This window comes from Hyalella azteca, unplaced genomic scaffold (genome assembly GCF_000764305.2).
Source record: "Hyalella azteca isolate HAZT.00-mixed unplaced genomic scaffold, Hazt_2.0.2 contig13204, whole genome shotgun sequence".
In the NCBI taxonomy this organism is placed as follows: domain Eukaryota; kingdom Metazoa; phylum Arthropoda; class Malacostraca; order Amphipoda; family Hyalellidae; genus Hyalella; species Hyalella azteca.
The window spans coordinates 1-72,089 of record NW_025943133.1 but is presented as its reverse complement, the minus strand read 5'-3'; the positions used below and the strand labels follow the sequence as shown (position 1 = coordinate 72,089).

General features: G+C 39.2%; 1 protein-coding gene and 1 long non-coding RNA gene across 2 annotated transcripts; both read left to right on the top strand.

The window, feature by feature from the left end:
* Positions 1 to 43,035: 43,035 nt before the first annotated feature.
* Positions 43,036 to 56,734, top strand: LOC108664881. The gene is made up of 2 exons (XR_001930403.2): positions 43,036 to 43,379; positions 56,112 to 56,734. It is a non-coding gene; the product is annotated as an uncharacterized LOC108664881 (long non-coding RNA).
* A 6,590-nt stretch (positions 56,735 to 63,324) lies between these two features.
* LOC108664880 lies at positions 63,325 to 70,707 on the top strand. Its single transcript, XM_018151573.2, has 8 exons — positions 63,325 to 63,526; positions 64,367 to 64,469; positions 65,622 to 65,810; positions 66,423 to 66,565; positions 67,037 to 67,151; positions 67,521 to 67,747; positions 69,035 to 69,155; positions 69,607 to 70,707. Exons 1-8 carry the CDS (start codon positions 63,411 to 63,413, stop codon positions 70,291 to 70,293), a joined length of 1,701 nt encoding a protein of 566 aa, XP_018007062.2. The 5' UTR covers positions 63,325 to 63,410; the 3' UTR covers positions 70,294 to 70,707.
* Positions 70,708 to 72,089: the final 1,382 nt, after the last annotated feature.

Genomic DNA, 72,089 nt, shown 5'->3' with positions numbered 1-72,089 from the left:
CTTGAGCACCTGGAATGTTACCGAAAGAATTGATATCATTTATCCATTTCTACATAAATTATTTACATGTTTTCATCTGAAATTCACTTGAAAACTTAACATTTCGATTGTTTTAACGCGATCACGAGATATTACTCATAGTCCGAAAGTAAGTCCATCTGCATGTGCAGTCTCTATAATCTCCAAGAAGTGAATGGAAGTGGTAATCTTCCCAATTAAAATACAATGATCAACATAATAACTACGCAGTACCTATTCATGGGATTTAATTAACCTTATGATGTTAGGAACATTGCGATTTACAAATCTACCCAGCGACCATCCTAGTGTGACCGCTTACAGGAGAGCGATCAAAGTGTACACATAATGTAAATCTCAATATTATTTTGTTCGTCGATGGTAATGGAAGAGCAATGCCATTTCCTGCATTCCACTACTGGTAATGAAATACAGTGCAGCATGACTGGTGAAATTGTGTTTTGTGTACCCATTGTATGCAAATTGTAGGATGTTTTCTTCAGTGATTATTTTTGCTTTCTCTCTTTTTCTAAGTCAGTATTAAACGTAGTTAATGTCGATCTTCTGTACTTTAATTAATGGTCTGTTCATCTCGCCTTTCACTTGCACCTTGTTTTGTTTGGCTGCCTTGGTCAAGTAGGAGAGTTGTTTGGTATCGTTTATATAGTCAAGTTTAGAATAACAAACATGGTTCTTTGTTACTTCAATGTATTTTTTGTACGAGGCAATGATTCAAAGGATGGATTGATGAATAAATTGGATGTGGGTAATAGGACAATGCATGGAAAATGAATGATGTATAGATTGAAATAGGGGCTAATTTATAATTGACGAGGTAATGATTGGAACTGGAATTTGGCGAGTTGGTAAAATTAATGAAAGGTCAGTATAATAGGCAGGTTAATTGAGTTGGCAAGGTTAATAGTGAGTCAGGTGTAGAATATGCTTGGTTCAAAATTCGTCAATACGACTCGGCCACTCACATGGGTAAGTTAGTCGTGTCGAAGACTCAATAATGAAAGTCGGCTTATTGAATTCTGGTCACTATTGATTGTGTGTGCTAGGGCAACGTGAATAATAAAATTCGAATATTAGAAATGCATTGGCAATTGCAATGCTTAAGAAGTACAGCACGCTTCTGCTGCCTGACATACGTGTTCGTTTTGTAAGTTTAAGATGAAATTTGCATTGATGTTATTATATCTATAGCCATGATTATATTCGATCGAAATTCACAGATGAAGTTCATTCTTGTCAGTAATTTATTTCGAATAAATAGCAATTGAATTTTACGTGGATTAGGAAATATCTATTCATATTTATTTTATTATTTTCGCTGATAAAATTTATGTCTACAGTAAATAAAGATAATAATTCAATTCTAGCCCATGATAATGCTCATTCTTCATCTTAAATCATCACTAGTGAATTGATGTTTGATATTGCTAATTATTTATCTATGCCAAATTTCATTTATATTTACCATTCTCAGTTAGATTTTATACTGGGTGGGGGATTTGGCAAATAAATTCAACATGGTTTCATTTAGAGGGTTGAATTTGGTGCAGATGGAGCTAGCAGCTTGGTTGGAAAGAACAATTCAGTATTTTCCAGAATTTTTCGGGCTAATCTAAACAGTATTCATGTTAAATGCATCTGCCACTCTCTAGCATTGGCAGTAAAACATGCATGGGAGAAACTTATGGCTGATGCAGGCTTTTTGTGATAGAGATCCTGGCTTGGTTTTCAAAAAGCACAAAAATCATCAAATACAAGATGGCTCACCAGAGGTGTAGTGATGAGGAGAATTATGGATAATTGGCCTGAGCTGTAAAACTACTTTTCCTTAGTTGAATCCTTAGGATCTTTTGCGACGAGGAGCAGAGGCAGAATTATTTTAGGAATGCTGAAAAATCTGTATAATTTTCTTTTCTTCGGGTTTGCTACTCCTTTGATTTGAGAGGTCGAGAAAAGAAGTAAAATGTTCCAGGTAGAGAAAGTGGGTGCGGAAAAACAGAGCAGAGCAAAGAACGTAGGGCTTTTCCCCAACACACTACAGGACAGATTGTTTGGCCGCAAGGGCCTTAAGTAACGTGGATTTTGTGCATGACTTTGAAATTGAACTACATAAGTTTTTGAATAACAGTTCCAAATGATACATTGGCACCTTTGATATGGTGCCAATGCTTCAATAGGGCACGCCTCAGGTCGTTGGTTGATGTTTGTGTTTTATATTTTGTTTTAACACGTTGACTCCGAAGTGGTACATATGCGTACCACGAAATGTGTTTATCCAGGACGTAGTGATACATAATTCAGGTTGCCTAAAATCGGCCATATCCGAGAACAAAAAAGGCCAAAAAAGGCCAATAACTCAATATATACTTGTTTATTTGTAGGTTCCGCTTAAAAAATTCCATTTATTTTCTTTTTGCAGTATTTGAAATTTAATTAGGAAGTACCCCTATCATAAATTTTAGCAGGCAAACGCAATTGAGAAAAACTAAATCATGAGGGCTAATAGACGGAACACGTCCAACGTTACATCCGACGACGACTCGGAGACGGAGGACGACGAAGGCGGCGCATCAGCGTGACCGTGGACTGCGACGTCCTAAACTCATCATAAGGTCATAAGGTCATAAGGTCGCCTTGTGAAGGTTAGCTGGTTCCTGAAATTTGTAAATTTGCCTTTAATAGAGAAATGTTTATATAAACTTTGATAACAATAAGCACCCATGCTCAAGTTTTTATCATTCTAGACCGGCATGTAAAATTAAGTTACTTTTGTTTAACTTCCTTATTGAATATAAAAGCAAGATCCATGGCCGACAAAACTGTAGAATTTCATTACATGAGTCTAATTATTAAATGAGGTTCATAGGATTATCATAAACGTTAAATCTGAAGGCGATTTGTTCGGTTGGAGATAAGAAATTTAATTTCGTGTAATGATATTCGTGAGCCGAAAGTAAACTAATTCAATTTATGGATGAGAACCAGAGCTGACCACATCGGCGATTGTCAGCTTCGGATTTATGAAACAATGTCATTCCTTTATTCACAGTTTTCCCTAAAAGTACACAAAACTGCTGGCGAAGATTGTAAAATTTAGACTATAATAAAAGAAAAAATATTGCAGGAAAATTTATATTACGAAAGCAGTTATCACTAAACATTAAGACTTTTATTTACATGGTCTTCCATTTAATTTAAATAAGCACTGCTCCCTGATCTGCTGTGTCTATCATCTGCTGGATATTTCTCGTGAACTCTGGACAATAAAGATTAACGGATATGTATTTATGACACAATATTTCGTAAAATAACCAGATTATATAAGAGCAGATCTTATTTCTGAACACCGTGCAAGACCGCGTGTTACCCTGTATGGGATCACTCTGCCAAGGAAAATGTTGTGCCAATATTTAACTGGAGCGAGCCTGAAGGCAAAATAGAAATTTCTTTGCATGTTATCACGTTAAGTGCAGCACGACCCACCGATGGCTTGAAGGTTATTTTTTACTAGCAAATTCTGCCATTTATTTTTTTCAATTGCTTTGGAGGACAAAAATTTATGATATCGATGCTTCCTTATCAAATTATAAAAAGTACGGATGGGAGGAAAATTAAATTTCTGCACTGGAACTTACAAATTTACTAGTATATATGTATATTAAATTATAGGAATTTTGTCAGAGGGCTTGACTTTTTTAGGCCATCTGGCAGTCCTGTTGGGTCGTACAGCACTCAACGTGTTAAAGTATTCAGAAACGCTAGTGTTACTTCAAAAACTTTTCCGTCATGGCTGCACTCACACAGAAACAAACCAATTTAATCTACGCCTAAATTACTAGCATCGAATTGAACTTTGTGAAGGCTAAGTCAATACACACTAAATTAATTGAAAAGAAGTTACATTTCATTTAGCGTGTTTACCTGTTATATTTAACGTATAAATGTTTGCCGTGAAGCCCAAATACTAGACATATTTAAATATATAAAAACTATTAATCTTCCTTTTTTCATTGGGGCAAAAATTATTCATTTTTAATTTATGATTGCATAAATACGAATATATTAAATTGGGTCCATCATTTAGAATAACCATGTATATTATTTCAACTTTTATTTATTCGTTCAAAACATACGCGTGTCCCATGGAGATGAAATGTTGAGAGGCCGGTGAGCAGATGGGTGAAATTGTTGTGAACTGCCAGAGCGTTGAAATTGTTAATGCATTCTCAATGTTTAGGCTCTGTTATTCACGTTGCCCTGGCACTCACAATCAATAGTGACCAGAATACGATATGCCAACCTTCATTATCGAGTCTGCGGCATGACGAACTTACTCATGTGACTGGCTGAGTCGTGGTGACGAACCAAACACACTCCATTCCTGACCCATTATCATCTTTGCTAACTTTATCAATTCCATTATTACCTCGTCAAATTGAAATTATCCCAACTTATTCAATTTATCCATCATTCACAAGACTCTGCCCCATTATCCCTATCCAATATATTCATCATCAACCCATCTCAGCTTATTAACTTACCGCCATGCCGTGATGGGCATCCGTCTTGTTAATCGTTGGCTTAGTTAAAAAAAACACGAATTTGCAAATAGATAAAATTAGATGATTTTGAAATGTACAATATAATTGCCCAATAAATCAAAACATCAAGGTTCAAATGAAAGATGAAATTAACGAGAATAGAATTAAATAAAATGCAGATGATCGAAACCAACCACATTTAGTTATGACTTAAATAAATAGAGATAAAAACATATCTTGCGAATAAAGAGTACCGACAACTCCAATAAAGAGTATCGACAACTCCAATAAAGAGTACCGACAACTCCAATAAAGAGTACCGACAACTCCAATAAAGAGTACCGACAACTCCATTTATTTCATCAGTCAGCCCTGACCTTCATTATTAGTATTGTAATGCAGGAAACTGCATAAATATCCCATTGCTGTTGATAGACGAAGATAAACATAATAATAGAGTGAGATTCCTAATAAATTAATAATAAAATATTATTATAAATAATAAAATAAAATGTGAGATTTTTATCATACATATACATCGATCGCTCCCTTGTACGCGGTCACACTGGGGCGGTCGCTATGGAGGCTTGGACATCGTCATGTCCCCACATTGTTCATTAATTAATTCTATACAGTCTCATGAATAGGTAGTGCAGTTAGTATCTTGATGCATTATACTGCCTTCAGAAAGGTTACCGCCTTTCCATTCAAATTCATGGATTTTCTTGAAACCGCAAATGTGAAGCGACTTACTTTCAGATTTCTCTTCCGGAAATATCACTAACACGTGAAAACAATTTAAATTCTATAATTTTCAGACTATTTCGACTTTAATTTTTAACACGTAATGAATTTTTTAGACATGGAAAAGTGACATCAATTATTGTATATTATTATTGTATTTTATTAGTATATTGTAATAGTGTATTTTATCAGTGTATTTTATTGGCGTATTTTATTAATATATTTTATTATTGTATTATATTAGTATATTTTATTAGTGCACTTTATTAATGTAGGTTTCATTGAAGACCAGAGAATTTGTTTTATTCGCAATTTTCTTATTAGTTTTTTCAATATATCGAACAATATTTTTAGTTTGAACTGGCAAATCGAAAATCAGGTTACCGATGGACATTTTTATTTCGTTGACGACGTTTCGAATGTTTCTATCATTCATTATCAAGTTAAAAGGCGCATTGAGTGATGAAATTAGCGTCGAAATAAGTACAAAATCAAGTAAATAGGATACTACTCAAAAATCAAAATTGTTAGGAATAATTACAAAATCACAAAATAATCTAGAATCAAAGCACCGAAAATTACTCCGAAAACAGTCTCAAGGTTCTGACAAATCCAGTAGTTTGAAGGTTGATGGCTGGGGTCCTATCCTTAATGATGAGGGCCTCAGCTATCATGAGTCGGTTGGCGTCGGGGCATCTCATGACGACGCTGGTGCATTCTTCCAGCACCGTACGAGTGATGGTCTCGTTGTGGGCTTCCATCAGGTGTTGCAAATCCATTATTGACTAAGGTTCTTTTGCAATTTTGCAGCTCCTTATTCAAATCATTTTGAATACGGAGCAGGTTTCATTGAAGGTTTCATTCAAGCAGGTTTCATTGAATACAGTCTTCAATGAAACCTGCTTGAAAGAAGAAATTCTGCCAACCTATACTAATTTATTAATGTACTGTACTAATGCATTTTATTAGTGTATTTTATTACTGTAAGTCAATCACTCGCATGACGTACAACACTTCAGGTGCCACTTTTTAACACGTTTTTCTTTACTCAGCTTCGCGTTTGTTTGTTTGTTTGTTGTTAACGTTGACAACGAAAATTAGCCCACTTCTGATTGCTCTAGAGATCTGAAATTCGGCATGCAGGCTATTTTTTCGCTTTAATCATAAATCTGCCCGACACACGTTTTTTTGGGGCGAGCCATAATTTATTTTCTACTTTTTAGTCCACAAGAAAAACGTGTTTTTTTTAAGTTTTTTTTAAGTATTTTTTATGCTTAACTGCTCTAAATTTCACGAACGCTAAAATTTCTTGTGACTGATTTGCATCGAAGGAGGGAAATCGGAGAAATCCGTCATTTCATTGCACTCGATTAGAATTTAATCATGTTAAATTAACAATAATAATACCTACACTCGTTCCACCGTTTGAACGGCGTCCGTTTTTCGTCTCGGTAGAAGGACAACTTAATCGACCAGCGTATTTCTTATGATGAAATGGTAAAGAACTTGCGAATGGGTCATTCAAATAGTGCAGATAATAAATTGGTAGTAGTATTGTAGCAGTAAAGCTAAGCGTAGAATAGGTTCCAACAAGCATTGAGTCTTGAAAATAAATGATTTTTTGTTGTCTAATGGTCATTCAAAAATGACACATTCAATTCAACAGCTACCGATTTTAGACTTTAAAATCATCAAAAGCAAATATTGATGATTCACCAAACTCTGACGTCTCTTCTCCTCGTATGCATAATTTTTGCGTAGGTGACAATTAAGTTACTAGGACCAGCAACCTGCTTAATATCGAGACAGTCGATATCGAGAAAGTTCGTTGTTCTTGCAGCAGAACGACACTAAACCGAAGTAAAAAACGGCAGATAATGTTTCGTTAAGTCGGGTAACGGATTGTGATAGACGGATAACGAATAATTTCCTAAACGAATAATCTTTTCTTCAAATTTTTTAGAATTTCAAACCTTTTGCAAATCATCCGAACTGCTCCTAAATTGGTCTTTTCTTTTTTCGTTAGTTCAGTTAACTGCAACATCACTTCAGCCTTGCCCACCTCTGTTTTGGGTAAAACACTAAGTAGTTACTAAATTATTCCTCTAATTTGTACGATTTCTTGCATATTGAACTCAATACCAAAATGATCTTAATTTGAATTTTGCAATAGCATTTTAATATTTCAAAAAATTTTCAGGTGCAATTTCCGTACAGAGTTGTACGAAAGACAGGACCCGTTAGAAACATGCCAAGTTTCTTCATTTTGGCTTGAAAAATGTGTGAACGCCTTGCTTCAATCTGTCAGTTTTACTCGATTGTATCTACCGAATTTTCGCTCAATTTACTTTAATCGAAATCTGAGAAGCAAAGCACACAGCACGAAATCGTGGTTTCGAATGACCCGCAGCCCAATAACACCTTTCTACATTGTAGAAATAACAGTGGCAAATTCGTTCGTGTACTGTTCAGTTTGTGCAAACGGTTATCTGTGGCTCACAAGAGCTTCGACGGCGCCTGCAATGCGCCATCGACGATTCATATCATATAAATCGTCGATGATTCGTCGATGACTGCCACCTATACCCACCACCCTCTCGATTTATTGGTGCTGGATTCTCAATTTTGCACTGTACTCTCGCCACTCGTCGTTACGTCACCTATAATCTATCATCGCCACTTATAATCATCGCTGCGCCACCATTCCTTTTTATTTTGTTATCTGTTAATCCTCGTTTAAATCATCCTCGCGTTTGACTTAGCTCATAGTGATGCACAACAAGCCCCTGCTATTTGTACATACACCTTATTTTAAGCATGTAATTTGTGAATCAATTCAAAGTCATTCTCTTCGGGGGACTTGCATACATTCGCCTTAACCCTTTAGAGACTGGCGGGGCTTCTCGATCGGTCCCAAGCCACTATATAGGTACAAACAGCTTTGGCCACGGTAAATGAGATTCTAGACGAAAGAATTAAACGAAATTAACGAACCCTAAATATGAGTTGGTGGGAACGGTGCTTGTTTGCCATTCACGTTATCCTGTGAAAAAATCTAAGATTTATATTAAATTCATTTGATTGTTCGAAGAGCTGATTACTTTTTTTAGGCTGTACAATGCGACGCCTAGTTGAGAAATACACGGACTAAAACGGGTTAAAAGTTTTCGACGTCCATGCATATCGATCGTTCTTGAGACTCCGGTAATAATAAAAGGCATTCATTGGGTCTTATAGCATTAGAAATTGAAAAGCGAATAAAACACCACAAACATTTAGCATATCTCTATTGAAAACGTTTCGGAGACCAGCTCCATCGTCAGTTCGATAAATCTAGAACACAGATAAAGTTAGAAAATCAGTTTTGAGTTAATAAAAAAACACAGAAGTTGAAAACCTAAATTTACAGACAAAGGGCAGAATAATAAAGTAAGTACCTACTATTCTACCTATCATGAGTAATATGCTAAAAACAAATGTAAATCGATATTTAAGTTCCTACGTAACTAAATTTGTAAAGAAAAACTATAAAAATTCTTTAAAATATTTTTTTCAACAAGCGTGACGGCCAGTAGGAAAACTGGATCAGTCGGCAAAATTTCCCTCGTTGCAAGTACTTAAGATTCAATCTATGTTGAAACAGCGTAGCGTTCCAAAGTTATAAGTCTGATATTGCCGTATTGTAATAACTGTGATAGGATATTGAACGAATTATCATGATGCGATAGTTAACGTAATAACGTGAGTAGATAGTGAACGTCATAAGGTGAGTCGATAGTGAACGTAATAACGTGTGTCAAAATAGTGGACAAACTTTTACGTAGGGCGACATTGCTCCGGTCCGGTGGTGTCCGGTCCAAATAGGTTCTCAAGCGCCTCCAATCAAGTCAAGTGGACCGGATGGCTCCTACCCCAGATTACTAAAAGAGTTAGCAACTGGGAGGGCCTAGCCGGCCCTCTAACGTCATTTTTTCGAAAACACTTGGAACGAAGGGATCTTACCGGCTGACTGGAAAGAAGCTCAAGTGACAGCATTGTTCAAAAAAGGTGAAAAAAGCTGCCCGGGCAACTATCGCCCTGTCAGTTTGACAAGTGTCGTTTGCAAGGTAATGGAATCTATTGTGAGGGATCGATTGATAGATCATTTGACTGCTAATAATCTCCTATCAGACTGTCAACATGGCTTTATTGCCGGGAGATCCTGCACCACTAACCTCTTGTCTACTCTGAACGAATGGACCCGTCTGCTGGACGAAAGGGAGCCAGTAGATGCAGCGTACCTTGATTTTGCCAAGGCATTTGACAGTGTCCCACATGAGCGGCTGTTGTCCTCTACTGCATTGCTCTTCATTTAAGTTATGAAAACAATCAAAACCTGGCAACTGAAATTCAACAGGTACAATTTTCCCCCCGTGATTTTTAGGGAGTGTTTCTGTAATACAAATAATGTCTATGCACTCGTTTTCGATCACAGTTAACCGCTAAGTTTTTTTGTTCAAAACAGAATCCGAATTTGTGTAAAAACATTTTAAATCTTTTTGTGCACGTTCACTTTGATGCATGAGTTTACTTCTTACATCATTTACAGGCCTGGTTCTATGGTCATGACTTCTTACTTGTCTACCAGCTCCGCTGACTGACCGTGTGCGGCCGGTGTTATCTTGACATCGTGAGTGGTTGACCTGAGTCACCGTGTTTTTCCGCCTGAGTCTCTCCTGCCATTTCTTGCGAAAATTTGCTCTCTCTAAAGGGGTAGCACCCTTCTTAACAAAGACTGAATTAAACTCTGGGAATTCACTTAGTTTTCTCGCAGCCTTATATAAGCACATGTCCGACCTGGGCTGTTTCCTGCACAGTTACCAGCAGCGGTCTACAGGCGGTAGCGTCTTTTGATCGCAGCCTCTTGCATGCCGTTATATTCACAACGACGTTAAGTGCCTTGGCACAGCAATCAGTAATAAACTCAGTATCTAGAGCATTGCTTTCGGGAACGTTAAACCAAACAAGATTAAGTCTTCTTCTCTCTCTATCCAGCAGTTCACGAATGCTCTCGTTGGCGAGATCAGAGATGACATCTTTGCGGCCTTTACCTTCTGTGTTATTGCTATTTTCTGTTTTGTGCAGATGATCTTTTATTTCCAACAGCTCGTTTCGTAACGAGTGTAATTCGCTACGCAACAAGCTCAATTCTTTCTTGTGATTCTCTTCCATTTCGGCTCTCTTTCTCAACTCCTGTTTGATGGTTTCCTCCATTTCGGCCTTAAAGACATAAAACATAGAAAAGCACTTCTCTTCCACCATTTTTTCGCTTTTTACAGCGCAAGTGCAGGTTGTTGGCAGTCCTGGCAATACCAGTGTACAGTCTTGTTTCTGCGAATAACCGAGCAGTCTGTCTTGCTCAACTTTGCACAATTGCTGCAGACGATATCCCCGCAACGATCACAGGCCACTGTAACGTCATTTACGTTAATCGAAACCAGCTTGCAAAATTTACAAATTTTCTCTCGCTCATTTTGTGATTTGATCTTCGCATTCGGTTTAACAGGACTGGAGGCCTTCTCAATTAATCTTTTTCCTCGCTGACCAGCCATCTTGAAATGCAAGAGCTAGATAAACACAAGTTAAAAACCGAAATCAAGTTGAGTAAAAATTGTACAAATCGTTTGTTTGTTACAGATTTGAGGCCAAGCGGCTTTCAGAGAGCGGCGATCTCAGCGGCTTAGGTGCTCATGGGAAGAGCTAGGCTAGGAAGAGGTAGGCACGAAAACAATGGCTGTATTGTCCCGCTTGGGCGATGAGTTACGCGTTACCCTCGCAGCAATCCTCACAGACTCTATAAGTCCGCGTTATTTAAAATGAAAACATTTTCACTATAGGCTTGTTCATTCTATTCGCACTCTTTTTTACTGACTTCACTGAAATTCGGTTATTCTCTGACACGGATCATAAAAAAAATGCGAAAAGAGTTCCGAAAACGGCACAGTAAAAAGTTAAAAATTTAGAAAAATGCGACCACGAGCGTCCTCTCTCTACCACGGCTGAATAGATGAATGCGGAATGGCGTCAGTTAGCCGCTGGTCGATAAACCATGCGATAGATAAGGCAGAACATTTGAGAAGCTTTATAAAGCGACGCCATCGCTGTCGCCCGGCGTCGAAGAATTCAAAACTAGCCGAGACGGCTTTTACAACAATACCCCGAGCAGGCGGGGGACGACTGAAATAGCCCAGCATTGCCCAATACCAGCATAATTTTCATACTTCACCCCGTGCGCAAGCATGCTGCAGAGCAAATTAGCCAACATGATTACTTGCTGAAAGCCTCAGGGACCAAACCCCTTCATGGATGTAAATCAGCGAGCCAATGAGCAGCAAGCCGCCAAAACAATGGTCGTAACCCACACGTTAAACCATAAAATATTTCTATTCCATGCAGCCTAGCCCCTTCCCCACTTTCGATAAAGAACGCCCTGCGCCGCAGAGCTATCAGTACAATGCTACCTTTCCAGCCTGTCCGTTCTTCTAAAGGCTATTCCCCTGCCTGTCCATTCTTCTGGAGGCTAAACCTCCACGCTTACCCCCTGCTCCCCCTCCTTTCGGTACCAGCTTGCGGAAGAATTCTAACCTAACCTAACCAAACCTAACCCTTTCGCGGAAAGGTAGAGAAGGGGGAAAGTGTGGAGGAAGAAGATGCTAGTGAGCGTCAGGGCTGGGCTTACGCCTGCGAAGTGGGTAAGGTGATGCGACAGTCCGGTGCGGAACTAAAGCTGTCAGATTGAAGGTAATTCCTGACCCTTAAGGCCTTGCCTAAGGGTCAAAATATAACATTGAAAAACGCACCCTAGTATGATTCGAAAGGGAAAATTCTGGATTTTTTCGTGATAATAAAAAGTTTTCCCTAGCTCATACAGGGAGTCTGGGAATCGAAAACAAAGTTGAAAACCCTCCAAATTCATGCCTTAGTGGGAAAAAATATGCACTTTCGTGCATCCAGCAGCCATTTTTATTGCAATTGAGCTCTAAAAATTATGGCATGCCTCATTTGACGAGGCGCAACTTTCTGTAATGGATGATTCTCAATGTCTTTCGATGCTCTGTGATGCTTTGGAACTCAAGTGTGGTGCCTTGATTTTCCTTTGCAGATCAGACTGTGATTCACGAGACAGACGGGAGTGGTGGCGATACGGCGGAAGAAGCGCCACGTCGATCGCACCGAGAGAGGGTGGCGAGAGCTTCGAATATTGCTGACTCTCAGGAAGAGCACTCGCCCTCGCCCTTTGATGTGTCCTCAGGCGACGATTCTAACGTAAATCGTCCCTATAAGCCCCCAGATGCCCTATCATAATCGACAGACGATGATAGTGATGAGCCTTCTACAAGGGCTAATGACGATGACATCCCCCTCAATGAGAGGGCGGAAAAAAGTCGCTTGTAAAGGAGAAAGAAGGCGGCAGCCGAAGGGCGGCGGCTGCGACGGCCTAAGGGCACTTTGTCCAAATTTGCTGTACCCATGTTTAGCTCACGCGGTACGCAATTCAGCTTGAATCCGGAGGCAATAAAAAGCCGCCGTAGGCGAACTGCCCTCCGCGCCCTCAGGGCTGCTGAATCTTCAGATTCAACGCAGACCGAATCAAGTGGAAGGATGAGACGATACAAGACTGGCCAACTGCGTCCCCCTTCTACCAACATCGACGGTATTGAGATATTCCTCAATGTTGCTGCCAGGGATCAGCGGATGGGGAAGTTGACTCCACCTTGCAAAGCCGAGCCAGTGCTTGGAAGGAGCACTGACTCCGACCTGGAACAGGTTTTGGCGGATGGCAGTACGATGCTATATCGTATCGAGCATTATCTGTTACAACAACAAGCACGAACTACAATCATGGAGGCCTTCAGAATGGCAAGGTTAGTGAGACATGTCTCACAGGGAATCATCTTTTGAATGTTCAATTGTTGTTGACTGATAACCTGTTAAACAATGCAATGATTCTTGACTGATAACCCCATAACACGTTCTCGTTTTTTCTCTTTTCAGGGAGAATGAAGAGATGAATGCTGGTCAGGGAGACGGTGTCAGTGAGGACGGTACGCCCGGTGAGAAGCCTGTTAGGCCGATCTTCAAACGTACCCCCAAAATGAATGCCGGAGGGAACCAGATTTAGTGTCTAATACCGTCTTGCGACGGTATTTGATCCAACATTTGAGAAGACACTATGAACTGGCACATTTCTTCCCTGCGGAACAAGCAAAAACGATGCAGACTTTGCATCGTTCGTTTGTGGAACTCCAGAAACGAAGGGCTGAACACCCTACCATGTCTACTGGAGAACTGGCAGACCGAGGCAATTATGTTGTGAAAAACGTAATGCCAAAATGTGACTTACCAGCTGGTACGTCAGCACTCAGCAATGCCTTGCTGCCATTGTCAATGTTGAATGTAATTGTGGACGGCGTTGGTCGTGGAAATGTCCTGAGAAACCAAAATGCAAGAATTCTGTCTCATTTCGAAAGAAGTGAGACAGACGACGCATTGGCGTCAACGGCTTCAACCAGCACAGCTGGTTCCAGTGTTGAGCTGGAAGTGTCAACAAGGTTGTGATCCTCCTGTTGATAGTGGCCAACAGGTGGGAGAACCTCAGAAGACTGAGGGGAACACTCGGAACAGGCGCAAAGACGAGGTAGGTTTACTCCGCTATGTCTCGCTGTGTCCCCGCTGCAATGTGCCATACGCAACTACAAAGCTGAAAGCCCATCTCAGGGGCAAGCATTGGATGAACGATGCTGCTGCATCGGGGGCTCATGAAATTGCCAAAGTTCACGAAGAGCTCGTGGAATTGACCGGCAAGCCAAGGTCTGGCCGAGGCATTTATTTAGATGCGCCTGAAAGCAAAAAGAAGGAACTGCTGGCTAAAGTGACGAGAGGGCATATTGCCCTTCTCGAAATAACAATGATTCCGAGGAGAATCGTTATGCTCTCGCCTAGGCCAGGGCGAGAGCTCCTTGAAAAACGAGAGGGTGAGGCACTAGTCACACAAGCAGTGAAGCAGTACCAGGACGCGCGGTTCCAGGCCGTGTATCCAAAACTGCATGAAATACTAAATGCTTTCCATCAAAGCATGCTGAATATGGACTCAAACTCCAAGGGGCTCATTTCTGCTTCCAAGAATTTTAAAGATTTCTTGATTGTGGTTTTTTGCTACCTTGCCACCTTACGGGCGGAGGAGCGGTCTGATATGGAAGCAATGGATCTGCTTCGAAATTGCAACAGATTGTTACAAGCTTATCGAAATGTCGTTGGCGGGAGTCTTCGCCAGAGCACCATGATTCGCCAGCTGTGGTCGGTGACTACATTTGCCATCTATATAAATACTTTGTGGCATGACAAAGACAAATTTGGCAATTTCTCTGTGGGCAACGTGCGAGAGCTCGTCCACATGCATAATATGGTGATAACGCGCGACTATGAAAGTCAAAAGCACTTCGAGCCTGTTGACGAGCGCAACCTCAGGACGATGGTTACCGTCGAAGCCGTCAACAGGCTCCTGGACTGTGACAGGATTAAAGAATTCTGTACGCTGACAATGAGATATGCTGAACTAAAGTCCAAAAATTAGGAAATTCCAACTGAGGAATTTTTACGCGTGATTCCATCACGCACGACAGCATTGTTCTTGCGAGACATCCTAGTCACTGTGATCGGTATCCACAGTGCGCGAAGGTCGCTCGAGATGACTACCTTCGCTCTTGGTTTCTTCAGAAGCCCAGTCATTGTTAAGGAAGGAGCCTATTGCATCTACAAGGTGCGTCGCCACAAAACCGGCAAGTCAATTCTTTGCTACCTGTCTGTACTGGGCATTTATGCCCCTCTGCTCACCACTTACGTGATTCTGTATAGAAGCAAGCTCACTAATGATATCTCTCCCTTGGCGCCAGTGTTCTGCACGGCAACTTCCACCGTCGTTGAGGCTCGTCCTCTGTTGGTAAGTACGGTGGGGCTAATTACCAACAAAGTGATGGTGGAGGTGGCGAAAGTGACCGATCAGCCTCGGTTCACATTAAGGAAGAATCGAAAATTGGTTGTGAGTGTTGATCGGGACTTAACCGGAGAGAAGACAGGCATTCAAGGCGAGATGGCTCTAGTGATGGGCCACTCGTACGATACCTGTAATAAGTTCTACACTGTCGGCTCCGTTGACGGGCGAATTGCCAGGGTAACTAGCCATATATGGCTATGGCACAACCCGTACGGCAGGAAGGATTCATACAAAGCACATTTCGATCGAGAACAGATCTATGGAGCCGCTAATGTGCCTGGAGCCAACGCTCTTGCACACGATGCGTAGGACGAAATCATCATAAAAGACATTCAGGCCACTAAAGCGGCTAAGTTGGCGAAGCTAGCTGAAGCCCGCAAAAGACGGCTTCGACCAGTTGCAGAGACGTCCGCAGACGAGTCTGAGGACGATGATTTGGACGTGAGCATGGCGGCACGTGCCGAACAGTACAGTCCAATTGCCTTGGAACAAGACGAAGACGATCCAGAAGAAGAGGTACTGGACGGTGAAGGGGATGGTCATATGCCAGCGCCTTCAGTGGCGACTCTTCGCAGAGGCAAAACTGGTGGAAAACATCAGCCAAAGAAATCCATGCAGAGGAAGAAGAGTTATGTGGCAAACTCTCCTCGCCTGTCAATTGACCCTCCCAGTTCATCTGAACAGGGTTCTCCTCTTGTAAGCATTGCTCCTGCCACGCCTTCCGACCGTGGGTGCACGGGATCGTTCGCCGCCATGAGCATCGACCCTGCAACTCCATCGGAGTGTGGTATGGTATCCCTTGAGCCTGCAACTCCATCGGAGTGTGGTATGGTATCCCTGGACCCCGCAACTCCATCGGAGTTTGGTGCTTCGATGGTAGTCTCAGTTGACGCAGAGGCAACAGATGACACCATCGGCGCCATCTGTCTGCCTGTCTGCTCCTTCATCAGAGGAGAATGGATCTGAACAAGTGTTGGAGGATCAGCAGCCCACCTCTCAAGACACTGAAGAAACGAGGGAAGAGCCTGAGAAAGCTCCAGCCCCTAAAGTGGTCACAAAAAGTAACCTTCATGTTGCCAAGAAATTTCTGAACAAGCACGTGTTGGACTTAAATAAATCTCTGAAAGCGCATGTGTCTCTCCTAAGAGCGCAGGGATTCAATGCTAATACTGTTAAAGTCATGTTTCCATTCTTCCTAACAGCGTTTGATAATGATGAAGCTGCAAAGGAGTGAAGTTACTGCGACTGATTATACTTATATAATATAAAAATATGAACAGATATAAATAACCAAATATAAACGGATGAGAGGATAAATGCAGCATTGAAAATTTTCAAGATGTTCTTCCCTTTCAAAACAACATGTATCAAGAAATTTCGTATCAAGATTGTTGGATACAGTAAATTTGCTACAGATAAACTTCACGATAATCATTTATAAAATAGATGTATTTTAACAAATTTTTGCTTTGACTGATTCGAAAAACTAAGGTTATTTGAAGCTATGTATGTGCTGGCAGAGGAGAATGCTAGTTTAGCTGAATAGGCCGTTTCAGAAGCCAATGCGGAACGGCTTTAGTTAGCCGCTGGTCGATAAACCTTGCAATAGATAAGGCAGAACATCAGAGAAGCTTTATAAAGCGACGCAATCGCTGTCGCCCGGCGTCGAAGAGATCAAAACTAGCCGAGACGGCGGCAAAGGATGAAGCTGCATAGGAATGAACTGAAGCTGCAAAGGAGTGACTTTTCTGCGACTGAATATACTTGAAAATTTTTTGTATTCCAAGGATGAATGAAATATAAACGGATGAGAGGATAACTGCAGCATTGAAAATTTTAAAGATTTTCCCCTTCAAAAGACGATACCGATTAGGCGGATACCGCGATACAGCAGTTGAAGTATCTGTGTATTCCCGCGTGAAGAAGACTTTATCTTGTTCGGTTTACCGTTCCCGAACGAGCATTGTTCTTTCCAAATGATTGTAAGAAATTACCACTTTCGGATGCGTTGTTGTCATCACTTGCTGCCAGTTGACGAGGTAGCGCACCTCCTATTTAGCTGAATTAGCTCAGATTTGTACCGGCAGCCGACCTAGCAACATCTCTAACCTTACCTGCGACCTGTAGTTTGGACTACACATCTTCAGCGACCACAGGCTCCTAATCCTTGCTGAGACTATTATTCAACTGTCTGGTAATTTTGTGTGAATGTGGACTTGGGAAATGTCAGTGTTTGACCATAGCAATGCATATGGTGTCCTGGAGGCGCGCTCTTCCTCTTGAAAAATGCGTGTTGCAGCTAGTCATGGACCTCTATAATTATCGACAGGACTCGCTGTCACAGAAACGACTGCCAATTGATGGTGTCTGCTGTTAAAACCATTTGATGTTACTTTTCTGTCAGCTCCTTGACGGAGAATTATTGTTTATTTGCACAGGGAATGAATTTGAAGATTGAGGCAGTACGTTCCAGAATCTCATCAGCAGCTTCAGGGTGACCGAGCGGTTGTCCGAAGGACTTTATCTTTTTCCTCAAAATTGCTCGTCTAAAATGCGTGCGTGGCATGACTGATCAAGATACACGGCATACAAGCTGTGCGCTATCCATTTATTCTTGCGGTCGCGGTATTATCTTGAGGTATTCTCTCATCGATAAACGCTGTTTCCTTCGTCGCTTTTCAATGACTGATCGCTGGAGGCGCTCCTGCTCAGCAATATTTTGCTGTATTGTAGGGGGGAACTAATACATCTAAACCTTTCAAGGTCTCTGCCAGCGGGCCCTACGGTTCGTGGAAGATACATAACAAATTAGCTTGCCCAAGGTACAGTGGGGAAAATAAGTATTTAGTCAATAACAAAAGCTGTAAGTCTTTACAAGGTTGGTACACACTGTTGCTGGTATGTTGGCCAATTCCTCCATGCAAATCTCTAGAGCAATGATGTTTTGGGGCTGTCAGCAGCAATACGGAGGACGGACTTTCAACACCCAAAGGTTTTCGATGGGGTTAAGATCGGGAGACTGGCTAGGCCACTCCAGGGCAGGTACTTTCAAAACATTGCTAAGTGCTCGTAGCGGCTTAAGTGCAGCGTAAGTCCGCTAAGTGCTCGTAACTTCAAATAATGGTACCTTCAAAACATTTTGCAGTACGTTACGAGCACGTAACTTTGCGCCGATTGAAAGGTCGCGTAAGTCGAGTGACGAGCAACTTTTGAGTAAATGAAGCGATTGGTAATCATTTAGTTACTAGTATCTAGTCTCTAATAGTGTCTGGACTAGTGTATCATACTAGTGTCTAGACTTTAGTATCATTTTAAGGTAAATCTTCTAATTTTGATTTAGAAAAATATCCTTATTCGATATTAAGAAAATTTTATTAGTCATGCATCAAATGAATTTTTTCTTAGTATATGTCAACAGAAAACGAATCTGACGGGTGAAGCTAAAAAATGAACTTACTAAAATTCTATTCTCATTGTTCATTATGTCATATTAATCACTAAATAACATTTTGCTATCTTAAAACGGCATTTGTCATCAAAATATTAGATTAAAAGAGTCTAGAATTCTTTAAAAAGAGACAAAATTTTTAAATAACTGAACACAGAAGCATGGTGGAAGTCACTTCGTAGATGGAAAATAGTGATCATTGTTCGCTTGAGGAAGTTTCACCGCCGAGACCAGTATCACAGGTTGTGGCCCCCAACTGCAGCCATGGTTCTGAGGCAGTACCGGCAACCCTGACAACGGGCAATCCACGGGAGGAGTACACGCCGACCACGATGCTTCGCCAAGTTCTAACTATGTAGGAGGCAGAGGCAGGACCGTCGTTGACAACGTACAAGACGACACAGGTGGCAAGGATACCGGCATGGGTGCCATAATCTTAACTTCGCTGGCACCTCCCTCTATGTCGATGAAAGGGCGCACATTATCCGGGGCAAGGGCAGAGAAAGTTCCAAGATTGGCTAGATACAGACTCCCTGGAGACAGGTGCAAACACATCAGGGTTGTCCAATGTTCCTCGGTAAAGCCCACTTTCCACTACGGGACTGATTCTGAATGATTGAGACTGGCCTGAGACCAATAAGCCTCATGGTTGGGCATCAAAACTGGCGTGCGCGTTTACACTACACGCATGTGCTGGGATCGAGACTATGAGTTCCGTCTGGGCCACCGCGTTGCAGCGCGCGACATTGCAGTTACTCGTAGGCCTTTGAAGATAGATAATGCTGCCGCTTTTGCTTTACTAGCTGTTGTCACTATGCGCAAGAGGAAACAAAGCTGTATTTACTTAATAGCAGTTATGAAACGCAAGAATGGTTTCAAGCTTTCTTATCATAGTTTATCTATGTTATAACATGCATTCGCCGAGGGATCAAAAAAGAGCATTATCTTATTATACCTTTGATGTATAGAGAAAAAGAAATTCCAATAAATACGTCACAATGTTTAACCATGTCTGGTTTTTAGTCTATGGATGTTAGGAAGTATTATTTTAATTTTTAGATGTTCGTGGATGGATATAATTTCTCCATTTCTTTACTTTCTCTAATTCTCAAGATTCAGTCTTTGTAAAAAAAACTACTTGCCATAGGAAGGTGCCTCTCCATATAAATCGATAGCCTTTCAGTGACATCTCTTCTCCAGTCTCCGTCGTGCGACATGGTCAGTTTAGCGAAGAGGCAGGCAATGGTGCGTCTATTGGAGCGCCGGCCCAACGCACAGCATGCTCGTGCTCGATCGAAAGTCACAGCGACACTGTCGCTTGGCAGTCAGCAGTGTTGCCAGGTTTTTTCTTGGCGAGAATACCAGATTGCCTAGCTCAAAATACCAGAAATTCTATCGTTCAAAAACAGACTAGTACCTACAAATTTAATGAAACTATTCGTCAGAAACGTTGGTTAGAAAAAAAATTATCATATGTACTGTGCAGTTATCTGGCTTGACGATAATTAGCCAAATTGAATACGTATATTTTCCCCCCCTCCGTTTGGAACATTTTGACACTTTTCTTTTCCTGTGTTTGATTACATTTACACTTTTTCCTTTTTTTATCAGTGTCATTGTGGCACTTCTTCTTCTTCGCTCAACATGAGCAAGCCACCGAAACAGGTCATCTTCATTTTGCTTATTTTCGTACATGCTTGCATATCGCATTATTCTAACATTTCGGGCGTGATCACTTGTTGCGGTTGAGCAGATAGCTTTTGGTCCGAAATATTCCGTTGCTTGTTTTTCACATAGGTGAGTTGTGAAACACTTGCACCACGAATGCTTTGGAGACAGGTCAAAGTAGACCAGTGATGCAGTAGGCAGCCAGTTCCAGGAATGGATGATAATTGTCAAGATCAGTGAAATATTGAATGGCACCCCAGAATTCAAGTGGCACTCCAATATGTGGCACTCTAGAATTCAAAACCACCAAGCAAAAATGGTGGAGCTTGCGTCGCAGAGATCAGTTAAACAACCTTTTGCGGTTCCAAAAATGGCGGGAAACCTCTAGTCGCGCCACTCTGATGGTAATCTATATAATCCACGCCTACGTTGGAGGAAATTCAAACTTCAGAGGTGGAACTTAATGCAGTAAATTTGCAGTAAGCCAGAACATACCAGAAAAATACCAGATTTAGGCAAATATACCAGATCTAAAATGTTCATACTAGACACCTTCTGAAAATACCAGATTTGTAAAATCTGGTATAGAAATATACCATCTGGCAACGCTGGGCCCGTCAGGCCGTCAGTCATCACGCTGCTCACGCAGTGTTGCCAGGTTTTTTCTCGGCGAGAGCGAGAATACCAAATTGCCTAGCTCAAAATACCAGAAACATACCAGAAATTCTATTGCTCAAAAACAGACTATTACCTCCAAATTTAATGAAATTATTCATCAGAAACGTTGGTTAAAAAAAAATTATCTTGTGTACTGTGCATATATCTGCTTGACGATAATTAGCCAGATTGAACAAGTTATATTTTTTCCCTCTGTTTGGAACATTTTGACTTTTCTTTTCCTGTGTTCGATTAACGATTACATTGTCACTTTTTCTTTTTTTTTTTATCAGTGTCGCACTTCTCCCCTTTCGCTCAACATGAGCAAGCCACGGAAACAGGTCATCTTCCTTTTGCTTGTTTTCGCACATGCTTGCATATTGCATTTATCTAACATTTCGGGTTTGATCACTTGTTGCGGCTGAGTAGATTAGCTTTTGGTCCGAATAACGGACTCCAGTACCTTAGTTGAAATTTTATTTCGTTGCTTGTTTTATAAGAAATTCTGTTCCGTTTTAATTTAAGGAAGACTATGAAGATTAAGTTTGAATAGTTGTTAACTTCTAGGATAAGGAATTAACAGTTAGGAGCTTGGAAAGAGGTGACAGATTGTGCATTCTAGATTGCTGTATAATGTACAGCATAATATGTGCATTTTCTCTCTTGATTAACTTGATTTAATGCATGGAATGGGCCCCTAGTCCTATTAATGCATGCTAATTCACTTCTTTGGTTGGACCCAACATTGCAAAGTCGTCTATGACGCATTATCACTTTGGCCTTATTGCTGGCCTAAAACCTTAACCTTATTACTAATTAACCTATTTACTGAATTACTGCTGAGTTGGGCCAGCCTATTACTAACCATTGCACATTGTAACTAAATCAAACCTCTGAATGGCATCTATGCCACTTCTAAATGGAGCCATCGGCAATAATTTGGAAGGTTGGTTAATCAATATTTGATCGCAACTAACTATACGACTATAAATGACATATTGTTCAATTAAGAAGCCCATTGTATTTTACTGTAATTCAAGAAGTTCTTTTTGTTACGTTACAGTATAACGACTCGCATCACACGTCACCCATTCTGCTGGAACTTTGTCGTAGTTAACGCCTCTTCTGTTTGCTGCTGCCGTATTTAGTGTCGCAACTTCGCAAGGTTAATACTGGGAATCAAGTTCACTGTCAAATCATATGCCGATAAATTGGAATACAGAATATGATCACATAAAGCATCCTTTTTCACATAGGTGACTTGTGAAAACATTCGCTCCACGAATGCATTGGAGACAGGCCAAAGTAGGCAAGTGATGCAGTAGGCAGCCAGTTCTCTGAATGATGATGATTTTCAAGATCAGTGAAATATTGAATGACACCCCAGAATTCAAGTGGCACTCTAGAATTCAAAACCACCGAACAAAAATGGTGAAGCTTGCGTCGCAGAGATCGGTTCGACAACCTCACTCGTCCTAGGCCATATCGTCACTGATCAGCGATCAATCAAGGATCATCACTCTCGTCGTGCTTATATTGTACTAAGCACTTGTTAAATGTTAACAATTAGATTGGGGTTATTTCATAAAGCGGTAAACTTGCGGGTCCAAAAATGGCGGGAAAGCTCTATTCACGCCGCTCTTAAGGTAATCTATAAAATCCACGCCTACGATGGAGGAAGTTCAAACTTCAGAGGTGGAACTTAATGAAGTAAATTTGCAGTAAGCCAGAAAATACCAGATTTAGGCAATTATACCAATATACCAGATCTAAAATATTCATACCAGACACCTTTTGAAAATACCAGATTTGTGAAATTTGGTATAGAAATATACCCTCTGGCAACGCTGGCCGTCAGCCCGTCACAAGTCCAGTGAAAGATTGCACCCCGCTTCAATCAGTGTCGCCCCAGCCTCGATGGTCCGGACTGAAAAAGCCAGTTCATAAGTAAACCAAGTATCAAATATTTCATCAAACCAGGTTATTGGAGAGCCAGCATCAAAATAAATTAATATCATGAGATTTACAAGTCAGACAGTTCAACCGGAGTACGTCTTAATCCTCTGCCATCTTATGAGGTTCCTGACTTTCTTGGTTCCCGACGATTAAAAAAAAAACTTGCAGTAATGTCGTATCCCTTGCTTTGGCCACATTTATTATCCATAAGAATAAAAGCATTTCCTATATGCGCCGAAGCAGCAATCACTGCTTCAAAAATAATTTATTTATATTCCGATCATCATTTTACTCAATAAAAAGCACATTACCGTTTCATCGAAAAGCTTTGTAGTTAAATTGGTTCCCAATTGCAACGCAATCATTTTCAAACGAGAGTGAAGGCAACCACATGCACGTTTGTTTTCAATGCTCGCCCAAACAAGAATGTGAATGTTGCGGTGCTCGGCAATCCTTTAACCAAAACGCTTCTAGGAACTTTCCTTATAATCACATTTATTAGGCATAGAAGCAAGCCGTTTTCTTTATAGAACGACAGCGATCACTGTCAATTGAGTGGAATAATTCGATGCGTTTTCGACGGTCCTGCAAAAAAAAAAAAGTTCTCTCGCACTTCATCAGGTTCACAACTGCAGCTTGTCAGGTATACTTGTAAATTATTTTTGGAAATTTCAAAGTGAATGAAAGATATCTTGATAACCCCCGCATTCATTTTATAATTTTTTCGGCACTTTCTTATCAGCGTTCCTGCTTGGTTTAGGCATCAGGGGCCGGATTATCAAAACTCCGTATCTTTTGATATGTATTACAAGAAGGTACGTGTTACGTAAGTACACCCTAATTTTGGTATCATCAAAACTTTCCTACGCAAGACTAATCAGGAAAGCTATTATAAAAAAAACATCTGTCTAACTGACCAATCAGAGGCTTTGAATTTGCTATTCTAGCTCCTGCGAGTCCTGTCCAGCGTTGCCAGATGGTATATTTCTATACCAGATTTCACAAATCTAGTATTTTCAGAAGGTATCTCGTATTTTCAGGAGGTGCCTGGTATGAATATTTAAGATCTGGTATTATTGCCTAAATCTGGGATTTTCTGACTTACTGCAAATTCACTGCATTAAGTTCCACCTCTGAAGTTTGAACTTCTTCCAACGTAGGCGTGGATTATATAGATTACCTTCAGAGCGGCGCGACTAGAGCTTTCCCGCCTTTTTAGGAACCGCAAGTTTACCGCTTGATGAAATAACCCCAGTCTAATTGTTAACATTTAACAAAAAAGCTTAGCGCAATATAAGCACGCGAGTGATGATCCTTGATTGATTATATATAATTACTGATCAGTGTTGATATGGCTTAGGACGAGTGAGGTTGTCGAACCGATCTCGCGACGCAAGCTCCACCATATTCGATTGGTGATTTTGAATTCTAGAGTGCTACTTGAATTCTGGGCTGCCATTCAATATTTCACTGATCTTGAAAATCATCATCCATTCATGGAACTGGCTGCCTACTGCATCACTTGTCTACTTTGACCTGTCTCCAATGCATTCGTGGTGGTGAAAAAAACCATCGCTGGGGGTCAAGTGCTGCTCGTGTTGTGTACAAATCGTCAAACATACGTCAGAACTTCTGACGTTGACTTCGGATTGCTGCCCCCCCAAACGCCCTTTTCTTCCTTACCGCCCCCCAAAATCTTTCCACCGCCCCTAGGGGGGCGATATCGCCCACTTTGGGAACCACTGGATTAATGCAATATGCAAGCATGTACGAAAATAAGCAAATGGAAGATGACCTGTTTCCGTGGCTTGCCCATGTTGAGCGAAGGGGAAGAAGTGCCACACTGTGATGAAAAAAGGGAAGAGAGTCAATGTAATCAAACACAGGAAAAGAAAAATATCAAAAGGTTCCAAACAGAGGGGGAAAATATAACTTGTTCAATTTGGCTAATTATCGTCAAGCACCGTCGTAGGAATCTAACGTCACAGTGTTCATTTGTTGGCCTAGCTGAAACGCCCATATCGCAAGTGGACGAGTGAGAGGAAGCTTTCTTTAGCAGTCTATATCTCTGCTCTAAATTTATGAAGTCGTAGAATGTAACTCTTCCAACATGCTAGGAAAAGCTGTAGTTTATACAAGAAAAGAACAAATGCCTTTATTCGAAATTTCGTGTAATCAGAGCTGGGCAGCGCTACTTTGAAATGTAGCGGCCGCTACCGCTACATGCTCTAAATGTAGCGGGCGCTACCGCTACAGCTACAATTGCTTAAATGTATTGCCGCTACTGCTACCGCTACTGAAAATGTAGCGGCCGCTACATGTAGCGCGCTACTGCCCACCTCTGCGTGTAATACATAACAAAGTTTGAAGATAATCCAGAATAATGACACGAATTTATAGAAAATGTAATAAAGAAAAGGTAATAATAATTAAAGAAAAAGTTAGTAATCGTCTAAAGATGTCGCTGAGTGTGATAAACCGGCCTACGACCACCGAGCAACCGGTAACCTCACCTAACGGTTCGCATTGACCGTCCTTGTCTCACCTACCAATGACCGGAAGCCGAATAGGTAAACAGCTGCCCAATTGGCTGCGAGTGCGAAGCAATGCTTAAGACGGGACGGGATTTATAACCAAAGGCAAGTTTCTCAAAGTTTAATAACTAAAAAGTTTAACAAGTAGCCTACGACGGAGCTAAGACGCGGAGGAGAGAGAGCGAGCTAGCTGAGGGACAAAGCTCTTGATCCTAGGCGACTGTCAGGTAATCCCCTGTAAGCTAGGCACCAGGGGCCGGATTATCAAAACATGCTAAGTATACGTAGCCGCTAACGTTTAGCGTAAGTACAGCTAAGTAGACGTGACTCTACTGAGTGTTATTATCGAAACATTTGCGCGGAAAGATAGGTACAAAAAATTGAGCGTACCGTTAAGTCTGCTCGGAGGTGTCGTAAGTGGAGTTCCGCACAGTTACTAGATGTCCCTTCCTGCTGCTGCATCAATGTCGGAGTAGCCGTTCGTGCTTGATTTAGTTTGCAAACTCTATAAAGAACGAAGTGGGTTAATTTCTCTTACTTTTGTGTTTTCGTTGTGTCTCCAGGAGCTCTGAGTCTTGTTTCAATTATGGAGCACGAGCAGAAAAAAAGACGACCAAATTTTACTGAAGAAGAAGTCCTAGTGCTAATAACTGAAGTCTTGAACAGGCAGAACATATTACTTTATAAATTTGATGAAAATGTGACTGCAAAAGTAAAATTATTACAGTGGCAAGCGGTTACGGATAATGTTAATTCTGTAGCCTTAGTGAAAAGAAATGTGACCGAAGTCCGAAAAAAGTTCTTTGACCTTAGAACAAACTTGAAGAAAAAAGTTGCAGCTGACAACAAATACAGTGAAACTACTGGTAAGTCCATTTCATTTGTGCTTCAATGAGTTAATTCTCATTTCCATTGACAAATTTTTTGTTTACCTTGGTTTACTTACATACCTACTTTATATTTCTAATATCTACTAACCCAGTCACCAGTGAGTACCTAACAATTTCAATTCTAGGCTATACGCCACTTTGTAGCTCATCGGTAGTCATACTCATAAGTTAATTATCAAAGTGAGACAATTAGTTTATTATTATTTGAGATATTGCAACTTTGAAATACAATATTTCATATGATTTTATATTTTTATTATGCCACATAATCTTCAATAATGCTCAACAGCTCAAGGCTGTTTTTATTCTTCAAGTATTCATTAAGGTAATTAGGTAAAATGGAACTTAAGGAAGGCAATTCAGATGGAAAGCTCTGCCTGTGTGTTCAGATGGAATTTGAAAGCTCTTTTAAGTCACTCCATAAAAACATAAATTCATATCAGATAGGTAATCAGTTACACCCAGTTTCTCCAAAACCAATATTGCCTGGCTTTGTCTCTGAAAATACTATGGATAGGTATAAGATCTGNATTACTGATCAAGATACACGGCATACAAGCTGTACGCTATCTATTTATTCTTGCAGTCGCGGTATTATCTTGAGGTATTCTCTCATCGATAAACGCTGTTTCCTTCGTCGCTTTTCAATGACTGACCGCTTGAGGCGCTCCTGCTCAGCAATATTTTGCTGTATAGTAGGGGGAAACTATTACATCTAAACTTTTCAAGGTCTCTGCCAGCGGGCCCTACGGTTAGTATAATAGTATAGTATCTTCGGCATTGAAGAATAGGCCTGGATAGGCCTGTCGCCGATTCTTGTACTTTTCTTTGCTAGACTGGCCTTTTGATCAAATATTTTCAACGGACGGTAGATTTAAAATCGCTTCTAGATTTTTAGAGGTTCGTGGAAGATACATAAATAGCTTGCCCAAGGTACAGTGGTGAAAATAAGTATTTAATCTATAACAAAAGTTCATCTCAATACTTTGTTGTCGTGTATCCTTTGTTGGCAATGACAGAGGTCAAACGTTTTCTGTAAGTCTTTACAAGGTTGGTACACACTGTTGCTGGTATGTTGGCCAATTCCTCCATGCAGATAGATCTCTAGAGCAATGAGGTTTTGGGGCTGTCGGCGGGCAATACGGAGGACGGACTTTCAACACCCAAAGGTTTTCGATGGGATTGAGATCGGGAGACTGGCTAGGCCACTCCAGGACTTTGAAATGTTTCTTACGAAGCCACTCCTTCGTTGCCCTGGCAGTGTGCTTGGGATCATTGTCATGCGAAAAACCCAGCCAGGTATCATCTCCATTGCCCTTGCTGATTTCTGGTGTCCTCCGACAGTTCTTCCGTATTCACCGTAGTAGAGTTTCGAGTGTGGCTGTTTGAGGTTGTATGACGTGTCTTTTATACTGTTAACGGCTTCAAACAGGTTCCATTAATACGTGGAATGAATGGGGAAAAGTAAAATCTCTCAAAAAATAGGAAGTTACAGGTCTGTGACAGCTAGAAATCTCACTCGTTTGCAGGTGCCTAAATACTTATTTTCTACCATTATTTGCAAATAACATCTTGAAATGTCCGATGAAATAATTTCTAAATTATTTTTTACGTTTTGTCTCTCATATTTGAGGTCTACCTATGATGACAATTACAGGTCTCTCTCATCTTTTCAAGTGAGAGAACTTGCACAAATGGTGACTGATTAAATACTTATTTTCCACAATGTACATATGAAATTAGTTCGTCGCAAAAAAAAATTCTCTAATTTAGGTACAATACTCATCAATGCATTTCATCGTTGTTTTCCAATCAAATTTATGGCGCACAGATTTCATATTCATGAAACTGGCCACATTCCTCTCAAATTTATGCTGATAGGAACCTAAAATTCTGTCATGTAGTCGTTCGCTCCTTCCAGCAGATCTCCCAGGATATTCTTGCCGGAAGGCTTCCTCTAGTCGTGTAGCGTAGAGTTGCAGCGTCTCATGCCGACTCGTTTCCATCACCTTGAACGCCGTACTCGTCAACAACCCTTTACCTCTCCCGACGTCTCGTACCATAGCACCAAACCGCCAAAACGTGGCAGATGGCCACTAGAAGAAACTTCCTCACTGTCGCTGTCCGAGGAAGTCACTTCGTAGATGGAAAATAGTGATCATTTTTCGCTTGAGGAAGTTGCCCATAGTTCTGAGGCAGTACCGGCAACCCTGACAACGGGCAATCCACTGGAGGAGTACACGCCGACCACGATGCTTCGTCAAGTTTTAACTATGGAGGAGGCGAAGGCAGGACCGTCGTTGACAACAAACAAGACGACACAGGTGGCGAGGATACCGGCATGGGTGCCATAATCGTAACTTCGGTCTACTTGTAGTAGACCTGAGTCACCTGAGGGAATGTAAAAATATTAAAAAACTATAAAGCATTTCCGTAACGAAAGGCTTGTACCGCTTGGTTGCAGCATTGATGGTTTACTGCTTTGAATGTGCAGTACTGCACAAAATGAGGTGGAACGGCTAGGGTGGCCGATTGGTTAAGGTGCTTGTTTACGGGGATAGTGCAGACGGGTAGTAAATCTGGCAGGTGTCGGTCGCTTGGTGACTATCCGACAAGTATGCCTGTACACGACTACACGAGGAGAGTACAAGGTGCCGCTATCTTCTCGTTATCTCGTTATTCTCGTTCGCGTCCGCCAGTGCGTCGTTAGAAGCCGTCGAGTGAGGTCTGCGAAGATGGATAGTGGGATCACCTTCAACAACTCGAGTCTGTACGTCGTTTTTATACTCTTTATTCTAGCCCTTAAAAATGCTACGTCAGGAGCAACTAAACCCTGATTAATAAGGTCTTTCAGTTTCAAATACTCGTCTCTCTCTTTATTTTGTTGGAGTAACCATCATGGCAAACAATTCAGATAATAGTTCTTCTTAGAACTATTATCGTTCAAACAAGCCATGATTCACTTTACCTAAGATACTTTACAATAGCGGCAAAGACGTTCTCAGCATGGCTGCATCAGCGCTACTAGCCACTTCTCCAGCGAAGAAATCAACACATCGTTGTCGCTCTCGGCCGCGTCTCGGGCACATGTCGGCGCATGCCTCTGAAGCGGCTGAACTCCTATACTCGAGGCTAGTAGCGTGGACAGTTCAAGAGGCGGAAAACTAGCTGCTAGTACTATCCCTGTGTACAGGTACCTTTACGATCATCACGATTGTAGCATCTACTTGGAGGAAGTAGCTCGAAACTCGCTACTGGCTGTGAAATTTCTAGTCAAAATCGGCAAAGTGGCCGGTTAATAATATGAGACATAACATAAACAATTACATGAGCTCTGTTACACGTAATTAATAATATGAGACCTAACAGAAACAATTACATGAGCTCTGTTACACGTAATTAATAATATGAGACATAACAGAAACAATTACATGAGCTCTGTTACACGTAATTAATAATATGAGACCTAACAGAAACAATTACATGAGCTCTGTTACACGTAATTAATAATATAACACATAATTAGAAGGACAATTCAGGTATTTTTCACAAGCCTGTTTCCCGTGGCCTGGTCAAGCAGCTCAGGCCACTGGGTTGTCCGGTGATGATTCATTTAAGTTCGCTGGGACGTCTCACTGGTTTGCAGGCTAGTGTTACTTCAGTTTATTGTTATTTTATGTTTTTCCAGTGAAAAGATGTTGTAAAGTAGATTTATCATAAATAATTTCCGCAACGCGTGTCAAATATTATAATTACACATAAGACTGAATAAGAAGTTATTTTTGTTTGAGCAGTGAACAGCAGGTGTTCAAACTCGATAAATTCTTAGGTTAGTCTATGGATGAATTCTGTCTTGAAAGAAAACGCTACCTAGTCGAACCTGTTCACCTTTCAGGTTATGTGTCGGCAATTAAGCTTTAATGACAACTCTTTTACTAATGTAACAACATCTGACGTATCAGACACAAATTATTAACACTATATCACTACAATTGATGCTTCAATACATAAAATGATTCATTATGAGTCTGATCTGCGTAGTCATGATACAAAATGTATCTGACGGACAGTTGAGCAAAAATAGTTTAGTAGCTGATGTAATCGTTTTCTGATGCGTAACTCGAATCGTAGTGATCAGTAGTTGTGGATTGATTGAAGATCATTCCATCGAGAGTACTCTCGTGGTGACGATTGTACCTGTTTTATTTTTGTGCCCAAAGACGCCTTATGACGGCTTGGGTGAAGTAAAATCTGAAAGGAAGTGCTATTAATGTGCAGCGATGTATATCCAAAATTGATTGAATTTTAAGTTTTAGAAATGAACTAATTTCATTTGTTCCTTACTTGAGTGCACGTTTCCTTATGTCCAACACTTGAAAACTAGACTCGTACCAAAGCAAATCCTAAAATCTTCGTAGCTGTTTCGTGTTTCGTCAATAGCATAAATTCGATATTGTGAGCAATTTGTATAATTATTAGTGGGCCATATTCTATACGTCGAGGGGAGGTTATTGGCAACTCACGCAACCATCAACAAGTAATGGTGGGCTTATTTCTTTCTCCTTGGAGCGGTGATATGACTAGCTGGACAAATTGTCCCAGCATCTTACGGTTCCGTTAATACTGACACGTTGTCGTCTACCTACTAGAAAATCTCTGATCCATTGGAGTACGTTTCCCTCAATTCCCAAAGACTTCACTTTACGTGACAGCCGCTCATGCGGAACACTGTCAAATGCTTTGGCAAAATCGAGGTACAATGCATCCACTGGCTCCCTTTCGTCCAGCAGGCGAGTCCAATCGTTCAACGTAGATAATAAGTTAGTGGTGCAGGATCTGCCGGCAATAAAACCATGTTGCCAATCTGATAGGAGATGGTGAGCAGTCAAGTGGTCGATAATCCTATCCCTCACAACAGATTCCATTAGCTTACAAACAACACAACAATGCAGCCAACCGTATATTTTCTGGTTTTCGATACAAAATATTCTCTGAAAGGTAATTTCTCCATATTCACTATTATTCACGCTAAACTGGACAACAATGAGTCATGTGGCATATGATAGTACCCGCAAAACTAGTAATAGGCGACCGAAATGCCAGAGTAAAAAGGACCAACTTTTACATCTTTTTGAACCTAATCGAATTATTTGGCTCTTCATAACAGTTGAAATTTTCAGCCTATAAATTGCACAGCTCCTTCGGTTACAAGCTACATCGTTAAGAGACATATCATTCGACTTGTAATACGAATATCTAGCGTCTCCTGATGCTTTACGTGATTTAGAGACTTGTTTAAAAAAAAGTGTAAAAACTGAAAATGTTAAATAACCTAGGATAAAAAGTAAGGATGCGGGGAGAACAAGGTTTCCTCCCAATTAAATTAAAAACAAAATTAAAATTAAACTATGAGGCTGAGATTTATGCATTCGATACTTATTTCAAATTTTTATTTATTGAGCTCTTTCAGTTACAGATTTTTCCTTCATTTTTTATTGCTTTTTCTACTCCGTGTTTTCCATAATTTTTTATGAATGTTCACGAATAATACGAGCATGTATTGGATGCTTATAAATGTGTATCAAGTTTCAGCAAGACCGGATAATCACAAAACGGTTTATTTTTACCCAGATCATCTTGCCACATCGTAAACTTATTTAGCATCATGGTCGATAATTTAAGCGCCAATATTTTAACGAAGTAACTACAAGTATTTTTTAAATGCATAACATTATACATATAAATTCTAATTGTAGAGTTACTTGCTCCAAAACCAGCTGATGACTATGGATTTTATATTCCGTTATAGTGCAGTAATATAGTTGACGATCTAATCGTTTTCCAATGGACCGAAATTGCCTTTTGTGTTCAGTAACGTTGTATAGATGCTCAATCCCATTAAATTTCTGTAGGAAAATTTGTTTATTTATTAAATATAAAAATTTCTGAACCCTATACTGTACATTAGGCGGTAGGGCCTCAAGTCAATAAGCTGAGCGTAAGAGATTTCTGTCTTCGCAATTTGCGCTTGGCACGTAGATGCGTTTCATATGTAAAGAGTGAGCTCCGCAGTGCAAATAAAATTCTTACAATTTTAATTGTATTTATGCACGTATATCAATGCTTCACTACTCGAGTTCATGCTGTCTCACACCTAATACATGATAATTGCAATCACACCCAACTATCACTCGCTAATAATGGTCATGCATTTTTATCAGTGGTGACAAACAAATAAATTTCCTATAGTATAGTGAGCAATTTCAATGTTAACAATAGTGATCAACATCCTCTGTGTCGAGGGAAGTTTGAGGACAAGCCACGCAACCGTCAAGTAATGGCGGTCATGCATTAATTGTTCCACTTTAAAGCTGTTATGTGACGAGCTGGACAAATTATCTCTGCTTCTTAATAACTTGATCAAAATTAGGAATTTTAGTGCTTGAGAACATTGCTATTTGCTTCAAATCCTCCTTCATGACGATCGTTCGGGGTGAAGGAGGATTTATCTATATAGATATTCTATATATCGCTGTGGAGAATGAGAACTATTTAAACTAAGCTATAGTAAACATTGCCTACGGGCCTTGCAGTTTTCGGGGTATCATATCACCTGCATCCAGGTGATTTGATACCCTGAAAATGATCGCTATCGGTGGACGTACCGATAGCGATCATTTTTAGGGTATGCGAACTGATGTCATTGTTCAGTTGGGGACTAACTTATTTGCTTACAACACGAGCGTGGCGCTGATGCGACCTTTTGCCGGACCAAACTGGGTTAATATGACCCACATGAGGGCAAATAGTGCGTCGCTATTTGGACAATGTCTCCCTCATTTCTCTGTGTGCCACTATCAGTATAAGGTGACCTGAATGAAGATGGTTGCATTGTAATCGACTTTACTTCTCCTAAGATTTTTATTGTCCTTAATTATTAGTAATTAAGATTATTAGTAATTAATTATTTTATTGTTCTTACTTGTTTGTAATATTTGAATTTGACATTACTCTGTATGCCTTCGGGCGAGTATAATGCACTGTAGGAAGTAAGCTCTACAAAAAAATGTTTGTTTATCACTGCTTTTTTAGGAAATTCATCACACAAATAAAATGATAAAAAGAGAAATTCTGTTTTTTATAATTTTGTGGAATTTTAAATTTGATCTCGCTGCTCGTACATAGAATTAAATTTAATGCCTGATACTACAGCGACGTTCTTGCTCGAGATAACTTTACAAAAAACGCTCCAGAACATTACAAATGTAATAAAATGCTACCATTTCCAATGTCAATTAGGCAATCGTGTCATATCTTCCCATTATTCAAAAAATATAACTCGGTACTCACTGCAGTGAGTGACAGAGGGTGACATTTTCTCGTCGACGAAAACGTGAAGTCACGGACGGACAGACGGACGGACGGACATGAAGAGCACAATAGCGCTTTTTTTCCATAAATGAGAAAATGCGCAAAAAAGTAAACAAAAGTCACGAATTGTTTTTTTTTTAATTTTATTAAAATTTCGTAACTTTTAATTAAAACATTGCCCTGTAACAAATTTGATTTTGAGTGACGTTTGAAGTAGCTTCAAACTGAACATTCAACTTCGGACTATATTTGCTAGTCCCATGCATGTCATTTGAATGGTGAAGATAACAAATTACGACGTATAGGAAAATACAATTTTTATCACAATTTCGAATCCAAATGCTATTGATCTTAATTTCCATTTCTTAAATTTTGAATATCCAGTTAACACCTGAAAGTACATTGTACCAAAGCGGGACAAATTCAACTTTATAATATACATTATAAATGCAATGCAACTAAAACGAGATCAAGTGAAACTCGGAAGCCCCGGTTATTCGCTAACACATTGACTTGCTTTTATTCAATTTTCACCAGACTTTACCCTAAAATCCTGCGATTTTACCCTGAAAGCCTTCGTTCTCTTCCTTGCTGCAAGAATCGGCTTATGTTTATTCTTTAGGCCACGAAGTAATTTATAATGCTACAAATTATAATATACTGAAAAATATTTACTTTAAATGAGAATAAACTTAGAAATATTTGCTTTGAATCAGAAGAAACTCAGAAATATTTTTCGCTATCATCCGATGGGCACTGAAGGGAATGGGGATTGTTTGGGGAATGCGAAGGGGTGCACGTTGTTGAGGTTGCTGAAGATTCTTCCCTGCCGGGAAGAATCCGGCCTCTCTGTCCACCGGCCTCCCTCTGGGGCAGAGGAGCTGCCACCGTGGACCACGGGAGGACGACCATCACCAGCAACAAGGTGGCCAGCAGCACCTGAATACCGGAGCGGACTGGGGATATTTACTATTTTCATTTATTATAAATAAATATAAATATTACTTAAATTATCTAAAATTTAATTATTTAGACGAAATCTCAACAAACTTCATTCCAAAGACCGAGACAAGATTTTATTCTACGTAGCAGGTCAACTTTCTCCCAGGTTCATTAATTTTTTTCGGAATTAAAATAAAGACAATTACAGCGTGACTTTGACGGTCGAGGTGCCGGCATTAATTTGCAAATGAAGCGTGAAAATCATGTGGGTTTTTCATCTTACACAATTAAAGGATGCCCTAAAAAAGTTGAGATTAACAAAACATTTAACTTGAAGTTTAGATAAAGAAATAACAATACACTTAAAGTTGTGGTTAACAATACTTATTCAGCTTTAAGTTGGGATTAACAAATAACATTCCACTTATTGTTGAGATTAATAAAAAAATCTTGACCTGAACTTCTTGACCGCGCTCACCAGCGGGGACCCGCCACGCAGAACTGCTGCGTCATGCCGTGTCCGACGGTCAGACGACCAGCGCCTGCATCACCTAACGTAGTTATTAATTATCGTAGTTACAATTAAATTGTAATTACGTAACCCATAGTTCTTGGTCATTGTGTTTATGAACAGTCAATAATAACCATTCTCATGTAAAGAAAGTTGTAATGCAGTCGTCATCAAGAGCGGGCCTCGTCGTACCATCTACACGTCTATCTACCGTCTGCGACAGAGCGTTCCGGGCAGACTGTTCCAGAACCTGGGCCTATACTTTCAAAAAAAAGTTAATAGATCGATACCCAGTTAAAATTTTGAGCCGAGACAGTCACCGGGTTTAGTCGGGCTGGTCGAGCTTTAGCAGGATGGATCCGTGAAACTATAACCGGCCATCTATCCCTAAAACTGCGCTGCGCCATGGCTGATATAGAGACAAAATTCTAGCAGCTCGGCAGGGACGGAACTCTGCGCTGTTTTAGCGCTGGTACTTGGGATTGCCCGGCAGGGAGCTGTGCAGAGCAGCTAAGCAGGCAGTGCATGGGGGGGGTTTTGAGAGAGGGAGGAGGGGTAGGGGTTGGAAACAGTTGCGGGAGAATGAACTTCATCCTCCATCTAGTTCATTCGCATAGCACGATATTGTGGGCCAATTTCCGGTGCCATTTGTGATATTTATTTCACATCAGTATTTTAATACTTCGAATTACGTAAGAATTTTATATGCTCTTCCAGTTTTAACACTCTAACAGAAACGTTGAAGGTCATTCACGCTTTGCTAAAGCGAGATCTCAATCAGTTTATCATGAGAAAGTTTTCTAACATGGATATACAGAAAACGCGTTAATAACAGTAAATGTTAGAGCAATAGAGCAGGCGTTGGGCAGGTTTAAGCAGGCGGTGCTCAGTAAGGGCTGCGTGACGGCAGGACAGAGCACACCTGGGCAGGTACTCAGAAGCTAATTATTTAGCGCTGATACGCGGCTGGCGATATCGTCTCTAAAGCGGACATTTCTGCTCTATCGCTGCTCTGTCGCCTCTCTACGTCGGCTCTGCAGCCGGCGACGGCCTGCTCTATATTCCCTGCCCTAAATTTTAACTGGGTAGTTCATCAGCCAATCATGAACGGCCTTTCAAGCAAAATCCACCAATCGTAGACAAGAAAATAGAGCGTAAATACTTACGTTCACTTAGCGAGTTTTGAAAGTATGGCCCCTGGAACAGCCTGCCGGCTTCCATAACTTCGGCTTCTTCGTTGCAGGTGTTTCGTCGACGCCTGAAGACGGAACTTTTTCGTATAGACTATGAATCTAGTGCTGTCATTTTTATCTATTGTTATCCTTTTTCATGTCTATTTATTTTTCGTTTGCTATTAATCCTATCATTCCTATGTGTAATGTGCCCTCGAAGTTCGTTTGAACCTGACGCCCTGATAACTGCTTCATAGAATAATAATAATAACAATAATAATAATCAGGACGAGGCAGCTATTTACGAAGGTACAGGGTGATTCAGTACGGTTAAAGGACATGCTGTCTCTCAGTTCGTATAATGGACATGCTGTCTCTCAGTACGGTTAATGGACATGCTGTCTCTCAGTAGGGTTAATGGACATGCTGTCACTCAGTACGGTTAATGGACATGCTGTAACTCAGTACGGTTAATGGACATGCTGTCTCTCAGTATGGTTAATGGACATGCTGTCTATGCCACCTTCAAGGTGGCATAGACATAAGGTTGTTCTCACATAGGTTGTTCTCACATAGACATAAGGTTGTTCTCACCCGACGGTGAGAACAACCTTATATCAGATTTAAAGTTCATGCACCCTTGCAATTTGTATGCGAACGTAATGGACGAATTCGCGTTGATTTTTTTCCATTTCCGTAACGTAAGTTTAAAGCCGAAGTTCCGAAGGGGCAAACGTCAAGTCATCATCGGGAAATTGCATTGTTTTCATTTTTATTAGAACATTCTTAGGCAATTCCGCCGTTTGATGGCAACAACTTCTAAGTTATTTTATTAATGAAATCATGTAAATGACAAAAAATCGAAATGAGAGATTAATCTTCGAGTAGGGAATTTGTTTATTTGCACACAAAAAGAAAAATAATAAATAAATCATTATTCAATACATTTCTTGCATGTGTGATCGTATTATTGCTAAGTGTATTATGTATTTTTATTTCTACCAATTCATGACTCCGAAACGTTTTATTCAAAGATGGTATGAATTGTTGTGAAGTTTTCTTTGCTTCTAAGTTCTTGGTAAATTTGCGATTTAAGCAAACGAGTGGCATTTTTAATGATATATGATATATGATAGAATATATTTGATTTATGATATACGATAGGATATGATAAATCAATAAATATGAAAAAAAATAGTTCATAGTTCTTATCCGATATAAAATCTGAACTTATTTTAGGAACGTGTGAGGAACTCTTTCACCTCGAAACTCATCATTTCAACACTTCGGGAGCAGTTATGCTGGAAAATCTTCATCAATACGATGAAATCCTCTGATAACGAAAAAGTACTAAACAGTCTTTTACCGAGCATGACTTTCCGTAGGTCACATACGTTGATCGTTGGTGATTTTAATCATCCAGAGCTAGACTGGACAGAAGAATCCTCTCCAAGGGATGGTAATCACCCAGCATCCTTGTTCATGGAGTCTGTGAGAGACTCCTTCCTAGTCCAGCACGTTACCAAATCAACCCATTATAGAAGTCTTCCAAGATTCTAGACCTGGTGTTTACTAGTGATGAATCAATGTTAGCTATAGATGAGCTTCCTCACGAAGCTCCATTGGGCAAAAGTGATCACCAATCATTGTTTTTCAGTCTTAAATGTTGTACAGAAAAGACGCCTCGTAAACGTGAGTGTTTGAATTTAGCGAAGGAGACTATGATAAACTCCGTGAAGCAGTGAATGCAGTGAATATTTTGTGGACCTGACGGCCTACAACCTAGATTACTCAAAGAGTTAGCAACCGTCATAGCCGTCTCTCTGACGGCATATTTAAAAAAAAAATTCGAACGAAGGGATCTCGCCGGCTGACTGGAAAGAAGCTCAAGTAACACCATTGTTCAAAAAAGGTGACAAAGGGCCTGGGCCTGGCCCGGCCTGGCCTCTTCAAAAGGCCTGGGCAACCATGGCCCTATCAGTTTGACAAGTGTCGTTTGCAAAGTTATAGAATCTATTGTGAGGGATCGATTGATCGAACATTTGACTGCTAATAATCTCCTATCAGACTGTCAACATATGGCTTTATTGACGGTATATCCTGCACCACTTACCTCATGTCTACTTTGAATGGATGGACCAGCCTGCTGGACATAAAGGTGTCCGTACACGGGGACAGTACTGGTCGCCAGTTCATCTGCCTGCACTTGAACTGTCCACGCTACTAGCCTCGTGTATAGGGGCACAGCTGCTTCAGTTGTTTAGTGGCATGTGCTGAGACGCGGCTGGGAGCAACCATGTTTGCATTTCTTCGCTATAGGCGCTTATGCGCTGGGCGATTATTTGCGTCTATTAATTGCGTCAACTGGTCGACGCGACTAATATTTGTGATGCTGACGTCTTCAGAGGCAACTAGCTGGTACATTGCAGGCAGAGCAACTCGAGTTGTTTTGAAGCAGTCTAGTGTGCTCAGTAGCGGCCCGGCCGTCAGAACTGAGCACAGCTTTGTCGCTTTCTCTCTTGCCGACTATAGCGCGCAATGCTATCGAGCTCTCGCTTACCTTCACCGTGCACACCGTGACTCGACAATTCCCAAACGTCGCACTAACGCGGGCGCAGTGTACCGAAAACACTATACTCGTGTACAGGCTCTCAGCCTGCAAAACTGTAGTAGGCGCAACTAACCGCCTCTCGTATAGGCAGCTTAAGGCCTGAGAGGCGGACAGTTGGGCTGATTTAGCCATGGTGAGAGCACTTTTGCCGCTCTTGTGAAGCATCTTGGGTCAAGTGAATCATGGCTTATTTGAACGAGAATCGTTCTAAGATAAACCCAACAAAATGAAGTCCAAATAATATCCAATTGTTCATGGAGATATTCAAAAAAATGAATAAATGTGGAATATTCGCCATGCTGGCTACTCAAACAAAACGGATATAGAAGAGAGAAACGGATATTTTGAAACTGATAGAAGACCTTATTAGTCAGGGTGTAGTTGTTTCCGACGTTGCATTTTAAGGGCTACAATAAAGAGTATAAAAACATTGTGCAGACTCGAGTTATTGAAGGCGATCTCACTATCTTTTTTCACAGACCTCACTCGACGGCTTCTAGCGACGCACTGGCGGGCGCGAACTAGAAGATATCGGCACCTTATACTGTCCTCGTGTACAGGCGTACTTGCCAGATAAACACTGAGCGGTAGACAATTGTCAAAACTACTTGCCGCCTGTACTGTCCCCGTGTACAAGCACCTTAAAAGTAGCCAGTAGAAGCAGTGTACCGCGGTTCTGCCAAGGCATTTGACTGCCAAGGCTGTTGCGTAAATTTTTTTCATAGGTCTTCGTAGGACATAGGTCTTCGGTAATTGAGAGTTATGTACTCAAATGGATCAGAGATTTTCTAGTAGGGAGTCCGTGACTCTATTGGGTCCATGTCGGACTGGGTTTGAGTGCGCAACCGCGTGCCCCAAGAAAGCGTTCTCTGGCTTGTTTTATTCGTCGTGTTTATAAACGATCTGCCAAAAGCAATGTCTAGCATGTGCTCGATGTTTGTTGACGACACAAAAGTTTCTAATACAATGAAGAATACATTGCAAAAAGGGGTCGCCCGTCGAAGACCACCACTGCCCTGGATGTAATGGACCATCATGACTCCTGCCTTCCGGAGCGTAGCCTTCAACACTTCTGGACAATCATATCTAGGCCGTGAGTCGAACCAGCCCTCGGTCGAACGGCTACTCGTCGAAGGACGATAAATTTTGAAACAGAACTATGCTATCTGAAACCTAACCTCAGATGCGGTGGTCTGGAACTCAGATGCCTCAGATGCCTGGAAGTCATATGCGATCCGCGGCCTGGTGGTGCACGGCAGGTTTTATGCAAGGCCAGAGGAGGACAAAGTTGAGTGGTTCACGGCTGATTGGTGGATGCCCGGAGAGATCCAAGCGTTCGATTCCGGGCTTATTGGTGCACAAAATTGGCTGTGCACGGCTGAGCTCCCGCAAAAAGTACAGTTGCAAGGTGATCTTGGCAGGTTAGTTGATTGGGCTGATACGTGGCAGCTGCGCTTTTAAATGCTGACAAGTGTAAAGTAATCCACCTTGGCTAGAAAGAAGAACAACAAGATTACAGTATGAGACGGCATAGTTGCAACGAGAGTGGTTATGTTGAAGTCGACAATGGAAAAAGATTTAGGACTTTATGTCGATAACGAGTTGAAATTTTCTAAGCATATTGAAGCTCAAGTTAATAAAGCCAATAAACGACTTGGACTGATCAAACGCTCCTACGAGTACTTAGATGCAGAAGCAACGAAGCTTTTGTTTGTCGCTGTCTTGCGTCGGAACCTAGAGTTTGGAAACGCCGTGTGGTCACCAAAACTAGAAAAGGACAAAAATTTAGTCGACAGTGTTCAAAGATGTGCAACAAGGATAATTCCAGGATTAAAAGGCAAGCATTTAAAAATTATGAAGCATCCAAGCCTCAGTTACCAACACCTGCGAGGGGACGTCATTGAAGTATACAAGTACACTCATCCTCAGAATTTGAAACAAGAAGCAACATTAGGAGCCACGGCTATTAACTGAAAAAACTGCGTTGTAACACATCTATGCGACAACATTTCTCTTCGCTTCGAGTCACCGACTTGTGGAACAGCCTCGCTAAAGGCATCGGTGACGCTGCGCCTATAAACGCCATCAACAACGGATGAGACACTAGACTAAGCTATGCAGGAGCATATGTTCAGTCTTGAAATGCCTAGCACCTTAAAGAGCCTGACAATAAGATATAATAATAATAATATAAATAATAATAATAGCGGTTAAGCGTTTATTAGGCCGTAGGCCTGTCGCCGATTCTTATCATCGCAGAATATTCACAGCTTGATGCGGTCTCGAACGCGCAACTCACTGCTTCAATTTTGCTGTGCTTAACCGCTCGGCATCTCGCCGAGTCTGACCAGAAACTGGCGCACAGTGCTGGGATCGAACCAGCACCTCTCTGCGCCAATCTTGGTACTCTGAACTGTAACCACTGGGCTACCCTACAAAGATCGGGTTGAAAAAGCCGGATCCCTTGTGAATCAAGTCACGAAAAGTACAAGAATCGGCGGGGGCGCATCCGTAGTCCACAAAATTTACTCCTAAATAAGCCCTGGATCCAACTTCCAGCTTCACTATGCATTAATTTTACATTGCCTCAGAGCTAAATGTCGCAGACTACGCTTGAACTCCGTAATCCAGACAAGAGACACATTGCCGAAAGATAATAGCGCCATAGGTCTTCAGCCAGTGCTTGAGCATACTCGCTCATAAGCAGGCAGTTCCTCATCCGGTTGTACCTACTCCGGCCTAACCTCTTCTGGCCTAATCTATTCACGCTGTTCCAGGTAACAACCTTCTTGCAGCCAATGACTGGCTCTACCAGGACACTTGAACCGCCTCTCTAACTTCCGGCAGCCAATGAGGTTAGGTTAGATCTGCTCAGGTATGTTTTGAGTGGAGAAATGTAGCAACTTGTGTAGGTTAGGCCTGGAGAGGTCTGGCCAGATGCAATATGGCCATGCATAACTATAGCAAACTTAAGTTGTGGCTGGGGACATCCGGCGCTATGGCTCTGAGCACTTGACTTCATAGACTGTTATAGCGCCTTGACTTCACAGACCTCTAGCGTTCCTACTTAAGGAAGAAATATGTGAACTATGTGTGAACTTTGGCAAAGCTGGCCTCAGTCATGCTTCCCCGAATCGATGACAGGCCATGGGCCTATTTCTTCAGTGCCGACACTTCTATTCTATTCTAACGCATCTTAACGTCCAGTTACTTTGATTATTGAAATCGTAGAGAGGGTCGAATCTATGCCGTCAGGTTGTTCATCTTTCGTTAACTTTTTATCATGGTTGAACTAGTATAAGGTTGACCCCTCAGAAGCCCATTTTTGCGGATGTTAGTTCGTTGTTCGCCTGTAACGTCACTGATCTCGGTGACGTCACGGGCATTAACAAATCACCGAAATGCGATCAAACCAGTCAACCAATCCGTCATGGGAATTACGTGTTTGTTTACGTTTCTCGATCTACGTGACGTAACAAGAAAGCTGAACTTGAAGACGGAACTTCTCGTGGGTCAACCTTATATAGTTCATCCATTCTTTATATAGCCGAGCTTACTGCAAAAGTGCTCAAGAGGAAGGTTAATTTTGACACGAAAATACGATACATGAAATAGCAATTTAAATTTGGCGTCGGTACGTCATTTTTATTTAGATTCATGCAAATCCTCATTGCGCTTTCATATTATGCAATTTCTGCAATCTCCCTTGCCTCTTGCATCGAATATATTTACTCCTGTCAATTTCTACAAAATTATTGTTAGAGCAAAGAGGTGTTTTTTCTAGTCAAACTTTCATTAAATCTCTGTTTTTTGTGTTCTAATATGTGAAACTGACAACAGTATTCTTCCAATGAGAAGATATGAGCCAGGAACGCGATAGCTCTTACCAAAAACGAATAATTATATGTATGTTTATTTCTCTGCCCACAACTTTTGAAAGTTTGCTTCCTCAAAAAAAAAATCAATAGCTTTGTTAGCTCTTCACAATAAGGTACCAATACTAGGTTAATCTGGGGTAATTTTTTTGCTCTCATGGGTTAATTATAAAAAAAAAATCCTGAGTTCAGGTTGTTTCGTTCGACACCGACGGCTCGCGAGTCACGTTGAGAGGGTCAAATTCATTCCCGTGAAAAATATAACTTTTAATCTTCAAAATGATGGGAATTCGATCTGCCATCCGCCTGGTTCAACCAGCCAAGACTACGGTCAACAGTTTCAGAACATTTGTTACTTCAGCTCCTCCACTTTATAAGTGTACTTTTGCGGTAAGAGTATTGAATCTGTTTAGGTAGGTATATAGCATATAGGGCTTAGGGTATTGGCATGTATAAGATTAAAATTTACTTTTTTAATTGATAGTTTTATGCGCATAAGTGATTGTAATCTATTTTTTACAACACTTCTCTTTAACTTCACTTCTTGTTGTTTGTCTGTCTGCTACAAATCTTATAATCAATATTTAGCTAGCCTAACCCACTTATAAAGTTTTAGATGTTATCCATGCCTGGTGGCCATTTTTGCATGATGGGGTAATAAGGGACACTCCGGGTAATACAGGACACCCCTAAAAACGTATTTACAGTAGAACCTCAATTAGCCAAGGCTCCAGTTAAAAAATTATTAACAACAAAGAATTTTGATTACATTTACTTCACCCAGCAAAAAAAATTCACACATACAAAAAATTGATCCATCATTAGTCATTAAAAAATTGCGCATAGAATGTCATAGATAAAATTGCGCACCAGGAATAGGTATGCGACCTTTTCAGTTTCTTGGGTTTCCTGAAAAATTTGAATTTTCATTTTTTCCCCCACTCTAAAAAACTTAATAACTCCTACCAGTATTCAAGCTCCTGCAATGAAAGACATTCAGTTTGTAAATACTGTACCAAGCAACTCTAGGAGCCCATCTTTGGATTTGTGCATGGTTTGACGAGGGGGTGGGGCAGGGAAAAACGTGCATAAAAGAAAAATGATGAGGAAAATAAAAAATTGGGCTCTAGAGCTGCTTGATAAATTTGTTACAAGTCAAATTAAATGTTTCTCAATATTGTAGCATGGGATTTGCAAAAGTTATAAACTTTTTAAAGTACCTCTCTTTTCTGCCATTTTCTTTCATTTTTTCACAAAATTCACATGAGCAAATTTTTTTATTTTACCTTCTATGTATGTGTGGGAAATTTCAGAAAGATTGGTTGATAAATGTAAAAGTTTTTTCACTATATCATTAATTATTTATATTTAGTGACATTGTTTTTTATGTCACTAAATAATTTTTCTATATATGTCACTAAAAACTTTTTTCAGAACCAATTTTCAGAAGTCCTGTCATGTCACGTCACTAACCAGGGGCGCCCTTGCAAAGACCATAGTTACTGCCAATCCTAGAATTGCACCATGATTACATGAGACATGAATTTCAAAACCAATCTAGAATATCAGGCAGAATTTTCTGAAAATTGTTGGTACTGTCAACCAGGGCTACTTGGGACGGGCGGGGTAACTCGGGACAGTCCTCCGACACGGCGTAAAGCTGTTTTAGTAGCAAAACTAATTGGAATATTGCAAAACTAAATATAGTGGCATAAACGTCAACATTTTTCCTATCTATGTAGTATAAAGGAAGTTCAAAAATACTATATTTATACTAGCTTTGAAAAATTCATGAAAAAATGGTGAAAAATGATATTTTGAAAAGTTACTTCTGCTAAGGTCTTTAGTAAAAAAAATATTTGCTGTATTAAAAAATTTTGCTTAGAAAAAAGTGGAAGACAAATGTCAGCCTGAAAACTTTTTTTGCGGAATTTAAATACCTCGATCAAAAAAAAAATGGCGGCCATTTCCGCACGGCGGGGCTACTTTTGGGCACCCCCAAAAACGCATTTCCAGTAGAACCTCGGTGAAAACTCCAGTTAAAACAAAATTTTATTAAAAACCAAGAATGTTGATTACATTTACCTCGCTCAGCGAGAAAAATTTCACTTATCGAAAAATTAGTGCATCATTGCTCATCACAAAATTGTGCATAGAATGTCATATGTAGAATTGTGCTACAGGCATCATAGAATGAAAAGTAATTGACCTAAACTATGATTTATTTCTCCAAAAAATATGATGGTTGTCACTAAAACATTCCTTTCTGTTTCAGGTATGTTTATCACAATCTTTTTTTTATAGTAAATTCATTTAACCCAATTAAAATGGTGTGAAATTACAAGCCATCCTGTAAGCTTACAGATACAGAAATATGCTATAAGGCTGCTGATATGAAGCTTGCAGTGGACAAGGTTGTTGTAAATGCTCAATGGCATGTTCATGGATTTGGTAATATCGCATCAATAATACAGTAATTAATGTACCATAAAATGGGGAAACTTTGACCACTTTTTTTTTAATGATGCCATTCTTTTACTAGATAAGTTAAACTTAAATTGAAACATGCAAAATACAGGTCTGTACTCTAGCTTTACTCACCATAAATTGCTGGCTCCTGCCTCTCATAGTTTTGATGTAATTTTTTTGCATATGTAACTAGAAGAGTTCTACTACAATGCATCAAAACCTGGAGTTATTTTACCAAAAAATAAAAAAATTGGAGGGGGTACTCCGACAAGCTTTGAATAATAGCTCTTTTTTGTGGGGCACATTATTAATTTTTTAACCTATTAGATATGCAAACTTTTTAAATCTTTCTATTGTGTTATAAACCTCAGTATTAGGCCTTTAATGGCCATTGACAAAATTTTTCTATCAAATTGTTTTTGAGTTTTGGGGGTTTTTGTTAAAAAAACAAAAAGTGGTATAAGTTACCACGCCAGTCAAAGTAACCCCATTTTACGGTATATGGTAATATATCAATAAAGGAAAGACAAGTAAAAATCACAGAAAATGTAATTTATTTCCACCTCTACATCATCTACAATGAAAGAGGACTTCAGAGTACTGTTAGTAATGGATGAGTACACTCTGCATGCTTCAAATGTTTTAAAATGAAGTTTTATTCCAAGTGTCCCAACTAGCCCCATTTGGTGGGGCTACTCGGGACACTCTTTTTTTGCTTTTGGCACCTTACGAATAGCATATGGAATTTTTTTGGAGAAGCCATGTGATAGCCCTTGCAAAGAGCTTTGAAATGAGACTAAACTTGTTTATGAAATGTGTCATGGTAAGAAGTTATGAATGAAAAACATTCGAAATCGTCCCGAGTAGCCCTGGTTGACGGTATCCACAATCATTTTATGGCCATTTTTTGGAAAAATTGCTGGCAAATATGTGTCAATGTATAGACCGTCAAATGGGGTAATAAGAGACAGTTTTGAGCGTTTTTTGTTAGAAACTTCTTACCATGAAACATTTCATAAACAAATCTAGGCTCATTTTATAGTTCTTTGCGAGGGCTATCGAATGGCATCTTCAAAAAATTCCATATGCTATTCATAAGGTGCCAGACGCAAAATAAAACTGTCCTGAATTACCCCTGGGAACAGAGTAATCCGGGACACTTGAAATAAGACTCAATTTTAAAATGTTTGAAGCATGCAGAGTGTACTCATCTGTTACTAACAGTATTCTGAAGTCATCCTTTTTCATTGTAGATAATATAGATGTAGAATAAATTACATTTTTGGTGATTTTTACTTGTTTTTCCGATATTGATATATTACCTTATCCATACATTACCGTATTAGTGATGTGATATTACCTAATCAAGGGACATGCCGATGAGCATTGACAACAATCTTGTCCACTGCAAGCTTCATATCAGCAGCCATGTAGCATTTCTTCTGTGGGTAAGCTTAAAGGACAGCTTGTAATTTTGCACCATTTTAATTGAGTCAAGTGAATTCACTATAACAAAAAAATTGTAAAAACATACGTGAAACACAAAAGAATATATTAGTGACAACCATCATATTTTTTGGGAATACTCCATTATTGAATATACTCATCCATTACTGAAAGCACTCTGGAGCCCTCCTCTCCCTTTTGTAGATGATAAAGATGTAGAATAAATGACATTTTCTGTGATTTGTTGCTTGTTTTTCCTAAATTGATACCATATTCATTCATTACCATATTATTGATGTGAAATTACTGTATCCATGGACATGCCATTGAGCATTTACAATGACCTTGTCAACTGCAAGCTTCATATCAGCAGCCTTATAGCATTTTTTCTGTATCTGTAAGCTTACAGGATGGCTTGTAATTTCACACCATTTTAATTGGGTTAAGTGAATCCACTTTAAAAAAGATGGTAACAAACATACCTGAGACAGAAAGTAATGTTCTAGAAACAACCATCATATGTTTTGAAGAAATAAAACATAGCTTAGGTTAATTACTTTTTATTCTATGATGGCCAGTGCACAATTCTATAAATGACATTCTGTACACAATTTTGTGTTGACCGATGATGCATTAATTTTCTGATAAGTGAAATTTTTTGCTGATATTAATATTTTGATATTGATATTTTTGTTAACTGGAGCCTTTGCTAACTGAAGTTAAACTGTAAATGCGTTTTTATGGGTGTCCCTTATTACCCTGTTGTGTGGAAATGGCTGCCATTTTTTTGGAATGAGATAGTAGGCAAATTTCGTCAATCGCGGTTTCACTTTTTTCAGCAATTTTTTAGAGATAGTAAATGTATGATTTCTTAACTAACTTTATACATACTAGATAGTATAAATTTTGACATTTATGTTACTATTTTTAGTTTTACAATATTTTGATTAGTTTAGCTGCTACAACATTTCTACGAAATCTGGAACATGTGTCCCGATTTACCCTGCCTGTCCCATATCTGTCTCTTATACACATCTGATGTGTATAAGAGACAGATTGAATGCAGTGCAGAAATTCAAAATCACCTAGTAGTATGAATTCAAGTCCCATGACTGGAGAAGATTTCAAAATTTATTGTACTATTATATAAGCTTGATATAAGCTTATTGTCCTTTTGATGAACAAAGTTTATTTAGGTTCTATTGAGGCAGAATGATGCGACATATTAGCGGCCATCCAACAATCGGTCGATGGCTTTGACTCATGATACTACTGTACAAATATTGCGGTAGAAACATCATCCAAAAGTTTCGATGCAAAGATTCTTATTTAAAGGANAGATCATCAATTATCAAAGAAGCTGTAAGAAAAAAATCGTTGTTTTTGATGTAAAAGAATGTTTTTAATTTAAAATAAATGCAATACTTGATTTTCATAAATATGATGTAAAAATTAATGATCCCTATTAGAATTCAACAGATGCGACTCATTCAGAATTAAATTGAGAAAGTTGGTACCTATATGAAATTTATGATTTTACAAATTGCTTAATTGAATGCAGTGCAGAAATTCAAGATCACCTGAGTATGAATTTAAGTCTCATGACTGGAGATCTCAAAATTTATTGTACTACCACGTATGTTTGATACATAAGCTTTTTGTCCTTTTGATCAACAGAGTTTATTTAGGTTCTATTGACTGTAATAGGTAGAACAATGCGACATATTTGCAGCCATCCAACGATCGGTTGACGGCTTTGACTCTTGATACCACTGTTTAAATATTGCGGTGGACACATCTTCCAGAAGTTTCAATGCAAAGATCCTTATTAAAAGGATAATAAATCAATTCGTAGTTGTTTACTCAAATTACTCTCACCTATAGTTATAAATGAACATTATTCAATTTATTTTGAACGTTTTTCATGAATTCGCATTAAATATTTATTTTGAAATCAACCATGTCAAAGTAACAAAATAATTTGTTATAGTTTTAGGCTTCCGAAAATATTTCAAACCTCTATCAGAAATATCATAATTAATCATTCTCTTGCATTGAGTATATTAACGTTATGAACCGTGCCGCCGCTGCCGCGATCGTCATTTGTTTTTGTAGTTGCATGCCTGGCGCCTGCTTTTGTTGTTCTATGTAGTCTTGCTCCCATGAATTGCGTGTTTAGTGTGTGCATCATCGAAAAGTCTGCTTGACAGCGTAGTCATGGTAGCTGTAATTACTTTAATAAGTTTACTTCTTTGCAGTCATATTAAGAGACAAATCTTTAACGAACTAATACTTTGTATAATTTTTTTAATTGTTGAGTGAAAGCTGCGCCTGCAGCCTTGCTGGCACGCAACATTTCCTAGTGAATTACCTTATAGAAACGTAGCATACCCATACGTGTTTTAAGCCTATAAGAAGTTCATTTTTTTGCCTCAAATAATGTATCGAAAAACTGGTGTAGGTGTATTGGGAATAATACATGAACCGTCAATATTAGAATTCTATCCAATGCATGAGACAATGCATGAATCAATTGACAGAAAAAATAATTTTATAAATTGAAATTTTTTTTTTCAATATTAAAAAAATTAAAACCTAATTTTGTCTGCTACAAATCTTATAATCCATATTTGACCTACTTTTACCTATCTGATCAATTTGAATTTTGTACACTTGCAGAAAGTCAAGAGACAATACATGAATCAGATGACAACTTGACAGAACAAATAATTTTGCAAATTTTCATTAATTTTTAGGTACCTATTAAGAAATGAAAATTAATGTTATTTAAGAGGAGCGTCTAGGTCAAAATTGAAAATTTTGACTTTTTCGGTTTTTATACTCATCTTAAAGCTTACATTCTGACGCATCTAACGTTACCAAAACCATCTCTGTATGTTGACTTATGTGTTCACGACAGATTGCGAAAGGGTTAGGGGTGGTGGAGTTCCTTAACATTTAATATAGGCCTAAAATTTACTGGTAGCACACTTAAATAGCTAGTCTGAACATGCTGTGCTTCAGTTATACCGTATACGCCTGCAGTCATATAGGATGGTTCTCATGCCGTCGTTCGCACCATTCTTGACAGAAATTTAGCTCAGATATTGTGTAGTCTTGCAACCTTGCAGTCTTGCACCCTTGAATGTCTTTTTCAAGGTGCAAGTGACTTTGTCGGGCCCTACTGAAAAGTTAACTTATTGTCCTCCTAGAGTTTTGAAGCTACTACATCAATGAGACAATCACCATTCGATTTGGAAAAAAGATCTACAAAAGTTTGTATGCGTTTTTCTAATTTCATTATAGTTTAGATTTTATTCTGCAAAAAGGGGGGGTGGGGGGTAAAATAAACAAATTTCTGAAAACTTTACAAAAAATGCTCCCATACCCACAAAAATGAGAATTTCAAAAAATGCATACACACTTTTTTTAGATATGGTCTTTATGCATTGAATGATATATGTTTCGATGTTGTAGCTTGAAAATCCTAGGAGGAGATAGGTTTTCTAAAGTACCCCTTCTTTGGCCGTTTTCGTTGAATTTCATGTTCGCTTTCATTTTTTTCAAAAACTTCACATGAGTAAAAGTCTTAGAATTCCATTTTACATATGTGTACCAAATTTAGAATCGATCCGTCTGTAAATAACCGAGATTAATTTGACCCCAGACGCTCCCCTTAATATTTAAAAATAAAATTAAAAATTCATTGTACATGCATAGCTATAACAACAAAGACACTGGATTCTTTAGAAGTGCTGTCTTTAAGAAGTATTTTCAGACAGCATAAATGCTAAAATGCTTATTATTTCTGTTTGAAGTCATCTTAGTTGGAAGTACCGGTATCGTAGTTTAATCTCCTCAAACAGGATTGGAATTTTTATACTTGTTTCTGAAATCTCGCAGCTCCAACATGTCACGTGACAAATTTTTATACAATTGGAATCTTGCAGCCCAATCCTGCCCTTTTATTAACAATTAGGTAGGAGGTGATTCATCTGGTGAAACTCTCGAGGTTCCAGAAATGGCCGGAAAGTTCTAGTCGTTGCCCAAAAGGTTGATGTTTTTCACGCTTGCCCTCAAATGGGGGTAAAAAGGGATGGGTGGGGCTGAACCGGACAGTCCTCTGTCATGGCATACAAATGTCATAGCAGCAAAAATAATTGAAATATTACAAAACTAAAAATAATGGATTAAATTTCAGCATTTTTGCTATCTATGTAGCATGAACTGAAGGAAGTTAAGAAATTATATCAGCTTTAAAAAATTCCTTGAAAAACAGTGATGTTTTGAAATGGTACTCCTGCTAAGGTCTCTACTGGAAAAAATATTTGTCATGGTAAAACATTTGGCTTGAAAATAAAAATCAGAGAGGTGTTGGCTTTAAAACTTAATTGATGGAATTTTTGTACCTTGATCCAATTTCAAAAAAAAAAGATGGTGGCCATCAGGGCTGGAACAGTCCTACTTTTTTCTGAAACATTTAGGCTCTAATATATGATTTCAGTAGGTATGAAATCTTGCAGCTCTAATGTCATGTATTTTTATTTAATTGAAAAAAATTGCGCTTTGCATTTCTCAAACGTGTCATTTTGTAAAATTTCCAACTTCTGTAATGCTTCAATGCTCTTGCCAAAATGTCCTGCAGATCATAATAATAAGTCAACCAAAAATGTTTCTTTGGTAATTGCATAGCTGTGGTCACATTGTAACTTTTGGAGACAAATGTTAGTGCTGCTGTTTGACTGTATTTTGGGTAAAATTGGAGATTTGCAGTAACAAGTGCACAGACTTTGTAAATAAGTTCATGGCTTTTCATGGCCAAGATATGGAACTCATGGCTCAACAAAATAGAATCGCTGCTGGCAAATCCATGAAACCATGGCTCAAAAAATTCAGTTGCAGCGCCAAGTAGATGTTATCCATGCCTGGTGGCCATTTTTGCATGATGGGGTAATAAGGGAGACTCTCCGGGTAATACAGGACACCCCTAATAACGTACGGTATTTACAGTAGAACCACAATTAGCCAAGGCTCCAGTTGAAAAATTATTAACAAAGAATTTTGATTACATTTACTTCACACAGCAAAAAAAAAAAAAATTCACACATACAAAAAAATTCACACATACAAAAAATTGATCCATCATTAGTCATTAAAAAATTGTGCATAGAATGTCATAGACAAAATTGTGCACCAGGAATTGGTATGCAACCTTTTCAGTTTCTTGGGTTTCCTGAAAATTTGAATTTTCATTTTTTTCTCACTCTAATAAACTTAATAACTCCTACCATTATTCAAGCTCCTGCAATGAAAGACATTCAGTTTGTAAATACTGTACCAAGCAACTCTAGGAGCCGATCTTTGGATTTGTGCATGGTTTGATGAGGGGTTGGGGCAGGAAAAACGTGCATAAAAGATAAACGATGAAGAAAATATAAAATTGGGCTCTAGAGCTGCTAGAGCTGCTAGATAAATTTGCTACAAGTCAAATTAAATGTTTCTCAATATTGTAGCATGGGATTTGCAAAAGTTATAAACTTTTTAAAGTACCTCTTTTTTCTGCCATTTTCTTTCATTTTTTCACAAAATTCACATGAGCAAATTGTTTTATTTTACCTTCTATGTATGTGTGGGAAATTTCAGAGATTGGTTGATAAATGTAAGTTTTTTCACTATGTCGTTAATTATTTATATTGTTACACAGTTTTGACAGACGGGACAGTTTTGAGCATTTTTTTGTTAATAACTGTTAATAACTTCTTAAGATGAAACATTTCATAAACAAGTTTAGGCTCATTTTATAGCTCTTTGCGAGGGCTATCGAATGGCATTGTCAAAAAAATTCCATGTGCTATTCCTAAGGTGCCAGAAGCAAAAAAAAGTGTCCCGAGTAGCCCCGTCAAACTGGGCTACTCGGGACACTTGGAATAAAACTTCATTTTAAAACATTTGAAGCATGCAGAGTGTACTCGTCCATTACTAACAGTACTCTGAAATCTTCCTCTTTCATTGTAGATGATGTAGAGGTAGAATAAATGATGACATTTTCTGTGATTTTTTTTTTTTGTTTTTCCTTTATTGATGATATTACCATTAACATTAATTTTTGTCAACTGGGGTGACTTCAGCACCGTTTTTTATTCATGCTGGGGTCATAAACACCGGGGTCATAAACGCCAGGGTCGGAAAAAAGGTTATAAACGCCAGAGTGACTTTGGCCATTGTTTATGACCCTGCTTTTGTTTGCAAAACAAAATCAAAAATGGGGCCCAAGTCACCCCAGTTGACAGTACCATATTATTGATGCGATATTACTGTATTACTGAAGCGATATTGCCATATCCATGAACATGCCATTGAGCAGTAACAACAACCTTGTCCACTGCAAGCTTCATATCAGCAGCCTTATAGCATTTTTTCTGTATCTGTAAGCTTACAGGAGGGCTTGTAATTTCACACCATTTTAATTGGGTTAAGTGAATTTACTATGTAGCCCCGTTTGACGGGGCTACTTGGGACACTCTTTTTTTGCTTTTGGCACCTTACGAATTGCATATGGAATTTTTTTGGAAAAGCCATGTGATAGCCCTTGCAAAGAGCTTTGAAATGAGACTAAACTTGTTTATGAAATGTTTCATGGTAAGAAGTTATGAATGAAAAACATTTGAAATCGTCCCGAGTAGCCCCGGTCGACGGTATCCACAATCATTTTATGGCCAATTTTTTGAAAAATTGCTGGCAAATATGTGTCAGTGTATAGACCGTCAATTGGGATAATAAGGTATAGTTTTGAACATTTTTTGTTAAAAACTTCTTACCATGAAACTTTTCATAAACAAATTTAGGCTCATTTTATAGCTCTTTGCGAGGGCTATCAAATGGCATCTTCAAAAAATTCCATATGCTATTCATAAGGTGCCAGACGCAAAATAAAACTGTCATGAATTACCCCTGGGAACAGAGTAATCCGGGACACTTGAAACAAGACTCAATTTTAAAATGCTTGAAGCATGCAGAGTGTACTCGTCTATTACTAACAGTACTCTGAAGTCCTCCTTTTTCATTGTAGATGATATAGATGTAGAATAAATTACATTTTCTGTGATTTTTACTTGTTTTTCCATTATTGATATATTACCTTATCCATACATTACCGTATTATTGATGTGATATTAACTAATCAAGGGACTTGCCAATGAGCATTGACAACAATCTTGTCCACTGCAAGCTTCATATCAGCAGCCTTATAGCATTTCTTCTGAATCTGTAAGCTTACACAACGGCTTGTAATTCCACACCATTTTAATTGGGTTAAGTGAATCCACTTTAAAAAAGATTGTAACAAACATACCTGAAACAGAAAGTAATGTTCTAGAAACAACCATCATATGTTTTGAAGAAATAAAACATAGCTTAGGTTAATTACTTTTTATTCTATGATGGCCAGTGCACAATTCTATATATGACATTCTGTACACAATTTTGTGTTGACCGATGATGCATTAATTTTCTGATAAGTGAAATTTTTTGCTGATATTAATATTTTGATATTGATATTTTTGTTAACTGGAGCCTTTGCTAGCTGAAGTTAAACTGTAAATGCGTTTTTATGGGTGTCCCTTATTACCCTGTTGTGTGGAAATGGCTGCCATTTTTTTGGAATGAGATAGTAGGCAAATTTCGTCAATCTCGGTTTCACTTTTTTCAGCAATTTTTTAGAGATAGTAAATGTATGATTTCTTAACTAACTTTATACATACTAGATAGTATAAATTTTGACATTTATGTTACTATTTTTAGTTTTACAATATTTTGATTAGTTTAGCTGCTACAACATTTCTACAAAATCTGGGACATGTGTCCCGATTTACCCTGCCTGTCCCATACGTATTACCCCATTTTATGGTATATTTTAATCTTGGAATAGAATAGGCAAGAGCCTATTCTATTGGGTGAAATGCCCTTGAGCAGAGGTGTTTTTACCTCATTCATTGTGGCTATTGCAATTGTTCAGAATTGCAGAAATTTTAAAAAAAGTCTCCCATGAATGAGAAAAATGTCCATGCATGCTGTCAATATCACAATTTTTTGTGTTGCCCTTGCCTAATTCTCTCCACCTGCAGCATTTTGAGCATTTTCACCCATAGTCTTCAAAATTTTCCCTTTAAACAATGTTTTTTTCCATGATTTATGGTAATTATTAAATATAAAACTGAAAAATAATTTGCCAGCTGTAACCTGAATTGCATTCATTGATGAATGATGGTAGAATAACAACCCAAATCCATATTAACAATGGTTCTGAAACAAACTGATTTGACACGTGTATAATCAATAGATGTGCAGACTAATAAGCTAACTCAGTAACCATTGATGGTGTTCATAATTTGAGGTTTAATGGTCTGCTAACTCAAGGCAAATTTATATGCAGCAATTTGGTTCATATTTATGTGATTCAATGCCTGTAATGAAAGAATTATGCCTAACTTCAAATTAAACAAAATGCACAAACTTTTAGCATGGAATCATGTAAATAATATTACCATGTTTGCATGGTTATATGATTAATGAAAACAACTTATTCAATTGAATGAAAAAATAAACTTGGTCTGCCCTATGATTAATTCTGGTAAGAATGCCGCAATAACCATGTAATTGCAAGTTAATGTTTTCTCTTTACTTTAGAGGCAACTAAGCATATGTTACAAGGTTCAAAAACTCCTAACATTACTGTAATTTTCCGCTTCCCATGTTATATTAATATAGCAAAAATGAGTTTCATCAAACTCATCTATACCTCACTCCAAATTTGTCCATTTATCAAAGCTTTAGTAACATGATATTCAGGTGGACAATAAAATTGTCTGTTGTATTGGATGGAGTTGTTTTAAAACCAAAACACAAATGTTATAGGTATATAACTCTGTTGCTATATTTACAATCCTAATATATTCATCTCACTTGCCAACCAATTACTATTTGGCCGTACTCCGTACTATTACAATTGCTGCAGTCGCTCTGTGAGAACCTTGTGCTCATCAGAACTGCAACAAACACAATTAAAGGCAGTTCAAGTAAATAACCAGTATAATTTTTTTTTTGCATGGACACATTAAAATTGATTATCTTTTCCTGAGAATTTCATATCTCATTTTTAGTTATTCAAATTTAATTGAAGAACGTAACACACTTTCTTGATTGTTTCAGGACTACGCGATGATCACGGCCTCGGCTGCCACTGCCGTCTTCGCCATCCCGGCGTGGGTGTTGTACCATCTTGACGAGTACAAGGGCAAGACCAAGCAGTAGACGGGGGCTGGGGCCTTGCGCTATGCTCCCCTCAATGTTGTACATGTCCTACGCTCCTACTTCATCAGCCCGAAAACATCAGCCTTGATGAATTGTCCATGAAACTTGTTTGGACCGTTCTGGATTAACATTAGCATACTTATCATATTAAATTTAACTGCACTCCTACTTCATCAGCATGAAGACATTAGCCTCGATGAATTGTCCATGAAACTTGTTTGTCCGTTCTTGATTAACATTAGCATACTTGGCATGTTAAATTTGTCTGAATTGTCACCAAGAGCGATTTTAATCATTGAGTGACTTTTATTGTGACCAGCCCTACTTATCCATCAATCCAAATTAGATTTAAATGGCAACATATTTTGGCTGCTTACCAGTTTGCAACATCATGCCTTATGGCTAAAAATTCATTTTGCCATGTTCTAAAACTCTAACGAATTGGCGCATCTACATTGTCATTTATTGTCGCAAAGAACCTCGTGTATATAAGACTATCCACAATAAATGGACATTTATAATACAATGTTTGAACGAGTCCTCCTTCTGTTCGTTCTGTTTTTGTCCGAGCGCATTACAGGTTCATGTAGTTACCTTATAACCTTTTTGCTAAGCCCTTATTTAGGAGACTTGTATTCCTGCACCAGCGAATTTAAAGTTTTCTTCATGTTCATTTCTGAAGTGCGCCTTGATGGAGTCATCAACATATCTCAAAAATTGCTTTGAATATTACCATGTATTTACGTACATTGCAGCGTGTTGTTATTTTTACTTCAAAGCGCGCTGGTATCGACTTTCTTCGCATAGAAAGTTTTTTTTTGTAACCTTGAACATAAGTCATGCATGGAATGCTTCAATAAACCATCAAAACAAACGAGGTAACATGTCGTCAAGAGACGTCCTAATCTTTCGTGTCTCGCAAGTTCTCTATATTACTTATCTAGGAATATAGTTGAAATTCTAGTATTTGTGGAACAGTAAGCCCAATACAACACCAGTATTTCTACCGAGTTAGCATGCTGCTGAGCGTGTACACTCATCTTGCTCTAATAATCGGCGGGCATAAACCACCTCGTGTGCGTAAGTAACCAACGTCTTGTATTTTAATGTATTACAATCTAAGTTTTACCAATTTTATAGAGCGGAAATTATTCGCTCTTTTTCATCCCACTTTATCCCGGCCGCATCCCGTACTGTCACCACCCATTCGTCCTTTGGCCCAGCGGGCATTTGGCTCACCCATGCTTCATGCATACCACGCCTACGTACCAATACACGACATCTACGCGCCCATTTGCTCACCTTCATGTTCCGCATATACATCTTTCGTGCCCAACGTTCATCGTCCATTCGCTCCAGTCTCACTTTATACCTCAAAACTGATCTCGTTCTTCTCTCCTTAAAGGTACTCCATCCCATGTCTCCTCTCAGGGCCTCCTAGTGTCATTCTCGTCACTCTATTCTGAAACATTTCAGTTTATCTAGCTATATGCCATCATATCCAATCCATACATAATACTACCGCACTTCCCGCAATACTTCATACTTTCTCGCTCTCACTTTTGCTGCACTTCCAAGTATACCCAACCATTGATTCGCCTTACTTAGATTCGCGGCCTATGTCCTCTCACATCCCTCCTGGTCCACACACCCTATAAGTACCCCTATACTCATTTGTCCTAACAATCTCATTCCCTCCTAACATCCACTCTCTGCTCATATCCTCAACCGATCCATTCACAACAAATACTTGGCTCTTCTCCGCACTGAATTGCACACATACTTTGTAGTTCCTCGCTATTTTCACTCATAATCACAGCATCATCAGCATACAGAAGCATTTGTAACCTTTCGCCGCCCACACGCACACCAACATCCATTATCTTCGCCCTCGTAGCCATCTCTTCGTTGTAAAGGTTGAAGAGAAGCGGTGACAGGATGCATCCTTTCTTACGCCCTCCTGCTCCTCACCTAGTCCATCTCACCATCCCCTAACCCCAGCCTTATTTTGCTCTAGAAATCACAACATACTTCTCACGAGCCTCACATATTTTTTCACTCAGTTCAATTTTTCCAGTAATTGACACAGAAGAATACTATCAACCCGATCATCCGCTTTTGCTGTGTCTAGAAAAGCCTAGTACACTTTCTTTCCATCTCTTTTCCATTCTCCCGATCAGTTCATTCACAAGCAATATATTATCTTCTGTTCTTCTGTCGCATCTAAAACAATTTTACCCTTCCCCAAACACTCCTTTGTTTGTCATTTATCTTAGCATCCGCTCATTCATAATCGCACAGAAAATCTTGCCACTGGTGTCAGCAAGAGTTACTACTAGTATCAGCATTCTCAGCATTCTTCAGTTCATTTTTACTCATGTGACCTCCCTTTTGTAGCAAGGTTACCCGACTTTCATTCCATGCATCAGGTACACACTCATTTGTCCTTACAACATTAAATAAATCAGTCAGTCCGCCAATTACACTCTCTGCTTCATACTCGAACATCTCCTAAGGCATCTCATCCATTCCAGCTGCCTTATTATTCTTCCATTTTTCAACCGCTCGTTTCATTTCCTCGTCTATGCCACTCAGATTTTGGCGCTCTAATGAAACAATGTTTGCGCCTGGCGTAAATAAGTCATTGTTCCCACCAATGTCTTCCCAGAATTCCTTCACAGCCTCAACCAATCTTGTTCTCTCAGTTATGTACACTCCCTCTACATTCAGCTCATCTAATCTCAAAACATTTTCCCTCTTGTCCCCTTTTAAGAAAGTATACCATTCGCGTCCACCTCTCTGTTCCTCTATAACGAATTCATTAATTCTATTTTGCGGACTCTCAACAATATAGTTTCTAATGATAGTTTTGGCTCTTCTCTGTTATCCTTCATACCTCATTCATGTCCATGCTTCCTGATATTCCTGCTCACATTCCTCACTTTCATGCCTACTATCCGCAGCTGTCTACAAGTTCGATTACATTTCTTTCGTTCATTTCTTGCCACTTTCACATCACTTCTCCACTAAATTACCTTCTTTCTTCGGCTTTTGCGTTAATTCTTAGTTGTCCTTGCACATGCGACCCTGGCAGCCTCATTCAGACATTTCTCAAGCCTTTCGCCGCGGATACATTTGCCGTCGTCAATTCTACTCGTACCAGTGGTTTGGGACCGAGAACTACCGTCAGTCGCGAAGGAGTTAAGTTGTACGTTCATAGCGTTCACATCGTAACTTTCTCTCCCGTATCATTCAGTTTTGCCTGGGAGTTATCCCAGTCAGCATCTCTCATCTGCCAGTTACATTTTTGATCAGTATCTCTCACGTGTCTTTCATGCATTTAAAACTCAATAACAAGCATATTATGATAAAGATAAGCACACACCAGCTTCATCCACCCACATGCATATCAATTTTCGTCTTGCGTTCCGATTCACTAATATATAATCAATTGATGAGCAGTTATCTATATTGCTCCAGGTAATTTATCCCTCAGCCATTGCAACATTTAGGTTTTCCCGGTCATTCTCGAACACAAAATCGTACAGACGCTCTCTATTCTTGTTCACAGGCTCTCCTAGTATGCCTACATGTCCATTTATGTCCCCCTTAACTACTATCACTTCATGGCTATATCCATCAAGCACTTTCTTTATACAAGCATACATTTCTTTGTTCTCACGCTAAGACCTTACTACCTCCACAGTCGTGTAGTAAGAACTAAGAAGACATGCATAGGCATGCAGGAAGAAGAAACTGTGCGCAGCCTTAATTGAAAACTACTTTTGTGTCCTGTGCTCTTCAACATTACAAAAAGGTGCAATAGCCAAAATGCCCAAGGTTGGGATTATCCCGGGAGTCTGTTTGTTCTCTTGTGCAATAAATCGAGGCACATGCGATGTCGTGACAGCGTCTCCGTTCTAGTCTAGGTTTGGTCCGAAAAAACATTCATTCACAAGTTTGGGGAACCTGGCAGTCATAGTATTCTTGTACAGATGAAAGACTTGGGAAATTTATTAACTTAGCAGGCGTGAGGCGACAAGGAGGTCAACCACTTCTGTCGCGCAATGACTTTTCCTTTTCCATGGGAACACTTGACAAACCATTTTTGCACTGGCACATAAATCTATCCAAGTTATATGAGGAACATTTGGCGCACTCACTATCTCTTCACTGGAACATAAATCTATCCAGTTTATGCTAGGAAATGGTGGGCCAGCCAAAGGGAACAGTGGAGTATTGGACAGTCAGCTCAGCATTGACGCAGGAGTGACGAGTGTGGCTGTTCCAGCTACCAAGAGCCAATCTTTCCACCCTTGCCAGATATTATCAGCAGACCTGTAACACTCGTTTATCACAATTCTAAACGCCGGCAGAAAACTCAACGTTACGTTTACAAACAACTGCCACGTTAGCAGAACACTGAATAAAAACTTGTGTCAAATCTTAGAGCCGTAGCCCATTTATAGGATGACGAGAACTCTGTGGGAGATCAGTACAACATGATAAGGGGAACAAAATTCTCTAATTCGTCTTCTAGTTAAATTACCCAGAGAAAATCAGAGCCGCGTGAGTTATGACTCCGCTTGGACGGCAATCAGACGCTCCATATTTTGGTGAAGACGTCCGATGATTGCTATAGCTTTTAACGAGGAAGTACTCTCTCGATGCGGCGCCACGAGACGAGCGCCGAGGCAGCGATGTGTCCTAAAGGTGCGGCTTGTCCTAACGACAAGTTAACACAAAAGACTTAAATATCCGAGGCAATCTCGTTATGCTCCTTTTGACATCTCGTTAGTAGAAATTAAAATATTGATGTAGCGAGAATCTCGACGGTAAAAATGTGGACTATTTCTGAATTTAATAAATGCGCTAGCTGAGAGCAATTGTAGTATAGGATGGGGCACTGAATTTTGCATATTTTTGAGAAGGCGTTGGAGGAGTGGAGATGAGCTGGAATTACGCAGTGGCCATGGCATATCTTGTTAGCACCGCCGTCAGATGTCTACTATTTTCAGATCTTGTTTGATACGAGACAATAGCAGACATTTTCATTATTGCAGTTAGCAATACATCACAACAAAATGAGGATTATAAGCTAAATCAATTTTGTTATTAATAGATTCTCACCCCCAGTAAGAATCTGACCAGTCGAATGAATCGGAATTACGATCTCGTATCTCGTGGTAGTGTTGCAGTTGGGGAAACTCTATACTGAGATTTGACTGAACATTGTTGATCTTTTAGATCTATGAAATTTCTTTTTTATTTTAACATAACCCTCAAGCGTATGTGCATGCTATATAGGTACATTTAAATTTGTCCTGAACATGCCTTATTTTAAAATTCATCAACTAATGAAATAATACATTCTGAAACGATCACTACTTGATGGTACTGTATGGTACTAAAAAATTATATTTTTTAGTACCGTACATTTACCGAATTCGAAGGATTTTTTCTTAATGCAGCTATATCGGAAGTAAAGTCGGCATACATACTACGTATCAATCTGAATTCTTGAAGCCTTAATGCATGCAATTCGCCTTGAAGAAGGATATATTCTGCACCAAAAACTTCGCCGAGTCACTTCTGCATGGACAACAACTGACGTCACTTTAATGATATGCTGATTAAAACCAAGTAAACTTATTCCGATGTTAAAGTTCGAGCTGTAGTCTTGTGATGCAGTCTTTGTCTAGTCTTTCAAAACATTCAAACATGAATTGTGCTTCTTAACTTCCCTTGAAATAACGAGATACTTCCCTCTGCTCATCCCTGTCCAGGGCTTAAACATGCTCGTTGCAGTACAAATACTTACCTTATAGGCTGTAAAATCTAGAATGTTTTTGAATGAGTGTTAAACAATGAAACATGCTTAGATAAAACATGATAAATAGTTGTTCAGTTGAACGATGTTGCCGTTCGTCAGTATTACCATTGTGGTTTGTGATTATTGTATTGCGATACAAGTGAATAAAATATATCCTACCATCAACTCCATAACTCGTGAATTGTTTACTAAAGATAAATTGCTCAGTTACAAATGTGATGCTGTGAAATGTTTTGATTGTGAACTTGCCGTTATGTGTATTACGTTCATGTCGATATCGGCAGACTGGGGACTGACAACTATATATACGTCAGCACCTCCCCAAAGAAGACCAATAGATAAAACTGATCAATCTTATTCGTTGCAGAATTACCAATTAATTGGACGGCAAAGAGCTGATTAAACTAAATAAACCCTTGAAGTTACTGAGCCCATAAAGTTATTTATTAATACACCATATATTGCGTTGGCAATAATACTTAGCCGCGGCTCAGCGGTGGCAGCTCAGTGTCAGTGGAGGGACGCTTCCACTGATAACGTTCAGTGTGCACCGAGGCACTGGCTGGTGTCCATTGATAATTGGCTGCTCTGGCTGTGCGCCCTTGCTAACGGCCAGGCTAACTCTTTCTTTGTGTAATATTTGAATGACAATTTTAATGTCGTTTGGCTGAGAACCGATCAATCAAAAAATCAATGAATTTCAAAACTATAAAGCTGTACGTTGCATCCTATTTGTCCGCATGCGCTAATCTCTCAATTAATTACGTATTTCGAAGTGCGTGCTTGGCATCTGTGGACATCATTAATCTCTGCACGATTAGTATGTAGCATGGCTTACAATTATACCACACATCATTAGGTGTGTAACTGGGTTCACACTTTACCTCCCCCCCCAGTGTCTCACAATTTCATTAAAAATAAAAATATATATCACAATCAGGTAATTTCCTAACACGACACTAATTGTGGAAACGCGCTCGAAGAGATGTTCTATATATTATCTTCGCCAGGCCTTTAACACACGAATTTCCATGAATTTATGATAGATTATCGTCAAATATGAGTTGCTTATTGGGTGGAAGCTAGTTTTGAAAAAAAGTGTCTAAGGAACTGAGCTTGATCAGGAAGGCTTCAAAACGACACGTTAGTCAAATACAATACGTGTATCAAATTTTGTAAATGAGTAAGATTAAGGAATCAACAAGGGCAGAGGGGCATTGCATGTCATAATCAGTTGTGCATGGCGCTGTTCACAGCACACCATTTCTTTCCCAACACGCTAGCTACAATAATAGTGTCACTAAATAGCAGTTGAGTTTTACAGTGAAAAGTCAAGCTGCTTGTATTGTTTGCCGCCTACACATATGTCTAAGAAGCTACTCGATATGCCGTACTTTTCGCAGAATATTTTCTTTATCGTCATCTGTTTGTGTTCGCTGTGCGGGCGCTCCAACGTGGAGACCAAATCTGCCACTGAGAAGTAAGTGCACATTTTTTATCCTACTTAATTGATTCATTCACTGGACCAGCGATGAGAACGTTGCAAGCGAATTGTAGGTTGAATCATTTGGTCATTTTCAGGCACACACTCCAGTCACAAGTAATTTTAATACATAATATGATGTTTTCCACGCTTTTCTTTATTTGAAATTAACTGACGTCTCAAGGGAGGTGGGGTAAATCGGTGTCAGATTTACCCCAGCGCCTGTACTTAGTCTTAAATGCTAATGTTGAATGTCGCAAACGTATTTTCACTTTAATAACATGAACCATTTTTGTTTTTACATATAAATATTAAACACATTACATTTTACTATTTACATTCACATCATTACATATTACTATTATATTGTAATAGTATTTTACAACGCTATAAGGTTTTTTACAAGTGTATTAATCGTTTATATGAGAGCGGAATTAAAGCAATACTTCTTTCTGTCAAACGGTTATTGACTAGAAGTGTGAAATTCCTTTGCCATGTCATGGCTGATGATGGAAGGTTCCTGTCTTTCCCCCACTACGAATGTTGAAATTTTTTCAACGGATCATAATCACGGTTAATTAGTCGGCATGTCCCAGTATAAATGAAATTTTTAGTTATAAGCATTGAAGATCCCGATGTAGCGTCTCGGAATCGATGCGATAAATAGAATCAACATAAACATACCGCATGCGTAATTTTTTATCTTATTCATATTATGCGTCAAACACTCTAAATTTTTCGTTTAAATTGAGTAAATTATGTAAATTAGTTAATGTGGTGTGAGTTAACCATGTTGTTACCAAGTCGTTATTAATTTCTACAACGTGAACTATGCAGCGCCCCCAAGCTGGACTGGACACCTTGGGCGTCTAGAATCAAGAATTTCTCAGCGGAGTTGGGCGATCTTCTGCAGCCTGGACGAACGCGACTCAATATGAAGGTGCGGTCCTTAATTAATGTTTATGTGTTATTCCTATGAGGATACAACTATTATTTTTATGTATTATTCCTATGAGGATACAATTATGATGTTTATGTATTATTCCTATGATGATACAATTATGATGTTTATGTACAGTATTATTCCTATGAGGATACAATTCGTTCATGCGCGTCTAAGGTTAGCTAATCTTTGTGTCCAGCGGCTGCTGGACATTATATATATGTGAGCCAATTCAAAATATGTCTCGTTAATTTTTTAATTGCAAATTCATTAAAAGAGCGTTGGACTACTATAGCATTTGTGTTAATTTAGAATTTCATTAACAATCTCAACTTGAAGAGTCTTCACGCAGCTCTTCGATTGCGCGTTCGAATTCCTCTCACATTCCCCGTGATCAAATATTTTCTAGACGTCAACGTTCATATTTTATAACTTGGAATTTTATTAGACCTGATGGATTGAAATTTATCGAGCTCAAACTCGGCCGACTTATTCTGTTTTAGGATGCCAACGAGTGCATCGCATGGTCTCATTTCATCAGTGACAAATATACGTGCTTATAGAAGTCTAATAATCATTAGTTATGAGTAGATGTTTTTGTTTCGTTTCTGACCTAGTCCATTTATTGAAAATGTTCGTGCGTAAACGTTATATCGTAAACGCGCATTTCTGAGACGTGCGCTGTATAAATGCTGAAGTTGTTCTTTCAAACATCACATTACTCATTATTATGGCTATAGGTTAGGTAATATAAGTTAGGTTAACATGAGTAACAATGATTATAACTACTTTGGTCGTACGAAGGTGCAGGGCTGCGCATGGTGGTTGTAATGCACCAAAACTCTCCTCCATATAGACGGGCGCACAAGCTCGGTGAATTTGTGAAAGAACACAAATCGTTGCGTGTCCGGGACATTATGTATCGGTTCTCAATTTTACGTGAGATGTATTTTTAAACTGAGAAAGAAATGACTTCTGAAGCTTTGATTGATAAAGTAGTCGCTAATAATATAACTTGTTGTAATGCTTCAGTTGAACTGAAAATTTCGATTATGCATTCTTGCGTCGCAAAACATAACTATTACACAACATAACTATTCCACGTCGAAAAACATTACTATTATTATATCTTAACAACGTTTGTTCAAGAATTCGAGCGTGGTGAGCACCTACACATCCACCATCATCAACAAGTCCAAGAAGCTATCCGAGGACATCCAGGAGTTGCTGGAGACCGAAGCGAGCGCCGTGCAGCACGCCAGCGACGCGCTGCTGCTCATGAACCTGCTAGACTTCTACGCCGGTCTCTACCTCTACCGCTTCTCCAGGCTTTTCGAGGTGGCACGAAATATTCCGTTTACGAAAATATTAACCGTCGTCAATGATATAAGTATTTGAAGGTCATACTGCTGGGACTCCCGACAAATAACACTAGGTTAATGCAATATTCTGCTTGTAAATTCTCACCCAAATACGTAATTATCACGTTCAAATGTTACTCTCAAATTGACAGTCGTAGCTCCCGAAAGTACCAAGTTTACGCTCAGGAATCTTCCACCACTCAAATATTTCCGTTATAAATTATGCATACAATATACAAATGAATGAATCGCTGATCTGGTATCCAACAAATATCCTATCAGACTGTCAACATGGCTTTATTGCAGGTAGATCCTGCACAGCTAACCTCTTGTCTATTTTGAATGATTGGACTCGTATGCTTGAAGAAAGAGACAGTGGATTCAGTGCACTTTGAATGCTGTTCAAGAATCGAGTTAGAATGCTCACGGATATAATCCCTTCAATGAAATCCATTGAAATTGGAATTCTTAATTGGAGACCATGTTAAAAAAAAAAATAAAAGCTCACACATTGCTACTTAATTCTTCATTCCTCGGTTATTGATTATTGAATATGTTGAAGTGAAGTTTTGATCATCACCGTTTACAGGTTTATAATTTAATGCTCGCCGAGGTGGAAGCATTTCAAGAACTCAGCTTCAACGGCAAGCAGACGCATCCATATTTCCACGTCGCCAACGCATTTCGACGACATTTCTTATCCGAAGAAAGAAAACTCAGAGAATTCCTAAGGTTAGTTCCTTTAAAAATGTTCAATAAATTATAACTTTGGGGCTGTCAAGCTGTTTATTTATAAATGCTTAATTTCTGACTACACAAAAATTCAAATCAATGTCATAGGGAACACAATCAGAATGTCTTAGCAAAATTTACGTTGAAAAAGAGATTATTATCTCGAAAGTGTTCTTTATTCATGCATAGTTATTGGTGCATGCACCCTAAAGTTTGTCACCAAAGTCTTGGGTAGATGTGAAGCTTTAAATCTATAGGTTCATTTTCTGCAACTAATCGCAATAAGTTCTCGATATCTCGAACTGCTGCTAATCTTAGTTAGAAAAAAAAAGAATCTGATTATGTAATATATCCAGTGAATATCATTGACAAATCTTGGGGTATTATTAGTTCGTATTTAGGGTAATTATTTATTATAATATAATTTATTACTTATTGTCATAAATATATTGTATTGCTCTTAACTTTCAGAAAAGTTCTAACGGCAACGGCAGATTACGTCGTTTTCCCAAGTGCTTTCGAGGAAGGTACAAATCGCCGTTTAAATGATCTCATCCGCCTACTAAACATCACCAGCCCTGTTCAAGTGAGTACTGGGCATATGATAAATAAAACCCATTCAGAACCGACGTACAGCTGCATGATTCAATATATTATTTACCTGGAATATGCTTTGCAAAATTCACCCGAATTTCATAGCCCTTGCTGCATTATGATTTCGAGGAAGTGAAAACTCGAATATAATTTACCCGAATGATGAAAAAAGCTTCAAGAGCTGCACAGACATTTAGCGTGTGCGCTTGACATCAAATTCCCCATTGATAATTCAAATGAGTATAATAAGTTTGTTTACTGAAGTATGCCGTGTGCGGAGTGTATTCTTTTATTGGTTTGAATTCAATTGTTATCCCCCCAAACATTCAGCCTTCTATAGAAAATTTAATCCATGTTTCAGAAAATGGATGTTGAGAGGAGTTACTATATCAAACCAAGCAACAGCCTTGGTTTCTGTCTGTCAGCTCTGGAAACAGACGATGAGCAAGTGAAGCTCATAACCAGAAGGTTCTGGCATCCTGTTCCCAGTTCTCTACAAGACACGTGCTGTGCTTCGCAGCTACAATGGACTACTGAATATTCCAATGATAATGTCAGCGATGCTGTCAACTCGTGCTTGAAATTCAGGTGCGCTTTATTAACTTCGAACTCAACCTAGTGAGAGAACTCGAAACAATTATTTTCTACATGACATTTGAACACAGATTTTATTATTTTTGTTTGATGATCGGGAACATTTCATTATGTGTGAAATTTGCTCATATAGTTATGGTATATTATGTGATTAACCCGAGGAAAGTCATGAAAACTATCGTCAAACTATCGTCAGTCATGATCTATCCGGTCAAATAACACGATTTTAGATCTTCTGTGAACAAGGCACGAAAAGGAAAAGAATCGGCGACAGGCCACATCAGGCCTACACTTCAGCGCCGAGATCACTATGTTATGTTATGTGAAAGGTTCAGACAGTAAAACCACAGATGACAGGTGTCGGTGTCAGTTATATTGAGTTGATATTATAACTGACACAATAGAATATATTAATAATATTGACTTGATATAAGATGGGTTGCTGAGACCAAAACCTTCGGATGCAAAAATAATGCTCATTGTAGTCCTACATATACCACTTCACCTAAGATAATATTATTACCTCTATTCAATATTACAATATTATTACCTCTCGATATTGTTGCGTACATTGGGTGCATCACTTGAAGTTTAACGACTGAGATGTTTGACACATTTCTATTTCAAATCTAGTGTAATACGAGACGTTGTTGCAAGCATATACGATATGTTACAAAACACAATTCTTCTTCTTCTCAGTTCTCGCCCCAACTTCTGTGTTCTCTAGTTACAAAAGGAGCGTGCACAAAAAAATCGGGTAAATGCTTAAATTCGGCGAAGAAGTGTCATGTCAAAATGTTTTAGATAGGAATTCACGAAAGTTTTTTTTTTAATCGTCAAGTTTAGAAATTATATTGCTCAAGTTGAACGAACAAATGTCATTCGTCGAACGAACGAAGAACAAACTCGATCTTTTTTTAAATTGATAACACCAATAACGACTTCATCATTAAATTAAACTTGATTTTTGTCATTCTTTAGAAGTTTTGTGAGACGGAAAAAACTCTAATGAAGATTTTCGTTAATTTTAAACTCAGTGAGCATCCTTTCTGCATGTGTTACGTCTGTGATTGATTTCCATAGTCCTATCGCCAAAAAAAGTAACGATAATAACTGTTCGAGTTGCTGTCTTCGTGCTTCAATTGAACGCGGATCAAATATAAGTAAACACGCTTGCGGTGGCACGGTAGACTGTCATGCATGAAAGCAATGAAAGGAACACCTAACGCCTATTGCGAATTAACATGAAATTATAATAATTGTCTGCGGATTTGACTGCAGGTTCGTTATCAGCGCCGGCGAAGGCAGGCCTCGACAGACGCTCAGGACGCGGCTGTTGGGGCGGGAGCTCGTCCTGGCCACGTCATCCTCTGGTGACGCCGTGCTGATGCCCACACGTGTCGTGAGTGTCACAATAGTTGTACACACGTGCTGTGAGTGTCACAATAGTTATCTACACGTGCTGTGAGTGTCAAAATAGTTGTCCACACGTGCCGTGAGTGTCACAATAGTTGTCCACACGTGTCGTGAGTGTCAAATAGGTATCCACACGTGCTGTGAGTGTCACAATAGTTGTCCACACGTTCTGTGAGACAACATTGTTAGCATGAATTTACCTTTTCTGAATGGTTTTCTTTCTTAAATGAATTGAAAAATCAAGAGTGCCGATTAATTTGTATCCTGAGACATCAAACAGTCATCCAGTCTAAGTTGAAGGACAACCAATAGAATTTTTCGTGCATACCATATGTGCTACATCATAGAATAACTTCTTTTACTAGCGGAAGCTGTGTGCATTACCTACCGTTTTATTAATAATATATTACATGTTCAAAATGTGACGCGTTTGCCAGGCCGGCGCTCACGCGGCGGTGAAGTGCATCGCGCTCTCAGGCGGCGACTCGCTTATCCTGCACTGGAGCGCCGGGCACGCGCGCTACCTCAGCGTCCAGCCGCTGCCTGCAGGCGCCCTTGTGGCGGCAAACATCAACGCCAGCGAAGAGCTCAGCAATACAACACTCAGCAAGAGCATACACAGTAATGGAGCCCTCAGCAGCGAACAACTCAGTAATGGAGCCCTCAGCAGCGAACAACTCAGCAATGGAGCCCTCAGCAGCGAACAACTCAGCAATGGAGCCCTAAGCAGCGAACAACTCAGCAATGAAGCCCTCAGCAGCGAACAACTCAGTAATGGAGCCCTCAGCAGCGAACAATTCAGCAATGGAGCCTTCAGCAGCGAACAACTGAGCAATGGAGCCCTCAGCAGCAAACAACTCAGCAATAGAGCCCTCAGCAGCGAACAACTTAGCAATGAAGTTCTCAGCAGTGAAAAGGAAGTCAGTTCTCACCGCCGACAAGCCAAGTCAGTCGTGGCACAAATCTCTACGACTACATTTATTCTCCCAAGGAACACCCGATCAGATCCCACGCTCGCCGAGCCTTCCAAAAGTGACTTTGGTCAGGAGCAGCACAACCGTGTTGTGTTTAGTAAGCAGTACGCTGGCCTGTTCTCTTGCTGGGTCCTTGATGAGGTTCCATAATATCCTATGCTAATTAATAGCCTGAAATAATTATTAAACTTAGAGACAGTAACAATTGAGGACTAAGCTACTGGGTATGTTTGGTTAGAAATTTTATCGACAACCATATTCTATGAGCACGTGCATACGAGCAATACAACACAATATAACAGGTTCTTGCCATGCTTTACTTTTAGTGTCAATAATTATAATCACACTCCACATTGATAGTAAATTCAAATTTATCTAACCAATCGTATGGGTTTCACAAAGGTATTACATGGCGGTATTATTATTACAAAGGTATTAATGCAGGAACATTGAGCTCTCTTTGGGATAATTTTTTTTTAATATATAAGTAACCAGTGAAAAATGATAATCCAATTCAAAATTCCGTTATTTTTCTATTTGCCTATTAGTTTTTTCAAAATTAATTTATTGAAATATCACTGTTTAGACTTTTACTTATTTTCAAACCAAACTCTAACAAGTTGTTTACACAAGAAGGTCGCAGATAATCCTAATCCTAGAATATTATGTGAGCTTCAGTCATGAATTTCATGTCGGATTTGATTATTCATGAAAAAAAAATTTCTAGTGATGTAAGTTGACTGTTTTATCGTTTTATCTTAGTTCAATCCGTCTGTGATTTTCAGCTTATTGTTTATTATTGATTTTGACTTGTAGAAGTAATTTAATTTCGAGTTTACTCTACTGAAAGAATAGAAAGAACTATTAACAAGTTTTATTTTTTCATATACGAAAAATTTATCTTCTCCTATCAAAGAGTTCTTATACTCTGAATTTTATTTGCGTGAGTTTAATTTAATTAAAATGAGGGTAAGAATAATTCATTGCCTCAATTATTGCGTGATCGAGCAGGGCTTCAATTCGGTTGTTATTATTATGATTATTTATTTTGTTCGTCTCGAAGATTTTGTTATTATTTCTTGTAATCAAGTTCATTACGTGTAGCACATTACTTTATTTCACAAATGTCTGGCATATGTCCATTTTTATTGTTTTATGCTTCTGCGAACGAGACTGACCAGTTTTCGGTGCTGGAAATAAGAATTTTGGTTCGCCTACTACAAACTTAGTTACTAGTCATTTTGCTCATTATATTGCTCTCTTTCCATGGAGAGTAAATTCTACTTCTTTCCATTCCATATCAATGTCTTCAGAATGTTCATCAACATTCACGTTCTTCGATAGGTTCCAAACCTTCACATATTTTATTATCTTGCATTTATCTTCATTTTGCTAAGCAGATCAACATATCCATTTTCAACATATCCATTTTCAAGTCCCTTAACTCTTTTCAAATCCACTGCCTCAATAAATATAATCCCATCCATTTTTGATTCTTCGAATTTCATTAATAAATTTTAATTATATGCCGTTTTTAGGGTCAGCACTAGTGGAGCCAATAACTCCCTAATTATTTAACTCAATATTTTCTTCTAGGTCGCAGTATCTTCAGCAAAAAGCCATGGCTTCTTGAGCCTCGCCTTCCCGCGCACTTAGCTCATCCAGCAGCGGCTGATGATAAGAGCTGAAATACTGTCGACCAAGACGCATGCCATTCATACAAAATTCCCTGCTGTGATTAACAGTAAATTTTTTACTATATCCTTGTGATGTATTCGTAAAAAATTATTTCATGCTAACATTGGCTTATATTATTTTAGCTATAAACAAATTGGGTGATAATGAACTCCATTTGAGAGCATTTCATCACGCTAACTACATAAACGAGTGACCTAATCAGTGGAATACATTAATTGGAGACTTGAGTTTAAAGGCTTAATCCATTT

What these genes read in the sequence shown, in the direction of transcription:
- LOC108664880 (XM_018151573.2), top strand. Translation starts at nt 63,411, where the DNA reads ATGTCTAAGAAGCTACTCGATATGCCGTACTTTTCGCAGAATATTTTC. An exon ending in GCTTCTCCAGGCTTTTCGAG is followed by an intron (nt 65,811 to 66,422) that starts GTGGCACGAAAT and finishes CACCGTTTACAG; the next exon opens with GTTTATAATTTAATGCTCGC. An exon ending in AACTCGTGCTTGAAATTCAG is followed by an intron (nt 67,748 to 69,034) that starts GTGCGCTTTATT and finishes ATTTGACTGCAG; the next exon opens with GTTCGTTATCAGCGCCGGCG.